This window comes from Somniosus microcephalus, chromosome 11 (assembly GCF_052327205.1).
Source record: "Somniosus microcephalus isolate GS21.2 chromosome 11, FLI_Smic_1.0, whole genome shotgun sequence".
Classification (NCBI taxonomy): Eukaryota; Metazoa; Chordata; class Chondrichthyes; order Squaliformes; family Somniosidae; genus Somniosus; species Somniosus microcephalus.
In genome coordinates this window covers 35,744,131-35,805,078 of record NC_140997.1, presented here as the reverse complement: position 1 = coordinate 35,805,078, position 60,948 = coordinate 35,744,131, and the positions used below count along the sequence as shown (strand labels likewise).

Here is a 60,948-nt window from a genome sequence, read left to right as displayed (position 1 = left end):
TCAATTTCAGGCCCTGGGCGCTACTGGGGTGATGCGCACGGTGATGATGTCATGATCTCCGGGCGAAGGAGATCGGGGCGCAACGCAGTAGTGCCTCCGCAAATCTCCTGCCGAATATGGCGGGAGTCGATATCAGCGCTGTGCCCGATCACAAAGCCATTTGTGCCTCCATTAGCGCACCCTGGGGGCGCTAACGGAGGCACAAAGACACCAAATTTCACCCCCTTAGACTCCTCTTACAATTGGATGATTTCTCATCAATTATGATTCCACAGGCTGGAGTGACATGTTTTCTTAAAGGCACATGAACCATAAATTTTTGACAGATGATTTGACAGTGTTTGACTGCATTGAGGTGCTGTCAAACACTGACAATCACTGTACACAGGTGAGCTCTTGCACCCAGGCTCTCCAGTGACTCTCTCCTTAGGATGAAACAGATGGCAGCTGCAGGTGAGGGTACAGAAGCAGTCTGTCACTTCTCCTAATGAAGAGAGGCCACACAAACACTTCAAAGCTTGTCACGTACAGAAAAATCTAAACACATTAAAAATGACTTTCCCAACATTACCTTACCTCTGAACTCCTTCCTTAACTCACCAGTGTCCCATTGCATCCTTCACACCACTTCTGCAGCTGTCATCTATATACCAACATAACAACAGACCCAGAGCACACCTCACTTACCCTGGCAGGGTTCCCCAACATCAGGAAGCCTGCAGCAGAAGTCTAAAAATTGGAAAAAGCCGCTTAACTGTCAGTTAACTACCTATTAACAGGCAGTTAACTGGCTATAATCATCTTTCCGTCGCTAGGAGTCAGGTCCCTGCGCAAAGCAGGGACCTGACTCCCGGTAAGATTGGTTGGAGGTGGGTTTCATAGAAGATAGGAGCAGGAGTAGGCCATTCAGCCCCTCGAGCCTGCTCCGCCATTTAATGAGATCATGGCTGGTCATCCAAATTCAGTACCCTGTCCCTGCTTTCTCCCCATATCCCTTGATCTCTTTAGTCTTAAGAAATATATCTAACTCCTTCTTGAATATACAGGAAAAGTTCTGATATCCGGCACCGACGGGACCGGCGTGTTGCCGATATATCAAAACTGCCGGACATGCAAAGTTAACGTTGAAGCATACGGAGATGAAAATCTCCATATTTGACAACAAACACTGTTGCTCAGCAACAGCTTGTAAACACTCGGCCCGTACCTTGGAAGCGTCTCTGAAGCTGTTGCTAAGCTACAAAGACGCTTTCCAGAGCCTGCCTGTTAAAAGAATGCTAGGAGAAGAAAAAAAACCTAACCAAAACGGCTGCTGATTTCTGCCGTTAGAGCGAGGTTTCTGGCCATACAACCTCCGGATAAACCAAAGTTTCCTGTATTTAATTAATTGGCCTCAACTGCCTTTTGTGGTAGAGAATTCCACAGGTTCACCACTCTCTGGGTGAAGAAATTCCTCCTCATTTCAGTCCTAAATAGCTTACCCCTTACCCTTAGACTATGACCCCTGGTTCTGGACTCCCCGGCCATCAGAAACATCCTTTCTGCATCTAGTCTGTCCAGACCTGACAGAATTTTATAGGTTTCGATGAGATCCCCTCTCAATCTTCTAAACTCCAGTGAGTATAAGCCCAATCGACCTAATCTCTCCTCATACGTCATTCCTGCCATCCCAGGTATCAGTCTGGTGAATCTTCGCTGCACTCCCTCCATGGCAAGAACATCCTTCCTCAGATAAGGCGACCAAAACTGCACACAATACTCAAGGTGTGGTCTCACCAAGGCCCTGTACAACTGCAGCAAGACATCCTTGCTCCTGTACTCGAATCCTCTCGCTATGAAGGCCAACATACCATTTGCCTTCTTAACTGCCTGCTGCACCTGCATGCTTACCTTCAGCGACTGGTGCACAAGGACACCCAGGTCTCGTTGCACTTCCCCTTCTCCCAATCTATTGCCGTTCAAATAATAATCTGCCTCACTGTTTTTGCCACCAAAGTGGATAACCTCGCATTTATCCACATTATGCTGCATCTGCCATGCATCTGCCCAATCACCCAACCTGTCCCAACCTGAACCCGCTCCCATTTTTTTTGACTTTCCCAGCAGTTCCACCTCCAAACCCACCTCCTCAGGGCTGGTAAAATCCAGCCCGTTGAGTTCTTTTTGTGAGGTGTGATGTCTTTTTTTGCTCCCACATACGTTTTAGTGTTATGATGATCACCATCAGCGTTTGTACTTGGCAAACCAATAGTTAATATTACTTATCAATATAAGACACTTCTTACTTTAAATTAACCTTGTATTGAAATCTTTTACAATGCTCTTGAATTACTTTTTGGCCTTGTGTGATACTAACTGTTTAACTAAATCCTATTAATTCTGTGACCAATTTAGCATTTGGGGTCAGGGTATGTCCCATCCCACCTGGTTCCGGGGAGTCTTCCTGGTCTCCCACATACGGAACTCCCGATCTTCCCAGGGAGTCCACCATCTTTGAACTGTATAAAACACTAGTTAGGTTGAACTGTATAAAACACTAGTTAGGTTGAACTGCATAAAACACTAGTTAGGCCGCAGCTAAAATAATGCATGCAGTTCTGGTCACCACATTACAGGAAGGATATGATTGCACTAGAGGGGGTACAGAGGAGATTTATGAGGATGTTGCCTGGGCTGGGGAATTTTAGCTATGTGGAAAGATTGGATAGGCTGGGGTTATTTTCTTTGGAACAGAGGAGGCTGAGGGGAGACCTAATTGAGGTGTATAAAATTATGAGGTGCCTAGATAGAGTGGATAGGAAGGACCTATTTCCCTTAGCAGAAGGGTCAATAACCAGGGGGCATAGATTTAAAGTAATTGGTCGGACGTTGAGAGGGGAGTTGTGGAGAATTTTTTTCACCCAGAGGGTGGTGGGGGTCTGGAACTCACTGCCTGAAAGGGTGGTAGAGGCAGAGACCCTCATCACATTTAAAAAGTACTTGGATATTCACTTGAAGTGCCATAACCTACAAGGCTACGAACCAAGTGCTGGAAAGTGGGATTAGGGTAGATAGCTCTTTGTCAGCTGGCATGGACAAGATGGGCTGAATGGCCTCCTTCTGTGCTGTAAATTTCTATGAGTCACTGATTGGGGTTCTTTCCCCAATACCACCAAAATTATGCTTCTGAGAGGCTATACATTGGTTTATCACTGATTCCAAACCTAAAGCTTTTGAGGTCCTCTGCTTCCTCACGGAGGTCACTTCTCACTTGGATCCATGTTTTATTATGGAACCTGTAACTTGTATCCCACCTTCAGCTTATAGCTGATTTGTATACAACTATGGCCCCCTTGTCCAGACAGACAGGGATAGACCTCCTTTACTTTTTGTTTTTAGCCTCCCCACAAGTTTTCTTTATTCAGCAGTTAGTGGAGGCCTTGAAACTGATGACCATTCTAGCTGTAAGGATCCTAACTTGAACAGCATTCTCTTTACTTTTAATTTTAATCCCTCTAACAGGTAGCAATGTGGTAACTCTATCCTGATTATTTCAAAGTCGGTTTCTCTATGGAGTATGTGTCAATGCCTTGATGATTTAAAAAGATGTCTCATTCTCCTGAGCCACATTAACCATTTCATGTTATGCTGTTGTCAATAACAGCATGTTTGAGACCCGTTCTTCAGTGCAAATTCAACATGCATTCCCACATGCTAGTTACTTCACACATAACACATTTACATTTGTACACACACACCGGCATCATGCCAATATCATGACACATGTGACATCTGATACAAGCCATTCTTGGGCTTTCAGGTGATCTTATCAAAGGATTTTTGCTCATCTCCCCCTGCATAGTCCTGATGTCTCGAGTAGTGACCAGACTATCAAACGCAGTTTTCTTACTGTTCAGTATAGGCAATAACACAAACATCTCCAAGAGAAAGCTATCAATTTACTATTCTTAACTACATTTACATGACTTCCACAAGAATGTACATTAATACCAGATTGATTTTTTTTGGTGAATTGCACCCAGGTGATTTATTCCCATTCACCTAAGAAAAGTTACTTTAGAAAAATTCCCATTTGGTGGTGTCATTTTCCTTTATTCATCTTATATCCTCACTGACTTCCTCTCACTGAATTTCACACAGTATTCACCATTTCATCTCATTCACGAGCCCCGGAGCAACTTTACTGTCCAATACAATATTATCATAATATCTTTAATGCATAAGTCAAACACTCTGGCCGGAATTTTGCCAGTCCTCAGAGTGCGGGTTTGGAGGTGGGACCGCTGTCAAAATTGCAAAATCGGTAGGAAACCCGCTGTCAACCCACCTCCAATCAATCTTCCCAAGTGTCGGGTCCCCGGTTTGCACATGGACCCGACACCTAGCGGCGGGAAGAGGATTATAGCCACTTACCTGGCTGTTAACAGGTACTTGATACTTGTTAACAGGAACTTTTTAAATTATGCCGCTTCTGCCTTGGGTTCCCTGACATCCGGACACCACACCAGGTAAGTGTGGCGTGTTGTGAGTCTGCTGTAATGTTTCTGCATTGATGACAGCTGCAGAAGTGGTGTGAAGGATCCAATGGTGCACTGGTGAGTCTCAGAGGTAAGAAAATGTGGGAAAATCATTTTTAATGCATTTACACTTTTCTGTGGGTAACAGGTTTTGAATTGTATGTATGTGTAGTCCCATCTCATTGGGAGAACCTCTCTCATCAGTGACAGATTGCTTCTGTAACCTCACCTGCAGCTGCCATCTGTTCTAGCCTATGGAGGGAGTCATTGGCGAGTCTGGGTGCAAGATCTCACCTTTGTACAGTCATTGTCAGTGTTTGCAGCACCTCAATGCTGTCAAACACTGAGAAATGAACTATCAAAGAAAAATTGTGCGTGGCCCCTTTAAGAAAACCAACAGATGATGCATCAACAAATGACGTCATCTGACCGGCTTCCTCTTAATTGGCCGGCAAGCCCACAGGTCGGGCTTAACAAGGCCAATCGACGTAAAATCACGTCCGTTGGCCGGATACAGTTGGGGGCGGGACTGGAACCCAGAAACCAGCTGACCCGCTCCCAAGCCACGTCCATTGGCAAAATCGTGGCCTCCCACTTGGTCCAAGTTTTAAAACATTATTTAACCGAACCTCTTCTTGGACCTTTGATTGTTCTAAAAGAACCCAAAATATTGTGCCTGAGTCAATTTTTTCATTTCAAAGTGCTGTATTGTTGGACTGACAGGTCTTGTCAATGTTCAATTCTATTTTGCCCTCAAGAAAACTTTCTTCCTTGATGCACAGAAACCACCTAGACTGCACTCCTCTTTTCTTTTAATCAAAATTAGATTATCCCCATAAGCTTCAGGTAAATTTTCCCATCTTAAATGCTTGAAAGAGCAACTCATATCAATTTATCTTATCAATTCCAATTTCAGAAACAAATGATACTCAGGCTTGGTGGTTTTACATTAGAGTCAGAGGTACTTGCAATTACTTTGGAGGTAACTTCCATATCGCCCCCTCTCAAGCACTCTGTCTTGGAAGATAACAAATGACCCTGGGTAGGTTAAGTGTGAGCCCTTGAAGAGCAAAATCTTAAGTCCAAATCATCATCGTATTCTGATATTTGATGTCTGCCAAAGTCTGCAGATAAATTCTTAGGCCTAGATATTCAGTGGGCTGCGCCACCAGTTAGCGCCCAAAGAGGGCACTTAGTGGGTTTAGCGCCACTGGCCACGCCTCCCGCGAAATTTAGCGGGGTGCCAATGGCGGCATTAGCCGTTAGCGCTGTGCCGCCACTGATGATGTCATCGGTGTGTGTAGCGCCCCACTACTGCCCCGATCGTGAAATTTGGTAGCGTCCCCTGCTGTAACGCCGGTCGCAATTTGCGACCGGTTCAGGGGGGCCTACCTGCGGCGGTAGAGGCGCTGAGGAGCGGGGCGGCCATTTTTTTTGCTGGCCGCCTGCCAGCACCTCTTCGCGCAGCCGTCCCCGGCCTCCTGAGCCCCCCCCCCGCGTTGTGCCGGCTGTCTCCCAAGAGCCTGGCACTTCTCCTCGGTGCCGGGCTCTTTTGCCGGCACTTGCGATCTTAGATCGCGCTGCACAAGGCCCCTCCCCTTTAAGAGGGGGAGGAAGGCCTGCAGTACCGCAGCGCGCCGTGCTGCAGCGTGTGGCGCTGCGGCACGTTGCGCTGCGAACTTCAGTTGCAGCGCCCCAAGACGGATGCGGGGCGCCTCGAGTAGCACCGCGCTTCCATTTGGGGCGCTCAAACTGAATTTCCGGCTGGTGCTCGCGGCTCCTTCCGGGGCGGTACTTCTGGCACCCTGGCGAGACTGGCGCCCCAAACGGGGTGCCATCGAATTTCTAGGGCTTAAGTTCTTAAAACTGCTGGATCTCTTGCTATGCCATCAACCTCCATACGGTCTGGGAAACCATGGTCCCCTTTTACTTAAGAGCCCAAGGGGTAATTTGTCAATTCATAATTTCCTGCTGTCACTTTGGGGAAATATCCACTTAAATTAAGAAACTTAAATTTAATAATGTTGGTACATGGAACTCGGCTAATTCGGCTTCTGAAAGGTGCTCATGTTTAGCTCATTCAATATAGAGCAAAAAAAAGTGATTGGCATCATTGAAGACAATATGCGTGTGACATCACGGATTGGTTCCCCGCCCGGATGTCAGCCTGGACAGGAGGCCACAACCACAGGTAGGTGTGAGCCCCAAACCTGGGGGTGGGGGTCCGATTTCACGGTGGTCCGATCCCTGACCCGGGGAGGGGTCTGATCCCTGACCCTGGGGGGGTGTCCAATCCCCAAAGGTGGGGGTGGGGGGGACGGTCCAATCCCGGGCGGGGTGGTCCGATCGCCGAACCGGGAGGGTGGGTTTTCAGAAAGCATTTGATAAGGTGCCACACAAGAGGTTAGTAGACAAAAGTAGGACTCAATTAATTGGGAGTAATATATTAGCATGGATTGAGGATTGGTTAATGGACAGAAAACAGAGAGTAGGAATAAATGTTTAATTTTCAGGTTGGCAGACTTTAACTAGTGGGATACCACAAGGATCAGTGCTTGGGCCTCAGCTATTTACAATCTACATCAATGATTTAGATGAGGGGACTGAGGGTAATGTATCTAAGTTTGCTGATGATACAAAGCTAGGTGGGAAAGTAAGTTGTGGGAAGATGCAAAGAGGCTGCCAAGGGATACAGACAGGTTAATTGAGTGGGCAAGAACATGGCAGATGGAATATAATGTGGAGAAGTGTGAAGTTATCCACTTGGGTAGGAAAAATAGAAAAGCAGAATATTTTTTAAATGGTGAGACATTGGGAAATGTTGATATTCAAAGGGGCCTGGGTGTCCTCGTACACAAATCACAGAGAGTTAACATGCAGGTACAGTAAGGAATTAGATAAGCAAATAGTATGTCAGCCTTTATTACAAAGGGATTAGAGTAAAAGAAAAAAAAGAAAGACTTGCATTTATATAGCACCTTTCATGACCTCTGGACATCCCAAAGCGCTTTACAGCCAATTAAATACTTTTGAAGTGCAGTCATTGTTGTAATGTAGGAAATGCGGCAGCTAATTTGCACCCAGCAAGCTCCCACAAACGGCAATTTAATAATGACAAGATAATCTGTTTTTTTTTGTTATGTTGATTGGGGGACACCAGGGATAACTCCCCTACTCTTCTTCGAAATAGTGCCTAGGGGATCTTTTACATCCACCGGAGAGGGCAGATGGGGCCTCGGTTTAACGTCTAATCCGAAAAACAACATCTCTGACAGGGGCGAGGCCATGGAGGGATTTGAAAACAAGGATGAGAATTTTGAAATCGAGGCGCTGCTTAACCGAGAGACAATGTAGGTCAGCGAGCACAGGGGTGATGGGTGAACGGGACTTACTGAGAAAGTAAAAAGAATGATAGATGATAAAGATGAATCCTGCTATCAAAGAAAGGGCCATGAGAACTATTGATATTGAAACACCCCATGATAAACTCAACCCACCTTAGAAATAGTAGATGCATTGCTGGTCATCTTCCAAAATTCCATTATAAAAGATGTAATAGCACAGCACTTGGCAAACAGTGACAGGATCTGCCAAAGTCAACATGGATTTACAAAAGGTAAATCGTGCTTGACTAATCTACTGGAATTTTTTGAGGATGTAACTTGTAGAATAGATAAGGGAGAACCAGTGGATGTGGTGTATTTGGACTTTCAGAAGGCTTTCGATAAGGTCCCGCATAAGAGATTAGCGTGTAAAGTTAAAGCACATGGGATTGGGGGTAAGGTACTGACTTGGATAGAGAACTGGTTGGCAGACAGGAAGCAAACAGTTGGAATAAACGGGTCTTTTTCCGAGTGGCAGGCAGTGACTAGTGGGGTACTGCAGGGATCAGTGCTAGGACCCCAGCTATTCACAATATATATTAATGATCTAGACGAGGGAACTAGATGTAATATCTCCAAGTTTGCAGACGACACAAAGCTGGGTGGGCGTGTGTGCTGTGAGGAGGATGCCGAGAAACTCCAGTATGATTTGGACAGGTTGGGTGATTGGGCAGCTGCATGGCAGATGCAGTATAATGTGGATAAATGCGAGATTATCCACTTTGGTGGCAAAAACAGGAAGGCAGATTATTATCTGAATGGCAATAGATTGGGAGAAGGGGAAGTGCAGCGAGACCTGGGTGTCCTTGTGCACCAGTCGCTGAAGGTAAGCATGCAGGTGCAGCAGGCGGTTAAGAAGGCAAAAGATATGTTGACCTTTATAGCGAGAGGATTCGAGAGCGACAAGGATGTCTTGCTGCAGTTGTACAGGGCCTTGGTGAGACCGCATCTTGAGTATTGTGTGCAGTTTTGGTTGCCTTACCTGAGGAAGGTTGTTCTTGCCATGGAGGGACTGATACCTGGGATGGCAGGAATGACGTATGAGGAGAGATTGGGTCGATTGGGCTTATATTCGCTGGAGTTTAGAAGAATGAGAGGGGATCTCATTGAAACTTATAAAATTCTAACAGGACTAGACAGACTAGATGCAGGATGTTCCCGATGGCGGGGGAGTCCAGAACCAGGGGACACAGTCTAAGGATAAGGGGTAAGCCATTTAGGACAGAAATGAGGAGGAATTTCTTCACCCAGAGAGTGGTGAACCTGTGGAATTCTCTACCATAAAAGGCAGTTGAGGCCAATTCACTAAATATATTCAAGAAGGAGTTAGATATATTTATTAAGACTAAAGGGATATGGGGAGAAAGCAGGGACAGGGTACTGAATTTGGATGATCAGCCATGATCTCTTTAAATGGCGAGCTCGAGGGGCTGAATGGCCTACTCCTGCTCCTATCTTCTATGTTTCTATGTAGAACAGAGCCACTCTCCTCCAATTCATCAGTTACTAGTTTACCACAAAAGCTTTTAGATGTTTTTCGTTGTCATTCCAAAACTCAATTAACTTCAAATATTTCCAAATTCTGGAATTACATCTAGTTCATATAAAGCAACGATGTATTCTCAATGCCAGGCAACAATTATGCAATAGGTCCCTGACAAGAGACCTAACAATTTGCGGTTCACTAGAATTTACAGATCTGTCTTTCACAGAATTCTTCTTGAAATTCTGTAGCTTTCATGCAGCTCAGACGAGTGTTGGTTTTGAAAACGAAGGAACACCATTGTTTGCGGATACTGCCCACAATCTGGAACGTCCCTTTAACAGTATCTTGCAAAGTAATTCTGCGTTATTAAGTGCACTGGGGGGGAAAGAAAAAAAATAATCTTTAACGACTAGTCAATCAGTCGCGATCGCCAGCAGTCGAATGGGCGTGATTTACAAGGCGCCACGTGATATCGCAGGAGCCCTGAAACAACTTAAAAGTCACCCTCAGCTTCGTCCTTGCACTACACAAAGGTTCCTTGCAGCTCCACCGATTGATCGCTGCCACCATGACTGACATGACAGAAGCCGACAAAGGACACATTCGCATCATTTGGCAGAAGCTGTTTGCTGATGCCGAAGCAAGCGGCAGGACAGTTGTGCTGAGGTAACGATCCAGCTTTACCAGCTGTTTTCCTAGCGCTTACGGTGCACGTGTATTTTCCACCCAGCTCTCCGGCAATTAATATCACTTTTTTTTGTCAGGACGTAATTCATTTCGCAAAGTACATTCAGTGTCAAGATCTATTTTTAGAGCTGTATTAAAGAGGACGCCTTGTAACCCCAGTAAATATATAAAATAACTCAATTTATCTAAAACGATTAAGCTGACACAATGTACTGTAGTATTCATTGGACTGTGCACAGTTTCTCATTATTTTTGTTGAAAATATTTAGCAAATCAGAAATACCCAATGGTGCAAGAAACCTTTTCTGCAACGTTAAATAATACTGACTTTATGCTGAAAACTGCTGGAGGGGGGACTAACAGTACAACAGTTATTGGCTGTAACTTCAATGTTAATGACTTCTTATCTTACTAAGGTAAAGAGCAACAAAATATGTCCTGCCATGTGGGGAGATATTTAAATTTTCATTTTATTTTTCCTCCATCTGTGCAATCATGCTAGCGTGAGGCTCTATAGCATGGGGTGGGTAATTATTTGGGCTACTTCACAAGTTGTGGTGAGCTGTTGAGGGCCGCACACCAATGTCCCCCCTAAGGTGCACGGCCGCGCACCAATGGCGAGGTCCCGCACAGGATGCCCACTGTATTGATTTCTTTGTGGGTTCAATGACGAGACATTTATGAAAAAGAATGTCTTTTAATCTAAAGCTTGTTCAACTCTTTTAACAGCATTACAGGAGACACCATCTTAGAGAGCCATCTAAAACAAAACTAAAACTAAACTGCTTGTCTCTCACATGCCCTCTGCTGGTCAGGCATAAATAATCAATCAGGCAAATATGCTGGTAAGGCATAAATAATCAAACAGGCAAATACCATCACTATTTGCTGATATCATTACATCTCCCTTTCTTAAAACAAAAGTATTTTACTTTTATCTAACAATATGTTTTCTTTGTATTACTCTGCATTTTAACTGTAACACTTAATGAACTTACATTATCATTTTCATGATCAAGGTTTTTTAACCTTGTTTTGTGTGTTCACATGAAATATGTAAATACCTAGAACTTGAAGAAAGAATAAGATAACATTACTTCCTTCTATAACAATAGTCCTTAAACTTGCTCAATGAGTCTCTCAGGAGGCTTCACATGTCTTGAGGATTTTCTGATTGATTGTCCTTGAATCTGAGTTGTTGCCTCAGATGATGATGATTTCTCAGCTGTGTGATCAGGTTGTTCAACAGTATCAGTCTTTTGACCTGCTGTGTGATCCGGCTGTTCAACAGTATCAGTCTTTTGACCTGCTGTGGCTGGTCCCATGAGAAGATCCCGACGATTTCTTCTCAGAACAGCACCCTCATCTGTCTGAATGGTGTATGATCTTGGTTGAACTTCACTCAGGACAGTTCCCTTCTGAGTCCATATGTTTGTTTTGTCTTTGAACCTTACTTGGTCACCAGTGTGGAGTTCAGGTAGGTTTTGTGTTCCTCTGTCATAGTAGTACTTTTGCTTTTCTTTCTGTTGTTCTTTGAACTTCCTCACTTTCTCCCCCTCTTGTTTTCAGGAGGTTCTCCGGGATGGGTAGGTTTGACCTTAGCCGACGTCCCATAAGGAGTTGGGCTGATGACTTACCACACTCGAGCGGTGTTGTGCGGTATACAAGCATGCTCTGGTAGAAGTCAGTTCCACTGTCTTTTGCCTTGTACATCAGTCTTTTCACTGTCTGGACCGATTTTTCCACTAGTCCATTGGACTGTGGAAAGTGAGGACTTGACGTTGTGTGGACAAAGTCCCACTCTTTGGCAAAGTGTCGGAAACTTGCATTGTAAAACTGGGGTCCGTTGTCTGTGAAGACCTCGCTTGCCACGCCATGTCTGGAGAATATGGCTTTCATACATCTTATCACAGCATCTGCAGTGGTGGTGTACAGTCTACAAACCTCTGGATACAGGGAGTAATAGTCTGTGACTACAAGATAGTCCTTCCCTTGACATACGAATAGGTCAGCACCTACCTTCTGGTAAGGTCTGTCTGGCGCTGGGTGTGGCTTTAGTGGTTCTACAGGATTGCTTGCTTGATATTTCAGGCATATTGTGCAGTTTGACACCTCATTTGTCACATCTTGGTTGATTCGTGGCCAGTACATCACCTCTCGTGCTCTTTTCTTACACTTTTCGATTCCCAGATGTCCTCCATGGATCCTTTTTAGCATCTCTTTTCTCAGACTCTTTGGGATAACTATTTTACTTCCTTTGTAGATGATGTCTTCGACCACTGATAGTTCCGCCCTGCAGTTCCAGTACTCTGCCATGTCAGGTGAGCAGTCTTGCTTCATGTTGGGCCATCCATCCAAGATGCTTTTCCTCAGTCATCTCAGTGTTTCATCTTTGTTTGTCTCAGTCTTTATGAGCTCCATTTTTGCATCTGCTATGGGCAGTGCACTTGTGATCATGTCCACGTAGGCGTTCACTTTTTCATCCATTTTGGTGTTTGCGGGCTCACTTGGGTCAACAGCTCTGGACAATGTGTCTGCTGTATACATCAGCTTACCCGGTGTGTACGCAACATTCAGTGCATAGCGTTGCAGCCTGATCATCATTCTTTGTATTCTAAGCGGACAGCTATTTAGTGGCTTTTAGAACAATGCAATCAAGGGCTTATGGTCAGTCTCTACACTGATTGCTTGTCCTGACACAAACTGGTGAAATCTTTCACAGGCGTATGTGATGCTGAGCAGCTCCTTTTCTATTTGAGCATATCGCGTCTCCGCGTCTGTCATTGAGCGCGATGCATATGCAATAGGTTGCCAGTAGTCATATTTTTGCAGAAGAACAGCACCGATCCCACTCTGTGATGCATCTGATGATATCTTGATGGGTCTCGCTGGGTCATAAAACCTCAGAACTGGTTCCTCTGTGAGCAGTTTCTTTAGATCGCTCCATGACTTCTCATGCTCATGATTCCATTCCCATTCTATGTTCTTTTCAGTTAGTCTTCTCAGTGGCGCCATCTTTTCTGAGAGGTTGGATATGAATTTCCCCATGTAGTTGATCATTCCATTAAACCTCTGCACATCCTTTTTGCATTGTGGCTTTGGCATATTCTCAATGGCGGACACCTTTCTGGGATCTGGTCTGATGCCCTCACTGCTAAGGATATCTCCCACGAATGTCGGTTCTGTCACCCCGAGCTGGCATTTCTCTCTATTCAGCTTCAGGTTTGTTTTCCTTGTTGCTTCCAGCACATTTTTCAGTCTCTCGTCATGCTCAGTTCTCATGGTTCCCCATACTATGATGTCATCCATTGATGTATCAACTCCCTCCAGGTGCTCATAAATCATATGGATAGTTTTGTGATACACTTCAGGAGCTGAGGCAATGCCAAATGGTAACCTTAGGAATCTGTATCTGCCAAATGGACTGTTGAACGTGCACAGTCTTGAACTTGCCTCATCCAGTTTCATCTGCCAAAATCCTGATGATGCATCTAACTTGCTGAAATACTTTGCATTTGCAAACTGTGCCATGATTTCCTCACATGTAGGAAGCTTGAAGTGCTCTCTCTTTATTGCTCTGTTTAGATCTCTTGGATCCAGGCAAATTCTGAGCTTTCCATTCTTTTTGTCCACAATGACGAGGGAACTCACCCACTCAGTTGGCTCATCTATCTTCTGAGTCACGTTCAGGCTTTCCATCCTGTCCAACTCTGCCTTCAGTTGTTTTTGAAGAGCAAACGGAACTTTTCTGCATGGATGTATGACCGTTGGCATACTTTTATCTACTCTGATCGTGTGTTCTCCTGGAAGGCAGCCTAGACCCTGAAATAGGTTGTTGTACTCTTTCATGAGTTCATCATAGACTGTCTCTCCTTCGCTTTCCACAACGAGGACTCTCTTTACCAGGTTCAGTCTCTCACAGGCTATTAAACCTAGTATGGCCTGCACATCCTTTGGCACCACGATTAATGCTAGCGTGTGCTCTCTGTCCTTGTGTGTCACTTTGACAATGCATTTTCCTTTCACTGGTATATCAGTACCTGAGTATCCTGTCACTTTCACTTTTATTCCATGTATCTTTGGTCTGGGCCTAATTTTCTTAAAATCAGTCTCTGATATCACATTAACTTGTGCTCCAGTATCCAATTTAAATGGAATGTGTATGTCATTCACTTTTAGTGTCAACATCCAGTCTCTTTTTCCTTCTTTGTTTTCAGACACAACACCCACATAGAACTCCTCTATCTCGCTTTCATCTACTGTATGGACCTTGCTTTGTTGCGCTTGGTTCTTACAGCAACGGGCATAATGGTTGTTTTTGTTGCAACTATTGCATTTTTTACCATATGCTGGACACTTTTTTGGTGGATGCTGTGTACCGCATCGACTACATGACTTTCGATTGTCCCTTTCATTTTTGTTCACTGGCCACGCCTCTTTTTTCACATTGGCGCTCTTTTTGTTAAACGGTTTGAGTCCGTTCTTTCTCACTGCATCCACGTTGCAGCTACTGTCACTGAACAGCTCCTTTGCCTGCGACTTCACAATCTCTGTAGCCCTACACAGTGCTATGGCTTTTCCCAGGTCTAGATTTTGCTCTCTTAGCAGTCTTTCCCTTAGACCATTATCTGGAATACCACACACCAGTCTGTCTTTTATCAGCGAGTCTGTCAGTCCCCCAAATTCACATGTTTTGCTTCGGTTTCTCAGTTCAGTCACATACTGATCAATTGTCTCTCCCGTTTTCTGTACACATGTGAAAAATCTGTGCCTCTCAAATGTCACGTTATGTTTAGGTATGCAGTAGGCCTCAAACTGTTCCATTATTTTATCCAACTTAATTTTGTCGCCATCAGCAGTGAATGTGAAGTTATTATACACCTCCAGCGCTTCATCACCCACGACATGTAAGAACACTGACGCTTTCACTTTATCACTTTTCTCGTCAGCTCCAATTGCTGCTAAATACAACCCCACACGTTGTTTGAACCTCCTCCAACTTTCAGCCACATTACCTGTCAACTGAAGCTTCGCCGGTGGGTGTAAACCTTCCATTTTTTCGCTTCGTTAGCTATTCTCCAATGGTAAGTAACGATGTTCTCTTTTGGCTTGCTGATATGTGGAGAGCTGATTTAACTTCAGATTTTTCCTCTTCATCTCTTTCAATCACTTCTGACACCATGTATTGTTTTGTATGTGGGTTCAATGATGAGACATTTATGAAAGAGAATGTCTTTTAATCTAAAGCTTGTTCAACTCTTTTAACAGCATTACAGGAGACACCATCTTTGAGATCCATCTAAAACGAAACTAAAACTAAACTGCTTGTCTCTCACATGCCCTCTGCTGGTCAGGCATAAATAATCAATCAGGCAAATATGCTGGTAAGGCATAAATAATCAAACAGGCAAATACCATCACTATTTGCTGATATCATTACACCCACCAGCTCCTGCCGCTGGAAGAGATACCGCACAGCAAATTTAAAGGGACCACGCACGTTGGTGAGAGCAAAGTGTTAAATTGATAAATTTGAAACAGGCCAACACATAGTGTTGATAATCAGTCCTACTTCTACCCTCCCAATAAATTATAAATAGAAATTCAGATAGTAGTCAGATACACAAAATGTGGTGTAACATAGTAAAATCTTCCATTACTAAATGAATGAATGAAATAATTGATCAATTGATCGATTATATGTTGTACTGAAAGTCTACGTGGGTGTTTGGCTGAGCGGCTCGAGTCTGCGGGGCCTCTAATGCGAGAGGCGTTCACTTTTTAGTGTGCTGAGTACAGGAGCCCAAAGCTTCGCATGCCCTGAACTACAATCGCGTGCCATTACCTGCAGTGGATGCGGTGAGGATGTTTCCACTGATGGGTGAGACTAGAACTAGGGGGCATAATCTAAGAATAAGGGGCTGCCCTTTCAAAACTGAGATGAGGAGGAACTTCTTCACTCAGAGGGTAGTAAATCTATGGAATTTGCTACCCCAGAGAGCTGTGGAAGCTGCAACATTAAATAAATTTAAAATGGAGATAGACAGTTTCCTAGCAGATAAGGGAATTAGGGGTTACGGGAAGAGGGCAGAGAAGTGGACGTGAGTCTAGATTCGGATCAGCCATGATCCTATTGAATGGCGGAGCAGGCCCGAGGGGCCGTATGGCCTACTCCTGCTCCTCCTTCTTATGTTCTTATGTCCTTTTGCTCCGGGATCCACTCCCGTGTCTAAGACGGCGATGAGAACTCCCCTGCCGTCATACTCTGGGTACCGGGAGAGTAAAGACGCTGCGCCGGTCTCTTTTTTCATTAAAAGACTCATCGTTGATGAGCAGCCATGACTCAAATCAGAGTAATGTGCAGCTCAAGCTCCGGCTTGCACTCTATTTCTGTCCAGTCCAGCGAGCCGGATAGAATGAAGGGGGGTTGTATTTTACCCACCACTGAGCTAGAAGTTCCCCGGCCCTTTACTGAGGAAACTCCCAGAAACAACAGGGACCCGACGTAACTGGGTCTGTGCCAGAGTTACACCTGGAGACTGATGGTAACCCCGCGGAATTAAAAAAAAAAGACTTGCATTTATATAGCGCCTCTCACAACCACCCAACATCCCAAAACGCTTTACAGTCAATTAAGTACTTTTTGAAGTGTAGTTACTGTTGTAATGTAGGAAATGTGGCAACCAATCTGCTCACAGCAAGCTCCTACAAACTGCAACGTGATAATGACCAGATAATCTGTTTTAGTGATTTGGATTGAGGGATAAGTATTGGCCAAGACACCGGGGATAACTCCCCTGCTCTTCTTCAGAATAGTGCCATGGGATCTTTTACATCCACCTGAGAGAGCAGACGGGGCCTCAGTTTAACATCACATCCAAAACGACTAGCATTCCGACAGTGCAGCACTCCCTCAGTACTGCACTGGAGTGTCAGCCTAGATTTTTGTGCTCAAGTCTCCAGAGTGGGACTTGAACCTACAGCCTTCATTGACTCAGAGGCAAGGTGCTACCCACTCACCCAATTGTACTAATAAACAAAAGTAGCATTTTATAACTCACTGGAATGAAATCAAGCCCAGGACTAATTCTGAATTAGTCGCTTAAAGACAAGAACTTGTCCTTCAGAGACAAGTTGAGACTAAAAACTCGCTGCAAGTTTAAAAAAAAGTTCTAAGTAAGCAATTGATTCAGTTGTCAATTCTGAGTCATGCTGCCAAAGCCGTTATTTTATATATTTAAAGTATTTATGTTATCGTGCATTTATCTGGAAAGTTTGCACAGATTTATGGACCTGAACCTACAAACCGTGAGTAACTCACCTTTCACATTGCCGTGACGGAGCAGAAATTGAGGTTTTGGGTGTGATAATGACAAATTGATGCACCGAACGGCAGATTTGATTTTCCCACCTCTCTTTTTGGATATGACTCCCCTGCTGCCTTGGAGACAATGACTCGCCTCCTGATGTTACGTGGGGCGGGGTCAGGCTAGGGGGTCAGGTGCGGCGGACATTCGGCCTCGAAGCCAGGCCTTGGCAGGTCGGATTGAATCCATTGGCGGGCCGGATACGGGCAGCGGGCCGTATTTTGCCCACCACTGCTCTATAGCGAGTAGTTTGGACTAACAGTCCTTCTAGAAGCTGTAGTTAATTATAGGCCACATAAGGATGACTTTGTAAATCTGTTGCAATTGTATTCAGGCAATCATTATAATATATTTATCCTTCATGATGGAAAACTATTTGTGATGTAAATTCCCCCCAAAAATAGATTATATGCAATCTAATGTCAGGCTGGGCAATTGAGTAGGTAATAATGTATGTTAAAAGTTTGCAGTGTTATAACAGGCATTACATAGTACTTGAATTGTGAGCAACTTTATGTATTGCCACATTCAAAGAATAATTTTGAGTCCTCTCTTTGTACCACTGGTGTGGACCTGGAGGCAATGCTGTCCCAATGATTGATCTGCAAGAATTCTGATCACCCGCATGCACCAACCACCACTATGAAAATTCTCCTCCTATAGAGCTTCCACCCCATTTACCTTCCTGTTATAATTCTGCAGTTAATTCACGTTCCCATTCCTTCCATTTTTCTGGTGATGTTCACATATTTTCCTCACATTTCATTTCTGAATATCCAGTTCTTTCCCCATGTGTCTCTCTCCCCCAGTAGGTATTAACTTTCACTGCTTTCTGCTTCCACTTAATATTGATCTCACTGGCTTCTCACAATTCCTGTCTCTTATAATTTTCTTAATCTAATTCTCTTGTCTATTCTTGTTACATTTCTCGCTATCTTTATTGATGCTGTTCCGCTCTGTCTTACTGCAATTGACATCTTCCTCTAGGAACCACACCCTCTACAAAGTCCACAATATGACCTCACTGAACTGCTCTCCTCTACTGCCAACACCCCACAGTGTTACAGGACCACATCAAGTAAAAAACCTCCTAAGTGTAGTGCCGCACCAGTACCTCAGCCTCTACAATGGTAAGTTCCATTCACTCTCCCCAAAAAGTATTATAAAGAACATCAGATTTGTAAAGTGTTAATACACAATTTCATAGTTTACTAAAAACATCCATGAGTTAGAATCCAAAACTCATTCACATCTGTACAGCTGTTGAGATAATCAAAACCATGTCTCTTGATTTGTTTTCTTTTGGTAAGCCATTGAGTTCTGTCTTATATTCTCTGTATCGAACGTTGATTGTAATGATTGTTATGGGATTTTTTTTATGCGGGCATACTGTATGCCTCATTCCTTCTATTTTCATAGAATCATAGCATGATACAGCACAGAAGGAGGCCATTCGGCCCATTGTGCCTGTGCCGGCTCTTTGGTAGAGCTATCCAATTAGTCCCACTGCCCTGCTCAAACAAAAGATTGAACTTTGTTTGAAATTACTGTTGGTTCAGGAACAACCACTGTGCTGGTTATTAAGCCTGATATAATTCTGTTAACATTGTCTACTTAGGTATGCAAATTAGCTCAGAATGAAGACCTACAGTAGATTATTTCCATTGTAAATTACATTTCTGGCTTCTATATTTCCATTGTAAATTCAAACTAGATGTTATTACAGAAATAAAAGCATGACGTTATGACCACTGAAGATTAGTATACTCATGCTAGGAATTCACAATAATTCCATTAGTACAGAAGGAAGTTAAGGTTTTATGGTGAACTATTATACACACAAATACACATAAACACACATACACAAATAAACTGGGCAATTTCCTTTAAAATTACACTCTTGAATTCAATTTGCCACAACCACAAATGCCAAGACAACCTGTATATTTTAACCTGCCTTAAATTTCCATTTAAAATTAAAATATTTATGCACAGACGTTCAAAATTGAATTCAGTAATTTCATGGCACTGAACTACTTTGCAGTGCGTCGGCTCTGCGCTGCAGCTCAGTATGAGGTGAAATTGCATGACATGTTATTAGAGCCAGAGTGTTTGTATGAAATTCTTGTGCTTGCTGTTCTGTTAAGCCATTCAAAATAAACAAGCTAACGTCCATTAAGAACAGCCAGAGAAATTTCAGACAATTGCTTGAATGCCAGTATCACAAAGTTACTTCGCTCCATTAGAGACGTAAGGCAGTCATCTCCAGCATACACAGCATAACCTCCAGGCAGATGTCAAAAGAGACAGTTGTGTTCAGCACTTTGGGGAAGAATTCCTCTGTTCACCATTTGTAATTAAATTGTAAATGTATTCTTATACGCACTAGCACATAACCTGGAGCATTGCTTGTGGTGAGTCAGGAGATACATCATTTATAAGGAGGAATGTACATGATGGAATGTAGCATGGAATGCAGAATGTATTATTCTGGTAGTATGTTGGCTCAGTTAGGAATATAGTAAATGTGAAATAACTAGTGGATATGGAACCTGAAATCAAAACAATAAATTGAAAAATTAGATTAAAAAGAGTTTCTATATATAAGGAATAAAGGGGTTAGCTTAAAATAACTTAATGTAAAATGGATAAAATTGTATATAAATAAATATTTATATATGATTAGAGTTCACGTCTTCTAGATCCCTGCCCATCTCTCCTGCACTTCCCTGTTTGAATCTCTCCCAAAACAACCTAACCAAAGTCATGAATGATATTCCCTGACTGATCAAGGCACATTTTCCCTCCTCATCTTCTCTACAGCCTTTGACACAGTCGACCACACCATCCTCCTCCAACACCTCTCCTCAGTAGTCTAACTCAGTGGGATTGTCTCCACATCATTCCACTCTTGCTTATCAGATCACAACCAGAGCATCACTACCAATGGCTTCTATTCCACACCTGCACGGTCACCCAAGCATCCATCCTGGTTCCCCTCCTCTTCCTCAACTGCATGCTGCCCCTTGGCATCATCTGCAGACAAGCTACACTGATGACACTCAGCTCTAACTCTCCACCACCTCTCTCTCCCCTCCATTGCCTCTGTGCGATCAGATTGTTTGTCTGACATCCAGTCTTGGATTAGCTGCAATTTCCTCCAGTTAATCATCGAGAAGATTTTCATTGTCTTCGGCCACTGCCACAATCTCCATATCCTTGCCACAAACTCCAGGCCCTGCCCCCACCGACACAGTCAGGTTGAACTAGGCCATTTGCAGCCTCTGTTATATTCAACCTCAAAGCGGAGTTTCCAAACCCATGCCCTCACCATCACAAAGATCGCCTCCTTCCACCTCTAACACAGCCTGCCTCAGTCCCTACCTCAGCCATTGAAACCCTCATCCATGCTTTTGTCATCTCCAGACTCCATTACCCTAATACTTATCCTAGCTGCCCCCCACCCCATCCTTCACCCTCCATAAACCTCAACTCATCTAAAACTCTGCTGCCTGTATCCTAACCAGCCCAGAGTCCTACTCGCCCATCACCACGTCTTAGTTGACCTACATTAGGTCCCAGTTTCCCAATGCCACAAATTTTAAATCCTCCATAGCCTCCCCCTAACCTGCTCCCACCCTACAATCCACCTCAGAACTCTGTTCCTCTGACTTCAGCTTCTTGTACATCCCTCCTCCCTTTGTCTCACCATTGGCATCCATGTCATCAGCTGCCTTGTCCTCATGCTCTGCAACTCTCCCCCTAAAACCCTCTGCCTCTTGGGGGGGGGGGGGGGGATGGGGTGGATAAAGGTGTTTGGAAACAGTGAGGAGAAGGCCTCGGAGCCTGCTAGCACTGGGGTTAGAATCCCTGGGTGTCCCAGTTAACGCGAGCAGGTGTGGTGATGTCACTCATGGGCCCAGTTCAGCTCGGGTATTTTAAAGGAGCAATGCAAAGGTGACAGTTGAAGGTTGGTGGAGGTTGGAGAGACATTGGTGGGAGAGACATTGCTTTGGTGGGAGAACAAAAAATACAGTCTCAACGTATGAAAGCTGCTGCTTGATTCAGTGATGCCTCCCTGGAACTCCTGCTGCAAGGAGTCAGGGCCCGCAGGGAGGTGTTATTCGCTGCTGACGGGAGGAAGAAGCCAGCCTTAGGGACCAAGAGGCATGGCTGGAGATTGCAGCAGGAGTGTGGTGGTGAGGTCCTGGATACGGTGCAGGAAGAGATTTAATGACCTCACGAGGTCAGGAAAGGTGAGTAGAATGCCATATACAACTACACCCCAACCCCCTCACTCTGCCTTCCCAAGCCTACTCCTGCACATCACTCCTCACACCAGCGTACCTTGCAGGTGCACCCATCCCTCTCTGTCTGTGCAGTTCCTCACATCCCTATCTAACCATCCACCACTGACATGCACCCTCATCTTAATGTCATGTAACTCCTCTCTCTCATAGTCACCCTCTACAGAAGTTGCCCATTCATCTGCTCCACTCATTCCATGACTCTCACTCAAAGTTCTCTTGTTTCCCTCCTTGCAGGAGAAGAGATGCACTGCAGCAACTCGCCAAGGCTTCTTTGGCAGCACCTCCCAAACCCTCTTCCACCTAGAAGGACAAGGGCAGCAGATGCATAGGAACACCACCACCTCCAAGTTCCCCTCCAAGTCACACACAATCCCGACTTAGAAGCATATCGCTGATCCTTCATCGTTGCTGGGTCAAAACCCTGGAACTCCCTACCTAAGTAGAGTACCTTCACCACACAGTTTGCAGTGCTTCAAGAAGGCGGCTCACCACCACCTTCTCAAGGGCAATTAGTGATGGGCAATAAATGCTGGCCTTGCCAACGACACCCACATCCCATAAACGAATAAAAAAAAAGCACAGAACACCTGGGAGGGGTAGAGAACTGGAGGTGGCCTTCCAGTCATAGCAATGCTGACTGCATCAGAGGAGGAGGCACTGGGGATAATTGGAGTATCGGCATTGATTGTGGTGGGAGATGGGGAGCTCCCAGCTACCTGTTGACGGAATTAAATATCACACAGCCACATGGCATACAACAGTCACACATGTTGATTTGATATCAGCAGCCAGTGAAATATGATCATGTGCATAATGTTCACTTAAAACATTCTTAACAATTCTTCTAATTCATGTCTTTAATCTCCTACAGACCCATCAAGTGTCCAACAGCCAGTGGAGCCAGAGGAGGAAGAAGACTCCTCAGAGGAGGTCGCTAACTCTGAGGGTGCACCGTCACAGGACGCATGCACACCAAGCACCAGCGCAGATACACACACGTTGGTGGGCCCATTATGTCAGATAGTAGTGTTATCACCTGTTGTCTCACACATCAGATGTGAGTGAAAGCAAATGGTGCAGACAGGGACAGCAGTGGCGAGTCCTCGTCGGAGGGCACAGCTCTGTCCACGCACTGCTCTGCTGGACGCAGATACTGAACCTCTGGGGCCGTTGACAAAGAAGATGATTCTGGAAGAGCAGCAAAAAAAGCGTAAGGGTCTGGCAGGATTTCAGGCTCACTTGCAGTGGGTGTCTGTGAAAGGAATGGTTTGGTCGTTGTAGGACTGCTTTGTGGTTGTGGGGGGTGAAAGTGGGTTCAGAATCTGGGTGCCAGATCGGTGCACTAGTGCAACCCAACTAAACCGTGCCATTAAGAGGCCATCTTGGCATTCCGGGCAGCAATATGCGCCACTGCTGAAGCCAAGTCCACATCAAGTTCCTTCTCCTCCTGTTCCTCCACCTTCTCCTGTTCCTCCTCCTCCTCTGAAGAGACTCTGCATTCTGCACCGTGTTCTTCCAGCAGCTCCAATCCTCGCTGCTGCGCTCTGTTGTGCAGAGCGCAGCATACCACGATCATTCTGGAGACCCTGGCTGGTGCATATTGAAGGGCTCCTCCAGATCTGCCCAGGCATCTGAAGTGCATCTTCAGCATCCTGATTGCTTGCTGTATTACACATCTCCTCATCATTTGGTATTGATTGTAGCACTCTTCAGCCTTATTGCTTGGCCTCCTTAAGGGTGTCATCAGCCACGTCTTCAGTGGATACATCTCGTCTCCAAGCAGCTAGCCGGTAAGTCTGGTTGGAGGTGCGAAGAGCTGAGGGAGGGTGGACTGGCACAGGACAAATGAATCATGACAGCTTCCTGGGACACATCTGCATGATGATCTTTTTGTGGTTGCAGACAAGCTGCACATTGATGGTGTGGAAGCCCTTATGGTTCACGAACACTCCTGGGTGATCTGGGCATGCCTTGATGATCACATGTGTGCAGTCGCCCTGCACTTGTGGGAAGCCAGCCAGCTGAGCGTCTGATCATTCTGACTGGCTTCAGTGGTGGCAAAGTATACATAACTGCCTGCCCTGGCAAACATGGCATTGGTCTCTTGGGTGATGCATTTGTGGGCGGCCGACTGCGAAATCCTGCAAATATCTCCTGCAGTGCACTTGCCTTGCTTTCACTGGTGAGGTCCAGGAAGCCTGAAAATCCTGTGCACACACAGTAAAACTTGAAACCCCAGGTAAAAAAGGCTATTCATAGCCTCTTATCTAGTTCTAAATTGTTAACCCACTTCTCCCGAGGGGGTTTTTCGCTCACAGCCAAACGCATTTGAATTAAATTCGGAAGCCGGCGGGTTGAAACCGGCTTCCTGACGCGGTCAATTTCAGCGCTTTGAACCTCCCACCTGCTCCCAAACCCACTCACTCGTTCATGTTAAAATTCCAGTCCTTATTACTAGATATTGCCCTCCTCCATATCGTTTATGAATAGTGCAAACAGAGGCAGTCTAAGAATAGGTTCCCTACTAATCTCAGACAAAGCTCTTATCAATCTACCATTCCTTGAATAATAAAAACGGAAAATGCTGGAAATACTGTGGAGAGAGAAACAGAGATAATGTTTTAGGTCAATGACCTTTCATCGGATGTGTTGGAAGTGGAGACACTCAATGTTTTCAAGGGGGAGACTGGATAGGCACTTGAGAGAAATAAACTTGCAGGGCTACGGGGATAGAGCGGGGGAATGGGACTGACTGGATTGCTCTACAGAGAGCTGGCACAGACACGATTGGCTGAATGGCCTCCTTCTGTGCCATTATGACGCTATGACTATGACACTATGGCCTAGAAATTCAGTTGGTAGCGCCAGCCGCTAGCACCTTAAGAGGGCGATAAGTGGGGCGCGAAGCGGCTAGTGCCCGGGCGCGGCGCGATCTGTGCCTCTCGCGAACTTGAGTGAAGATTTAGCGGTGGCGCAAAACCGCAACGCCCGCTCAGCTGCGCGCGCAGATCCTGACGTCATTTCATGGTGCAACGCCCTTGGTGCGCCCCAAACCGGAACTTCAGTGGCGCCCCCCTTCTTTCCGTTTGGCGCTCCCAGTGACTGGTTGAGTGGAACGGTTCCCAGTCGCTGTGGGGCTGGGGGGGCGCTATTTAAAGGGGGCTCTTCCTGCATTTTTTGTGGTAGCCATTTTGCACCACTCCTGTGTGAGGGAGAGAGGGATTTGCAGAGAGACAAAGGGAGAGAGCTTTCTGCTTTGACTCAGTGCTCGCACAGGTACTTCTGGCTTCAGCCCAGAGCTTTGCAGTTGGATTGATTTTTCAGTACCATAGCCTTGAGTGGCCACATATAATGGGGGCTGCAATGGGTGGAAACGTTGGGTTTCTCCATTGCATTGAGAGGGCTCAGAGACGCCGAAAGAGAGTGCCAATCATGGCCAGATGGAGGAGGGCCAACAGGCGTCGGCACAGGAGGCCTTACCCTCCCAGGGTATACCGCCAGCACTTCTACCTCAACATGTCTGAGGAGCAGTGCATTCGGAGGCTTCGATTCAGAAGGGAGGTGGTCACTAAGATCTGCCACCTGCTTCAGAGAGATCTGCAGCCTCAGCTGAGGAGCAGGACGTCTCTGTCAGTGGCAGTGAAGGTGATAGTGGCTCGCAACTTCTATGCCAGCGGCTCCTTCCAATCCGCTACTGGCGACATTGCCAATGTCTCCCAGTTCGCGGTGCATTGCTGCATCCGCCAAGTCATGAATGCCCTCTTCAAAAGTACATTTCCTTCCCCATGACCCCGGACAAGCAGCAAGAGTGTGCAATGGGATTTGCTAGAATAGCGGGCTTCCCCATGGTCCAGGGCGCCATTGACTGCACGCATGTGGCTTTGCGGGCGCCTCTAGAGAATGCCGAGGATTACCGCAACCGGAAGGGGTTCCATTCGTTGAACGTGCAGTTGGTGTGTGACCACAGGCAGCTGATACTAGCTGTCAATGCCCGCTTTCCAGGCAGCAGCCACGACGCCTTCATCCTGCACCAGACTTCTGTGGCAGACATTTTTGAAGCCCCGGCTCACCCAGGAGGCTGGCTTATCGGGGACAAGGGCTATCCTTTGTGCACCTGGCTGATGACCCCGCTCCATGCGCCCAGCACCCCTGCTGAAGAGTGATACAATGACAGCCATCAAGCGACCAGGAACATCATTGAGCACACAATCGGCGTGCTAAAGCAACGGTTCCACTGTCTGGACCATTCCGGGGGAGCCCTTCAGTACTCGCCTGAGCGAGTCTCCCATTTCATTGTAGTGTGCTGCATGCTGCACAACCTGGCTATCCTCAGGACTCAGCCACTGCCAGCAGACATTGGAGGACCACCGGAGGAGGAGGAGGAGCACCACCAAGACGGGAGGGAGGCACAACGTGCAAGGGCCGTCCATCAGCGGCTTATTGCAAGTCGGTTCTAGGCCCCCTCTCAGGGAATGGCTTGTGCCATTGAAAGAACATGAATGGACCCGCTCCGCAAACCCTGAGCCAGTCAAGGCAACAAATAGTTCAAAGTGCATACATGCACAATCTGAATAAAGACAATTATTTATCTAACAACTCTGTGCCCTTCCTGCATGACAAACAAATACAGAGAAACCCCCCAAAAAACAGTCAGACACATAACTGGCTCTCACAACCTGGAGAATGAACAAAAGAGTTAAACAAAAATGACCATGATCCTCGGCCTTCACAAAAAAAAACACAACATTTTGCCACACCTCCTACTTTTTGGCCTGCGAGGGTGATCCGCCTCGCTTGCGAGATTGGCCTCTTCCCGCCCTGCAGCTCCTCCGCAATGGGACCCCAGTGGCTGCAGCAAGGCTGGGGGAAGGCTGCTGAGGGTTAGATAGTGAGTCGGCAGATGCCCTTGGGGGGCGGCCTGGACCAGCTCTGGGCCTGGAGGGCCCGGCTGCTGACTGCTCCAACTCTGTTTGGGCGACAGCAGTCTGTCCTACGGGTTGTGGCAGCTGCAGTGGAGGAGTGACAGTGTTGGCAGCAGGAATGCTGCCAACCTGACAGAGCACAGGCACTCCCTGGTCGGACGAGACACTGGCACTCGCACGGGGCAGCACTGAAGCATGCGCAGCAATCTGCTGAAGCACAGACTGCTGGCCTGCTGTGGCGCGGCGACGGCCCCGGCGAATCCTGCCCGATCCAGCGAGGGTGGCAGCAGTTAGTGCTCGTGTGGCCCTGATCTGTGTCTGCATCAGACCAGCCAGTGACTGCATGGCACGACTAAGCACTTGGCTGGAAGCCGCGTGTGCTGCACCGAAGTCCTGCAGACTCCTTGCCTATGCTGCCCTGAAGTCCTGCAGACTCCTTGCCTGTGCTGCCCCGAATTCCTGTACACTCCTTGCCAGTGACTCTATGGAGTCAGGCATCCTTGCCACTGCAGCCATGAGCTCAGTGTGCCTGCGCTCCGCCTGGGTGCCCATTTCAGCAAGGAGCCGCACCTCCTCTGCACTCACTGTAGCAGGGCTGGAGGCCACACTCTCCCTCCGGGGAGAAGGCCACCGAGCTTCCCTACCCCCCCTTGTTGCTGCAGCCCGCTGGGCCCCGGAGCTTCACCCTCCTCAGACCCTTCCCCCCTGCTCCCCTCCAGGGAAGATGTGTCCCCATCATGGGCATGGGCTGCCTCGGCTGAGGGTGGCACTGATGTTCCGGCTTCCTCTTCCTCCTCCTCACCTTCCGATTCACTCATAGTGGCAGCTTGAGGGCCCGCCTCCTCACCTGGCGAATCAGCATCTGAAAGCAGGGAGGTACAAGAGTTGCTTTAGCGTGAGGACAGGGCGGCAGCGAGAGAGGCATGAGTGCTGCAATGCACTGCATTGGTTCGATAGTGGCAAAGGATGCTGGTGTGAGGCACAAGTGGAAAGAGAGAGGTAAAAAAGGTGATGACCTTACCATTGCTGTCCAGAATGGGGTCGGCATCTCCAGTGGCGACGGGGCCAATCAGGCGGCCTGCCATTATCCGTTCCACTCGCTGCTCCAGATCGCTGAGGTCTTTAAGTTCAGGACGGCCTCCCCCGGTCCGTTGCTGCTGCCTCCTATTGTGGGCCAACATGCCCTGCAAGAGAAAGGACGGGCTCTGAGTACAGTATCGAGCCCCGATCTTGGCTGCACTGCCTCCCATGGTCGAATAGCCCTGACAGTATCAAGCCCTGATCTTAGCTGCACTGCCTCCCATGGTCGAATAGCCCTGACAGTATCGAGCCCCGATCTTGGCTGCACTGCCTCCCATGGTCGAATAGCCCTGACAGTATCAAGCCCTGATCTTAGCTGCACTGCCTCCCATGGTCGAATAGCCCTGACAGTATCAAGCCCTGATCTTGGCTGCACTGCCTCCCATGGTCGAATAGCCCTGACAGTATCAAGCCCTGATCTTGGCTGCACTGCCTCCCATGGTCGAATAGCCCTGACAGTATCAAGCCCTGATCTTGGCTGCACTGCCTCCCATGGTCGAATAGCCCTTACAGTGTGTAAAGTGGTGAATGTGCATGTGATTTTCATGTGAGGCCCATAGGTGTTGGATGAGGGCTGGGCATTGGGGCTTTTAGGACCCTTTGGCCATAAAGTGAGGTGCACATGCAGGGATGAAGAGGATACTGGAAAGGGTATGCACCCTGACAACCCGAGTGAGGTCGTTGAACTTCTTCCTGCATTGCGTTGGGGTCCTAGGTACCATGCTGCTGGAGGTCACTCTGTGCCACCTCCCTCCAAGCTTTTCTATATTCGTTGGGCAGCATCCTCCTGCCACTGTCAGGGAATAGGGTAGGTCGCCGGCGCTCCACTGCGCCAACCAGAACCTTCAGGGCCCCCTCACTGAAGCTCTGCGCTCGCTCCCTGACACTCACCATGGTCGTAGGCATAACGATGTCGCAGCAGGTCTGTCTAGGCCTAGAATCAGGGCTCCAAAATGCATGGCGTGGCTGCAAGCCAAATCGACCCTCCCCCTTTAAGAGGTGACCGGCGCCAGCGTGTCTGCCTGCATTAGCTAACTGGCCGCACCTGCGCTGCGCCCGCCTTCGGTGGTAGCGCCTCAGCTCGCCGGCTTAGCGCCTTAGGATAGTCGTGCACCGCCTGCTTTAGCGCAGCAACAACCTCTCGGGGTGATGCAACTCAATTTCGCTGAAGGTGGCGCTAAGTTGCGCCGGGCGCTAATTTTAGCGAACGCTCGACTGTAGCGCCCCAAACGTGGCGATACTGAATTTCTAGGCCTATGACTATGAATAGGTTTTAAGCAAGTACAGAGGCAGGGAAAGGGCGAGGAAAGAACAAAAGGGAAGGTCTGTGTTGGGGTGGAAGGCAGGAGAGATTAAATGACAAACGGGATGATGGTGCAAGGAGAAAAGAGATGGTAACGGGACAAGTAAGGGGGAAAAAAGGATGAGTGTGGAGGAGGTGTAAATGGGAATATCAGAATCATCATATATTCTCAAATTACTTATGGTCTGTTTGCTGTAACAATAGCTTCAGCATGATACAGATTGATTGTCTGCCTTCTCATTGGACAAGGAAACTTCCAATACAACTGCACCTCTTGTCCATGATACCAGTGCCTCTTATAGGTTTTCCTATCTAATGCAGCATTCTGTGAGAGAAAGCTGTAGTAAGAACTCAAAGAAAACCTGATACTTATTAATCATTGTGATGCCCGAAGGACCCATTGTTATCTCCTCTGCCGTCGCTCTTCCATTGATCTTACAGTATTTTCCAGTTGTCTCCATCTGACACTTTTATACTCCTCTCCACATACAACTATTTGGAGTTGTGGAGAGTGTAATCAGGTACTACTTTCTTTCTTGATAATGATTCATTGCTGTTTTCTACTTTGCAATATTAACTATCAGATTGAGATTATAAAAATTATTTCTGAAAGTTTTACTGATTTTTATCTTTTTATATTGGATTGAAAGTAACAAAACATTTTATTTTAGTTAAAAGAAAACTTCAAAACTGTACTTCCATTGCCAATGAAGTTAAAAATCTTTAACTTGTATGAATCAGATTGTTCACAGATAATCCCGAAACAAAGAAGTACTTCAAGACTTTTAGGAACATTTCAACCCCGGAAGAAATGCAAAAATCAGCTCAGATCAAAAGACATGGTAAGGCAGTAATGGACAAGCTGAACAACATCATTGAGAACCTGGATAACTGGAATAAAGCCTGTGACATTCTGACATCCATGGCAGAAAGACATGTTCATGTGCATAAAGTTGAGGTGTACAACTTTCAGGTAAGTCTCTGATCCATGTAGTGTATATCTCTGCTTTTTCTTTGAATTCACATTGAAGACTAATCTATATATTTTGAGGAACAAAAGCTGACAAGTCTCACCATAGGTATTGATTGGATAATGCTGATCTTATGTTACAATCATGTTTGAAAATGACAGTGTAAATGTACACTTTCTAGTAAGTTCCAGCTAGATTAGGCTAATAATATGTAAATGTTTAATTACAATTCTCTGATAAACCATATATGGTTGCCTAAGAACATTTTTATTAAACCTTCTTTAGTAAATCAATGTCGCCACTTGAATATGTTAACTTGGGTCATGATATGGCAGTACTCTTGCACAACGTTCCCATGAAAAATAGTAGCTACAGTTAGTAGATAAATTAAAAAAAAGAACAGATTAGTATAATTATATAGAGGATAATGGATATCTAGAACTGATTGCAAGGCAGTAACTTAGTCCACTTTAGTTGGCATCATAACTGGTGAGTGCAAACTCCAAATAGTTTTTGTCATCTGAAAAAAATTAATGACTGCCTACTCACCACAACGTATGCTACATGTGAAAATGTATGTTAATTTAACTGTTACTTCAGTTTTGGGTTCCTTTATAATTTCCGATGCAATCCATATCATTGTCTGTACCTGCATGATTAATTATGCCATGACTTTACTGGGAAATTCTATGACTATATGTTACAGGAACACTATATACATAACAAAAATGTGTTTCTTATTATAATGTTAATACAAATGTGCTATGAGTACAAAGAATATGAAAAATAGTATTTTAAAAAACCATTGTACAGCAAGAGTAATGTAACCTTCTTAATATTGTATCAGCAAAAGATTTATGCTGAAGAGCAATAATAAAATAGTAAACCATTATGACAACAAATTCAAATTAAGGGGTATTAGGGTAACACAATTTTTAAGAAATGATTCAGCGTGGAAGGGTGTTCCAGGAGCAGTGTCAGGCATATCTTAGAATGGGTTATAAATCTAGCTGCACTACCACACAGGACTGCCCGCACACAAAACACCAAAAGCAGCAGGATATAGGCAGAGCTAAGCAGCCCCACAATCCATGGATTTGAGCGAAACTTTGTAGCCCTTTCGCATCCAGTCAAAAATGGTAGTGGAACAATCAACAGGAGGAGTAGGCTCCATGAACATCCACATCCTCAACCATGGCGGAGCACAACATGTAACTCTAAAAGACAAGGCTGAAGTATTTGCAAGTTGTCATCGGCCCAAAGTGCTGAGTGAATGATTCTACTTGGCCTCCCCCCAAGATCTCCACCATTACAGATGCCAGAACTAGCCACTTCCCTCACTTCCCTATCCAAGTTGTTCCAGCACAACTATGACACCGGCATTTTAGAATCATACAGCACAGAAGGAGGCCACCCAATTAGTCCCACTCCCCTGCTCTTTCTCCATAGCTATGCAAATTTTTCCTTATCAAGTATATATCCAGTTCCCTTTTGAAAGTTACTATTGAATCTGCTACCACCACCCTTTCAGTTAGTGCATTCCAGATCATAATAACTTGTTGTGTCAATAGAATTTCTCCTCATCTCAACCCTGGTTCTTTTGCCACTTATCTTAAATCTGTGTCCCCTGGTTATCAGCGCTCCTGATATTGGAAACAGTTTCTCCCTATCTACTCTCACAAAACCCCTCAAAGTTGCGAACACCTCTATTAAGTCTCCCCTTAACATTCTCTGCTCTACGGGGAACAATCCCAGCTGCTCCAGTCTCTCCGCATAACTGGTCCCTCATCCCTGGTATCATTCTAGTAAATCTCCTCTACACCCTCTCCAAGGTCTTGACATCCTTCCTAAAGCATGGTGTCCAGAATTGGACACAATACTCTAGCTGAGGCTTAACTTGTGATTTATAAAGGTTCACCATCACTTCCTTGCTTTTGTACTCTATGCTTCCACTTATAAAGCCAAGGATCCTTATGCCTTTTTAACAGCCTTATCAACTGGTCCTGTCACCTTCAAAGCTTTGTGTATGTGAACCCCCAGGTCTTTCTGTTCCTGCACCCCCCTTTCAAATTGTACCATTTAGTTTATATTGCCTCTCCTTATTCTACCTTTGAAAATGCAGCACCTCACACTTCTCTGCATTAAATTTCATCTGCCATGTGTTTGCTGTTTTCACTCATTAGCTTGCAAGTTAAATTAGATCAGGTGTGCTTTTAAGGGTGTGGTTGAAGGGAGGTCCATACACCAGTTAAGATGATGTAAAATAAGTTAACTTTCCTTATTTGCCGTTAAGTCAAAATTGTCCCACTGAAGCCTCTTTTATTCTTGTGATCTTTTTTGTTGTTTGTTATTGCAGATTATATTTAATATAATCATCAAGATCATGGAAGAGTCACTGGGGACCATCTTTACACCAGAGATCCGTGAATCCTGGCTGAAGCTGTTCAAGATAATTTACAATTATCTCGAAAATTGCTACAGGGACCTTGCAGCTGCTTCCTAGATTGATGCCACATCTCCCGCACACATGTTTGCTATTCCAACAACTGATAAATGAATTGCCTCATTATATTATCTCTAACAACTCTATATTGCATCGACTAACATGATCAGAATTTGAATACATTTATTTGACAACAACTGTGTTTTGAAACTAATACTGGGAAATAAAAGACTATGAATATCATCAATTGTGAAATAAATTAGAATAAAGGTATCTGTTGATCATCTGCACTGTTTAGATTATATCAAGTAAGGAATAATTTTGTGGATCATTTGAGCAACTAGCATACTCAACTAGCATAATTTTAACTCTAAAATTTAAATTAGTAATAAGGCAAAAGTACATTTTAAATCATTGGACACATATACACGCATGGACCAATTTTATTCTATTATTGTGGATGGCTTCTGTTTTCTCTAGAAATTGGCACGATCCGCATCTCCTCAAATCCAGCTACTTATCTGCTGGGACTCCCTCCAGCAAGCAATATTATGAGATCCTTCTATCTTGACCTTTCACAAGGCTTATACCCACACACAGTATTGGGAAGAAAATAGATGTCCTTGCTATGATAATATCGTTGAAGTTAGGAAAACACTGCTGGCTCCAAAAGAATCATGTACTGTATAAAAATATATGGTTCACATTTGCATTGATTAGTGTCAATTTCTACCTTATCTTGGGGCAGTCTTGACATCAAGATATTAGACCCTGAACCTGCGTATGAAGATTACCTCTATTCTCCATTCTTCTTTCCATTCCGCAATCTGTGATAAATGCTTGAATCATTGGCAAAAGCATTTATAGGGAAAGAAAATAAATAATCAAAATTTAAAGCTTGTAATGCTATTACAGAATCTGCGTGTATTTGGCAAAGTAAAAATATTATAAAATGCATAGGGTGAAATGCTTTTTGGAACTGTGGCTATATGTGTAGATTGAGTACACGCCCATGATCTATACTACTCTCAAGTCACGCAGTGCCATTTTCTGAGCTGGTGCCTGGTATTGTCAGATCGAGTGACGGTGCCTCTTCTCCTTCACCCTGCTCCTCCATTACTTCAGAGACAGACTGGGCTTGTGGGACTTCTTGGGTATCTCAAAGGAGAAAGACACAAGGGTCGGGTTGTGGTGGGGGTGGAAAGCAAGTTTAAAAAAAAATGTTTATGGGATGTGCGCGTCGCTGGCAAGGCCAGCATTTATTGCCCATCCCTTATTGCCCTTGCAATTATCCATGCATATACTATCAGCAGCTTGTAAATGAGAAGAGATTGTGGGATGAGTGGGATATGAGAAGAATGATTAGATATGAGCATACCATCATCATCAGCAATGTTTTCAACTTCGCTGCTCACCACAGACTCAGTGGCGGCCCTTCCAATTATCTCCAGCAGTGTTTCCTCCAGCTCTATGAAGTTCTGCAGTCGGGCTTCCCCTCCGCCTGTCTGCTGCTGCTTCCGACAGTTATAAATGATTTTTGCCTGCAAGAGAAAGGGAAGTCTGTTGGTGAGCGTGGTGCAATGTGTTTGGGTGATGTGCCTGCCATGGTTGAACAGCTGGCAGTGTGTGCAAGGTGTGAGATGTGGGTGTGAGTCTTGCAGCAGTGGTAAGGGTGTGAGGGTGAGGTGAAGCTATGATTGTGAGGTATGAGTGGTGATTGCTAGAGATTGTTGGTAAATGAGTGATGGGGGTGTGGTGCATTGAGCAGTGGTAGAGGCTGGTGGTGCAGATGGTGGAATATGGCATTTGAAGATACATTCACTCACCTTGACCACTCGTGTGATGTCACTAAACTTCTTGCAGCACTGGATCCAGGTCCTGGGGACTACACTCGTCGCACTGACAGCTTGAGTGATCTCCCACATCCTTCTGGCATTCTGCGTGGAAGGCCTCCTGCCCCACTGCGGGTAAAGGACCTGAGGTTGCCTTTGAACCCCCAGGACCAGGGCTTCCAGTGGCGAATCCAAAAACCTCCTCGCCCTCTCTCTTGCCTGTTGGGCCTTGACTTCATCCACACTGACAATGAGGTGTTTTTATATCAAAGCACCTCCCCTTTTAGTAGTGCAGAGAACCTGGGCCAAATTTTATTGGCCAGTAGACTGCACCCGATATTGGCCCCCCTATTCAGCGCTAATCCAATCAGCAGCGTATTTAGCACTGAGATCAGTGCTGCAATCATTATAACGAGCAGGCAGCACGAATTTTGCGTGCTGCCTGAACCACTTTGAATGGACGTGGGCACATTGTGCTGCCGCGCCCGCTTTCGGGCCGAATTGAATTTCACCCCCTACAAGTTCATACTTATGCTGGTTTTAAAACCTATTTTCCTACCATTAATTCAAATTAATATTATGCTAGTTACTCAAATTATGCAACAAATGACTTCTTACTTGATATCATCTAGCAATACAGATGATGACGAAATGTCTCTATAACTTATTTATTTCATGAATATAACATTTTTTAAAATCTACATTGCATCTTTTCAAATATATACTTGGCAATGTCAGTACAACAGTAAATGTTATTTTATCTTCTCAACTGAACTTAGTTTATAGCATTCAACTTAATTTGTAATAATATAGTTCCAACAAGCCAGCTGCTGTAAGAGAACTTTTACAGTAGTAACATTGTATTTACTTCTTCAGTGCAATAAAATTTGTTGCCCATAATGTTTATCTGCACATTGACTTCTTAAAATTCTTTGTGGTGCTGTAAAATATAGAGGGCTAGATTTTCAGTTGCTTGCGCCAGCAGTTAGCGCCTTAAGAGAAGTGATTTCCGGGCGCTATGCGTGTAGCGCCCGGGCGCAGCGCAGTTTGCGCCCCGCCCCAAATTAAGTTGCCCGTTAGCGCCGGCGCAAAGTTTAGCGCCCGCCCGGATGCGCGCGCAGAAAATGACGTCACATCCTCGTGCAACGCCCTTTGGCCGCCCCGATTGCAAACTTCAGTCGGACCGCCCCATTGTGCGGCGGGCGGCCGGAGCGTTTGGAAAAAGGAACGCAACACAACCAGCGCGGGCCCCGGGGGGCGCTAATTAAAGGGAACGTCCTCTCCAGTATAAAGGCCATCCATTATTTCAGAAAACAGTCTTGTGCAACGCATTTCTGGAGACACAACAAGGAGGATAGCTAACTGGTTTCAAGCAGCAAGAGCCAGGTATTTTTGGACTCAGGCAACAGCGCTGCAAGTGGCCATTTGGAAATTAGAGTGTTTGCCAGGATTTGATGGGGGTTGCATGGGGTGCCAACGCGGAGCTGCAGCTCCATGTCCGTAGGGCTCGCAGACGCATTGTGAGAGGGGCAGCCCTGGCTAGAGGCAGAGGGGGCTACAGGCGTCGGCCACGTAGGCCTTACCCAGTCAGGCTATACCGCCAGCAGCGCTCCTACCTAAACATGAGTGCCGCGCGATGTGTTAAAAGGCTCCGATTCCGGAAGGGGGTGATTGCAGAGATCTGCCACCTGCTTCGCCGAGATCTGCGGCCAAAGCTCAGGTGCAGTACGTCTCTGTCGGTGGAAGTGAAGGTGACAGTGGCATTGAACTTCTATGCCACCGGCTCCTTCCAATACGCTGCTGGGGACATAGCAAACATCTCCCAGTACGGCGCGCATCGCTGCATCCGCCAGGTGACCGAAGCACTGTTCAGAAGGAGAAGCCAATTCATCTCCTTCCCCATGGCCCTGGAGAGCCAGCATCAGCGCGCATTGGGATTTTCCAGACTCGGGGAATTCCCCTTGGTGCAGGGCGCCATTGACTGTACGCATGTGGCTTTGCGGGCCCCTCTGGAGCATGGCGAGCAGTATCGCAACAGGAAGGGCTACCATTCTCTGAATGTGCAGCTGGTCTGTGACCACAAGCAGCGCATCATGGCAGTCAATGCCAGCTTCCCAGGCAGCAGCCACGATGCCTTTATCCTGCGGCAGAGTACTGTGCATGACATGTTCCAGGCACAGCCTCCCCCAAGAGGATGGCTACTCGGGGACAAAGGCTATCCTTTGTGCACCTGGCTCATGACCCCGCTCCGCGCGCCCAGGACCGCTGCTGAAGAGGCCTACAACGAGAGCCATCAAACCACCCGCAACATCATCGAGCTAACTATTGGGGTCCTCAAGCAGCGGTTCCGCTGCCTTGATCGCTCCGGAGGAGCTCTCCAGTATTCGCCGGACCGGGTCTCCCAATTTGTGGTGGTTTGCTGCATGCTACACAACCTGGCTATCCGCAGGACTCAGGCACTGCCACCTGACGTTGGACCAGCACCTCAGGAGGAGGAGCAGGAGGAGCATGAGGAGGAGGAGGAGGAGGAGCAGGAGGAGCAGGAGTACGTTCCCAGGAGGGAGCGACCAGGGCCAAGGGCCGCACGACGCCACCTTATTACACGGTACTTCTAAGCCCCCTGTCAGGGAATGGCCAGGGGCCATGAGGGAAGATGAATGCAGCCGCTCCGCAAGCCCTCAGCCGGCGAAGCCAACAAACACTAAGAAGAACAACCATGGAGACTGCATGAATAAAGATACTTTTTTATTAAACAAAAATGAAAAGCCCTTCCCACATGAATCCCCAAAAACAATAAACGGGCCCCACAAAAAGCCCAACAAACGACTCACTCCCACAAACTGGGGAGGAGCCACTCCACCTTTATTGAAACCGGGCCTCAACGTCGGCCTAACGCAAAAAAAAAGCCCTCCAAAAGCACAACCATGGGCAAAATAAAGATGGCCACCGCCATATTAAAGGAAAGCTGGCCACACCCTCTACTGAGTGGCCCGCGAGGGCGAGACCTTGGCCAGCATTTTGCCTCCCCTGCCCTGCCTGCTGCTCCTTCGCAAGCTCTGCCCAGTGGCTGCTGCGAGGCTGGGGGAAGGCGCCTGAGGCTCAGATGCCCTTCCGCCAGATGCCGCTGGGGGGCGGCCTACACGGCGTTTGGGCCTCGAGGGGCCGTCTCCTGAGTGGCGCACCTGAGCCTGGCCACCATCAGCTGCAGCCGCTTGCCCTTGACGGCCCAGAGGGGGAATGGCGGCGACGGATGGCGCAATGTGGGCCAGCAGGCGTCTGGGATGCGCTGGCTGGTGCTGTGGCGCGGTGGCACTCGGCCGGGCCCGCACTGCAGGATCCGCAGCAATCAGCCGACGGCCGGCTTGCTGGGATGGTCCAGCGCGGCGCCTGCCCTGGCGATGCCTGCCTGAGACAGCGCGTGTGGCAGCAGTGTGTGGCCCTGTGGTCCTGGTGTGCGCGCGCATCACATCCGCCAGGGTCTTGACGGCATCAGTTAGCATGCGGCCAGTCGCGGCAGTTGCTGCCCCGAACTCGCGCACACTGGTCGCCAGCGACTCGATGGCCTCAGGCATGCGCCCCACCACGCTCATGAGCTCCGTGTGGCGCCGGTCCGAGTCGTCGGCCATCTGATCGAGCTTCCGCACCTCCTCCGAAGTGAAGGTGTCCGGACTGGAGTCGCGACTCTCCCGCTGGGGAGGAGGGGGCCGAACTAGGGGACCCTTGCCGCGTTGGTGACGGCGAGTGTGCCGAGCAGCAGCACTCCCCTCTGATCCTTCCCCCCTTTGGGGGGAAGGCCGCGGGCCACGCGCACGGCTGCTGGGTGGCTGGACGCCACTGGTCCCAGAAGCTGCATTGCCCTGCGACAGTTCCTCCAGGCACTCGTCCAGTGAGGAGGTGTCGAGCATTTCCTCCTCTCCTGCGGGACGTGACTGTTCCCCCGAAGGTCCGGCTTGCTCCTCCTCCTCCTCCTGGTTGGAGGTGCTGTCACTGGCAGCCTCAGGGTCCTGGTCGTCACCAGCTGAAAGCAGGAATGCACAAGAGTAGTGTGGTAAACCACGTTCACTATTGTATCACTGTTAGTAGTTAGCACTGTTCACCACTGTTCGTTATAACTGTATCACTGACCACTATTGTATCACGGTACGAGGTCGCCTCTTGCCACACTGCTATACCTGGGATGACCACTGCCGACTCCGCCTTGGCTCCACCCACCAGGCCAGGTATAAAGGTGAGCGACTGGCTGGTATTCCTCCTGCTTGGATCGGATCACCCACGAGAGTGGGCTCTGTTATTTAGTCAATAAAAACCTTTAGTCACCTTCGTAACTCTTCGCCTTTTATTGGAGGAATTGATAGGTATATCAATTTTATTGACTAAATTTAATGATGTCCAACAACGAGTCACAACCGGCGGAGGAGCCACCAGCGCAGCTCCCAGGAGCACAGCCACACCAGCCAGCTTGGCTGCGAGCCCTCAGACCGCCGTACCTGGACCTGAACCCACGAGCAGCAAACTCAGCCGCAGACTTTAAACACTGGCTGGTCTGCTTCGAATCATACCTGAGAGAATCCAGCGTCCCTCAGGCATCCAAACTAAGTGTCCTGCAGGCACAACTGAGCCCGAGAGTATACACTCTCATCGAGGACATGACTACCTACGAGACCGCCATCAACCTGCTGAAACAGAAGTACCGGACCCCGGTAAACTACATGTACGCTAGGCACCTCCTAAGATCACGGCCGCAACAGCCAGGAGAATCAGTAGCCGAATTCTCACAGGCGCTATATGCACTCGCCAGGAACTGTGAGTTTAAATCGGTGTCGGCAGCCGAAAATACTGAAGATAATATCCGCGACGCATTCCTGAAAGGCCTACGGTCCGAGTACTCACGGCAAAGACTGCTGGAAGCTAAAGACCTCAGCATGGAAAAAGCTGAAGCCCTCGCTATCTCCCTGGAAGTGGCCCACCAAGATCAGGAAGCATTCACCAGGTACTGCTCGCGACCCTGGGACTCGGGCCCGACCCCTACCACAGCACCCTTCCCAGCGCCGCCCCCGGGACCTACCTCTGCGTCGGCGTCCCGGACCCGACCGGCCCCGCCACCCCCGGCACCGGCCCCGACATCGGGCATCCGCGATCGGGCCGCCGGCTGTTTTTTTTGTGGCCAGGAGAAGCACCCGAGGTCGCGCTGCCCAGCCAAGAACTCCATATGTAAAACCTGCCTGAAGAAAGGCCACTTCTCCAAGGCCTGCAGGAGCGGATCCTCAGAGGCCAGCAGTGCCGCATGCGAACTATGGGGGCGGCCATCTTCGTTTAGGGCAACTGAGGCCAGCATCCCCACACATGAGTCATGGGGGCGGCCATCTTTGTTTAGGGCAACTGAGGCCAGCATCCCCACACATGAGTCATGGGGGCGGCCATCTTTGATTAAGGCAACCGACCCCAATAGTGCCTCATGGGGCCCTACCTCGTGGGAGACGCCATTTTACTCACCACGCCCGACCGCCTCGCCCGCAGATGACAACGACTCGCTCGGCTACACACTAGCTTCCGTCACCCTGGACCAAGCCCGCCCGCACCATCTGTCCAAGTCAATGATGGACATCAAAGTGAACGGCCACGCCACGACCTGCCTGTTCGACAGCGGAAGCACGGAGAGCTTCATCCACCCAGACACGGTGAGCCACTACTCCCTCTCTGTCCTACCAACGCGCAGCCGAATCTCGATGGCATCGAGGTCCCACGCCACGGACATCAGCGGCTACTGTGTCGTGACCCTGTCGGTTAAGGGCACGGAGTATAAAAACTTTAAACTCCTCGTCCTCCCCCATCTCTGCGCTGCCGTCCTACTAGGGCTGGACTTCCAATCCCACCTCCAAAGCGTAACCCTAGCATACGGTGGACCCCTCCCCCCACTCACAGTCAACAACCAGCAAACGTTAAACCGCCCACCGCGTAACACCTGCAGCCTCTCCACCCTCAAGGTCCCGCCACCCTCTCTGTTTGCTAACCTTACCCCTGACTGCAAACCCGTCGCTACCAAAAGCAGGCGGTATAGCGCCGGGGACAGAGCCTTCATTAGCTCTGAGGTGCGGCGCCTCCTGAAAGAGGGCATTATCGAGGGGAGCAGCAGCCCCTGGCGTGCCCAGGTCGTAGTCGTAAAGACCGGCGATAAAAACCGCCTGGTCATCGACTACAGCCAGACCATAAACAGATATACCCAGCTGGACGCATACCCCCTCCCCCGCATATCTGACATGGTCAATCAGATTGCACAGTATAAAGTATTCTCGACCATCGACCTGAAGTCGGCCTACCACCAACTCCCTATCCACCCTGAGGACCGCCAGTATACCGCCTTCGAGGCGAATGGGCGCCTATACCACTTCCTTAGGGTCCCCTTCGGTGTCACTAATGGGGTCTCGGTCTTCCAAAGGGAGATGGACCAGATGGTTGACCAGAACGAACTGCAGGCTACATTCCCCTACCTAGATAACGTCACTATCTGCGGCCGCGACCGGCAGGAACATGACGCGAATCTGGAGAAATTCCTCCGTACGGCCCAACGGCTGAACCTCACCTACAATAAGGAGAAATGCGTGTTTAACACCACGCGCCTTGCCATCCTCGGCTGCGTAGTGGAGAACGGAATCATCGGCCCCGACCCAGAAAGAATGCGCCCCCTCATGGAGCTACCCCTCCCCCACTGCCCTAAAGCACTTAGGAGAACCCTGGGGCTTTTCGCCTACTATGCCCAATGGGTACCCAATTACGCGGACAAAGCCAGACCCCTCCTGAAAGCCACTTCCTTCCCCCTCACGGAGGAGGCGTGCGCGGCCTTCTCCCTCATTAAGGGAGACATAGCCAAGGCCACGATGCACGCAGTGGACGAGTCCATCCCCTTTCAGGTGGAGAGCGACGCATCCGACTTCGCCTTAGCCGCCACCCTAAACCAGGAGGGGAGGCCAGTGGCCTTCTTCTCAAGGACCCTACAGGGCCCCGAGATCCGACATTCGTCGGTCGAGAAAGAGGCCCAGGCGATCGTGGAGGCAGTACGGCGCTGGAGGCACTACCTGGCAGGCAAACGATTTACCCTCCTCACCGACCAGCGTTCGGTGGCTTTCATGTTTAATAACAAGCTGAAGGGCAAAATCAAGAATGACAAGATTTTGAGATGGAGAATCGAGCTCTCCACCTACGATTATGAGATCTTGTACCGGCCAGGCAAGCTGAACGAATCCCCTGATGCCCTTTCACGAATGACATGCGCCAGCGCGCATATCGATAGGCTTCAGACCCTCCACGACCAGCTCTGCCACCCCGGAGTCACCAGACTCTACCATTTCATTAAGGCCCGCAACCTGACCTACTCCATCGAGGAGGTCAGGACCATGACCAGGAACTGCCAGACCTGTGCGGAGTGCAAACCGCACTTCTATAGGCCGGACCGAGCAAGCCTGATCAAGGCCACCCGCCCCTTCGAGCGCCTGAGCATCGACTTTAAGGGGCCCCTCCCGTCCTCTGACCGTAATGTGTACTTCCTCAACATCGTTGATGAGTACTCCCGTTTCCCCTTTGCCTTCCCCTGCCCCGACATGACCAGTAGCACGGTCATTAAGTGCCTGAATGCCCTCTTCGCCTTGTTCGGGTTCCCGAACTATATACACAGCGACCGGGGCTCCTCCTTCATGAGCGAGGAACTCCGGCAATTCCTCCTAGAGAGAGGTATTGCAGCAAGCAGGACCACCAGCTACAACCCCAGAGGTAACGGTCAGGTGGAAAGAGAGAACGCGACGGTATGGAAGGCCGTCCTCTTAGCCTTAAAGTCTAAGGGCCTCCCAACCTCCCGCTGGCAAGAAGTCCTCCCGACAGCGCTGCACTCCATCCGGTCATTACTTTGCACGGCCACTAACACCACCCCCCATGAACGAATGTTCGTTTTCCCCAGGAAGTCGACTACGGGAACCACTCTACCAACCTGGCTGACCGCCCCGGGGCCGGTCTGGCTGCGGAAACACGTGAGGACCCATAAAACGGACCCCCTGGTCGAGAGGGTGAACCTCCTGCACGCCAACCCCCAGTACGCCTACGTGGCGTACCCAGACGGGCGGGAGGACACTGTCTCCCTACGAGACCTCGCACCCTCAGCCGATCCGGAAACACCGCCACCACCCCCCCCAACCTCAGTCCAGGTAGACGGCATGCCGGAACCCCACGAGCCCTCGCCGACCACGCAAACACCAGCATCAACACCGGATAAGGCACCAGCACCGGATAAGGCAACACCACCGCTGCGGCGATCGGAGAGGCTTACGAAGCCTCCGGACAGACTGACCTACCAGAATTGGTAGTACACTTCACCCCGCCGGACTTAATTCTAAACAAGGGGTGAATGTGGTAAACCACGTTCACTATTGTATCACTGTTAGTAGTTAGCACTGTTCACCACTGTTCGTTATAACTGTATCACTGACCACTATTGTATCACGGTACGAGGTCGCCTCTTGCCACACTGCTATACCTGGGATGACCACTGCCGACTCCGCCTTGGCTCCACCCACCAGGCCAGGTATAAAGGTGAGCGACTGGCTGGTATTCCTCCTGCTTGGATCGGATCACCCACGAGAGTGGGCTCTGTTATTTAGTCAATAAAAACCTTTAGTCACCTTCGTAACTCTTCGCCTTTTATTGGAGGAATTGATAGGTATATCAAGTAGCTTCAGAGTGAGGAGACGGCGTCAGCGAGGGAGTTAGGACTGGTGGGATTCAGCGCATTGGTGGGACAGTGGCAAAGGAGGTAGCTCGGATGGGCCAGTGCGACGCGAGAGGGCCAAAAGGCGAGGTCCTTACCATTGCCGGGCAGTGGAGGGTCGGATACACCGCACGCTGTGGGGACAATCACACGTGCTCCCATGAGCACACACACGCGCTCCTCCAGCTGAGTGAGCTTCTGCAGCTTGGCGCGGCCACCCCTGGCACGGGCCTGGCGATTAAACGCTACTTTAGCCTGCAAGAGAAAGGACGGGCTGTAAGTGCGCAGTGAAGCCCTGATGTAGTGTGCACTGCCTCCCATGGTGGAATAGCTTGGACAGAGTGAAGCCCTGATGTAGTGAGCACTGCCTCCCATGGTGGAATAGCTTGGACAGAGTGAAGCCCTGATGTAGTGTGCACTGCCTCCCATGGTGGAATAGCTTGGACAGAGTGAAGCCCTGATGTAGTGTGCACTGCCTCCCATGGTGGAATAGCTTGGACAGAGTGAAGCCCTGATGTAGTGAGCACTGCCTCCCATGGTGGAATAGCTTGGACAGAGTGAAGCCCTGATGTAGTGTGCACTGCCTCCCATGGTGGAATAGCTTGGACAGAGTGAAGCCCTGATGTAGTGTGCACTGCCTCCCATGGTGGAATAGCTTGGACAGAGTGAAGCCCTGATGTACTGTCCACTGCCTCCCATGGTGGAATAGCTTGGCCAAAGTGTAGAGTGCCGAATGGCCATTTGATGCTCATGACTGTCCCAATGCTGCTGGCTGAGGGCTGGCCAAAAGGACTTTCAGGTCCCTTTGCCCATCATGTCAGGTGTACATGCAAGAATGAGGAGGAGACTGGAAAGGCTACTCACCCTCACAATCCTGGTCAGATCGTTGTATTTCTTACGGCATTGTTTGTGGGTCCTGGGGGCCTCGCCGGTGAACGTCACCCTCTGGGCGATCTGCTTCCAGGCTTTGGTGTAGTCGTGGTGGGTTGGATTCCTCCCACTCTCTGGAAACAAGATCTTGCGCCTCACCTCCAGAGCTGTGACCATTATGTCCAGATCACCCTCTGAGAAGCGCAGGGCACGCTGACGGGCCTTCTCTGGCGTTGCCATGACTCCCTGGGGCTGAGCAGTAGTGTTGAGGCCTCTTTGCAAGGCTGCAGTGTGCAGGGCGTGGCAGCAGACCAATTCGTCCCTTCCCCCTTTAAGAGCTGGTCGGCACCACGGGGTCTGCTGTCAGTGCAAAAATGACCGCACCCGTGCTGCGCCCCGCCTGGGCGCTATCCCTCTGGACCGCCGGCTTAGCGCCTAAAGAGAGTAGTGGAACGCCTCTTTTAGCGCTCCACCAACCTCTTAGGGCGAAGCCACTGAATTCCCGGCAACGGGGCGCTACTTTGGGGCGGGCGCTAACTTCGGGCGGGCGCTAAGGTTAGCGCCCCAAAACTGCCTATACTGAAAATCTAGCCCAGAGAGTCTAAAAGGTATATAAGATGACTGAAACATCTGTGAAGGACTTCATAGTTTCATGATCTGCAGATTGTGATGGATAATTATTCACTTACACTCAACAAGATGTTATAAAATTAAACTGAAAAGTTTGCATGACATTTTAATTCCATAGTAAAACCCTGGAGCACTGGTAGCCCAGAGTGTTAGTGTTCTGATGCTCACTCTTAAGTCAGAATTTTCTGTACCTGGGTGGGTCGGGTGCGGGCAGTTGCCGTGGCGGGCCGCGACCCTGTTGTTGCTTCCATCCCGCTGCAGAAATCGACTTTGCGCTAGTGGGGCCTATTAAGCCCGCCCTGCGCATTAGCCGACCCTATTAAATGGTGTGGGTCTGATGAAGTCATCGATGGCGCGTATTCAGCCGGGATATTTAAAGGAGCCTTGGCCACATTGCATTTGAAGGTTCATCTAGGAGTGTGCAATCAGTGCACTTCACTATTCCACTGCTGCACACACCACCAGAGATGACTGCACAGAGGCAGAGGGCTGCACCCAGGTTCTCTGATGACTCCCTCCACATGCTTGTGGAGGGAGTCAGAGCACGCAGGGAGGTCCTCTTCCCTACTGATCGGCGGAAGAGACCTCGCCAGCAGAGCAAAGGAGCCTGGCTCCAAATTGAAGAGGGGGTGAATAGCAGGGATGTCGTCAGGAGGACCTGGGTGCAGTACTGGAAAAGTTTCAATGATCTCATTAGATCAGAAAAGGTGATTACAATGCCACACTTAACTTCATCCTGCTGTGCCTCACATCCCCATTACTCAGCCTTCCTAACCCTGCTCCTGCACAACCTTACATCAACATACCTTGTACGCCCACCCATCCCTCTCTATTATCACATTATCACATTCCCACCATATTAGCCACCCATCACACTCACTTTCATCTAAATGCAATCACACCAACTAACAATACACAAGGAGGCCATTTGGCATTGCCACCCCAATCCATCATAGTCACCCTGAAAGATGGCACACAAGTAGATTCACAAGGATAGCCACTTGGGTGTTTCAGTCAATGTTAACGTCAACCATAAAAATCTTTATTTTCACCACTGTCTGGTCTTGGACAAATTTGTGTGCACCTCTGTAAGTGGTTTAGTGAGTTGAAGTGAATGGTGAGACATATAGGCCTAGAAATTGGGTTTTGGCTTAGCCAGGGCTTTAGCGCCGGAAATTAGTGCCGGCGCTAAGTCCCCTGCGCGCGCCAAAAATTCAGTGGCGCCGCGCCCAAACGGCTGCCGGCGCTACTGAAGGGTATTAGCGCCTGGAAAAGGGCGCTAACTGCCGTTTCGCGCCGCAATTCCGGCGCTGCGGCACCCGATGCGGTGCGGCAGGCTGGGGAAGTGCAGGCCTCCTCCTTCCGTTAAGGAGGAGCTGCCTGCACCCGGCCGCGGCCCGCGCAAATCTGCTTAAAAATGAGCCCGGCACCTCGGGCAAGTGCCGGGCTTGCATCTGTTCCGGGGGGGGGGGGGGAGAGAAGTCTGGGGAGGGAGCTGCGGGCAGGCGGCCGGCGGGAAAGCGGCCGGCGGCCGCGGGGCCTTTAATGCGCCGGCGCTAACTGCAGTAAGGCACCTCTGACGAAACGCTGGTTGCGGCTGCCACGGGCGAGGCGGCCGCAACTCAATTTCGGAGTTCGGGCGGGTTACCACGGCAACCGGGACGCTGCGCACACCGATGACGTCATCGGTGCCGGCGCAGCGCTCCCGGAGCAACGCCGATTTAGGGCCCCAGGGAATTTCACTACTGGCCATAACTCCGGCGCAAGGCCCTCTAGCGCCTCAAATGAGGCGCTAAGGCTACTGAATTTTCAGCCGTTTGTGTTACCTCCAGCAATGGTTGTCAGTGTGAAAGGAATGGCTTTGTCCTTGTAGGGATCCTTTATGGTGTTGCTCTGGGATGGTGCCAACCAGGCACAGCATGTGCCAGCCATATGGATGTACTGTGTAAAGTTAAGTAAATCTGGCCATGATGAGCCCATCCCTGGCTTCCCGGGCAGTAATGTGCTCGGGTGCTGGTGGGATATGGACCGCAGCTTCCTCCAGCTCCTGCTCCTCTCATCTTCCAGCTGATGCTCCTCCTCCTGCTCCTCCTCCTCCTCTGAAGAGGTTGTGCGCTCAGTGCCTTGCTCCTCACGCAGTGCTAATCCTCGCTGCTGCGCTATGTTGTGCAGGGCGCAGTAGACCATGACAAGTCTGGAGACCCTGGCTGGTGCATACTGAAGGGCTCCTCCAGATCTGTCATGGCATCTGAAGTGCATTTTCAGCATGCCTATTGTCTGCTCTATGACACACCTGGTGGAAATGTGGCTTTCATTGTATCTCTCCTTGGCCTCAGTACTTGGCCTCCTCAATGGTTTCATGAGCCACATCTTCAGTGGTTAGCCCTTGTCTCCAAGCAGCCAGACAGAAAGTCTGTTTGGAGGAGTTCAGAGCTCAGGGGGAGTGGACTGGCAGCAGAACTAAAGAGTCATGGCAGCTTCCAGGGAATTTGGCACACACATGCATGATGATCTTCCTATGGTTGCAGACAAGCTGCACATTGAGGGAATGGAAGCCCTTGTGGTTGACAAAGACTCCTGGGTTATGATGGGGTGCCCTGTTGGTCACATGTGTGCAGTTGATGATGCCCTGCACCCGTGGGAAGCCAGCAAGAGTGGCAAAGCCTAGCGCCCGCTCAGGAACACTTGCTTCATCAGTGGCAAAGTTGAAATAATTGGCTGACTTGTCAAACAGGGCATCGGTGATCTGTGTGATGCATCCGTGGGCGACCGGCTGTGAGATGCTGCAAATGTCTGTTTCAGATCCCTGGAAGGAGCCTGAGGTGAAGAAGTTGAGGGTGCTCGTGACTTTGACAGCCACTGGTAAGGTGTGTCCACCAGGTGCTCTGGGCTGCAGGTCTTGCTCGAGCAATGTGCAAATGTCTGTGATGAGCTGGCGCGATAGCCTAAGCCTCCTTTGGCACTTAGTCATGTTGAGGAAGCTCATCCTCTGCCTGTATACCCTGTGTTGGGGTTATCGCCTCCGACACGGTGCAGCCATGCGCTGATGCCCTCTGTCCTGTGGAGCATCAGGTGGTTGAGGAGAAGGTTGGTGATGTTGTTGCTGGTGCTGCTGGTGTGCCTGGTGCTGCTGGTGTTGGGGCTCATCGTGGTCCGATTCTGAGGACCAAGGTGAGCGAGTATAAACGGCACCCATGCTGATGGAATAGATGACAGGTCAAGTAGTGATAACAGAAGCAATCTGTCAATGGTGTGATAGGTTTTACCAATGAGGTGAGATTGGATGGCAACTTTGCTGGAAACATTTGCAGCCTGTAGAAAGCTAAATCTGTGCTGGGGGTGCAGTCAGCAACAGCTTCTGCCTAAGGAAAATGACCAGCTGTGAGGTGGGAGATTTTATAGTACATTTTATGTTTTCATCTAATCAGCTGGAGCAATGGCCCCTCAACCCCTGCCTCAGGCTGACAGACATGGTTCCCAAGCTGCATGAATCCCGTGGGCAGCCAGGGAAAATGAAAGGTAGGATGAAAAAGGCGCTTAAGGATCTGACAACAAGGTGGTACTGATTTGAATTAGGTCACCCGCCTCTGCCGTTCGGGTCGCTGCCACATCCGCAAACGCGCCCGAGGGAAAGGAGCGTGGGGGCGGGATAACAACGGGTTCCCGACCCGCTGCAACTTATTTCAAATTTCTCACCCAACCTGCCTCCGATCGCGCTTGCACGGACACCAGAAAATTCCAGCCTTAGACTTTTGTTGGTCTGTATTACAGTGTGGCTGGATGCAGTTTTTATCTCCACAATCCCCTACATCAGGAGGTCTTAATCTCAGAGCATTCGGGGAAGGGAAAGCTCAAAAGTGAACTTCCTCAGTGTGAATGAAAACTAGAGTGCATACATAGTGCTACAAATTTGAGTCTGTCATAGATAACTTAGATTCAGTTAATTAAATAAATCTGGAATAAAAAGCTAGTATCAGTAATGGTAACCATGAAACTATCGGATTGTCGTAAAAACCCATCTGGTTCACTAATGTCCTTTAGGGAAGGAAATCTGCTGACCCCTATATGTGACTCCAGACCCAAGCCAATGTGGTTGACTCTTAACTGCCCTCTGAAATGGCCAAGCAAGCCACTCAGTTGTAACAAACCGCTACGAAACACAATAATAAGAATGAAACTGGAAGGACCACCCGGCATTGACCTCGGCATCGGCTATGGACTCGGCAATGGCATACCCAGCCCAGTCGACCCTGCAAAGTCCTCCTCACCAATATCTGGGGATTGTGCCAAAATTGGGAGAGCTGTCCCACAGACTAGTCAAGCAACAGCCTGACATAGGCATACACACAGAAACATACCTTTCAGCCAATGTCCCAAACTCCTCCATCACCATCCCTTGGTATGTCCTGTCCCACCGGCAGGACAGACCCACCAGGGGTGGCGGCACAGTGGTATACAGTCGGGAGGGAGTGGCCCTGGGAGTCCTCAACATTGACTCCAGACCCCATGAAGTCTCATGGCTTCAAGTCAAGCATGGGTAAGGAAACCTCCTGCTGATTACCACCTACCGCCCTCCCTCAGATGATGAATCAGTACTCCTCCATGTTGAACACCACTTGGAAGAAGCACTGAGAGTAGCAAGGGCACAGAATATACTCTGGTGGGGGACTTCAATGTCCATCACCAAGAGTGGCTTGGTAGCACCACTACCTACCGAGCTGGCTGAGTCCTGAAGGACATAACTGCCAGCCTGGGCCTGCAGCAGGTGGTGAGAGAACCAACATGAGGGAAAAACCTACTTGACCTCGTCCTCACCAACCTACATGTCACAGATGTATCTGTCCATAACAGTATTGGTAGCAGTGACCACCGCACAGTCATTGTGGAGACCAAGTCCCGTCTTCACACTGAGGACACCCTCCATCATGTTGTGTGGCACTACCACCGTGCTAAATGGGATAGATTCAGAACAGATCTAGCAGCTCAAAACTGGGCATCCATGAGGCGCTGTGGGCCAGCAACAGCAGCAGAAGTGTATTCCACCACAATCTGTAACCTCGTGACCCGGCATATCCCTCACTCTACCATTACCATCAAGCCAGGGGACCAACCCTGGTTCAATAAGGAGTGTAGAAGAGCATGCCAGGAGCAGCACCAGGCATACCTAAAAATGAGGTGCCAACCTGGGGAAGCTGCAAGACAGGACTACATGCATGCTAAAAAGTGGAAGCAGCATGCTATAGACAGGGCTAAGCGATCCCATAATCAACAGATCAGATCAAAGCTCTCCAGTCCTGCCACATCCAGTCGTGAATGGTGGTGGTGTGGCAGAGCCACCAAGGGTCTCAGAACAATTATTAATAATCCCTTTAACTACAGTATAGTGCAACCGTGGACTGCACCTTTACACTGCCTGTTAACTATACTGTATGGTGTTTTCCTGCACTGCACGTGATGACACTGCTCACGTGACCACCAGTGGCGCGAAGAACGTGATGACGTCATGACGTCAGCTTCCAGAATCTTCCAGTAGTCGTCGAGTGCCCAGCAAGCTGTATAGACCTGTATACCGTTTCTCCTGTAGTTTCCCTGTTAACTTCGTTATTCATTAAAACCTGTTGATTTGATTTATCGAGTCGAATACTTTATTCAGCTAAGAACCTCCGTTCCTACATTGGTGACCCCGATCTTGTCGGACAACTTTCGTCGAGGATGAACACGCACGCCGTCGCCCTTAAACTGCCGCAGTTCTGGGAACAGCATCCAGCAGCATGGTTTTTCCAGGCAGAAGCACAGTTCGCTCTCCGGGAGGCCACAACGGATGCGACCCGTTATTATTACGTGGTTGCCGCTCTCGACAGTGCTACGGCCTCGCGGGTCGTCAGCATCCTTGGAAGCCCACCGGAGGAGGGCAAGTACGAAGCGCTTAAAGCCCGTTTGCTACAGGTATTTGATCTTAATAAGTCGGAGTGGGCACGCAAGCTTATTTCCATGCCCGGCCTCGGGGACTCAAAACCGTCAGAGCTGATGAGTCAAATGCTAACGCTGTTGAGTGCGGAACCCCAATGCTTTTTATTCCGTGAGCTTTTCCTCTGCCAGCTACCCGAACCGGTTCAGGCGGCATTGGCCAACTCAGCCATCGCAGACGGTGCTGAACTCGCTGCAGAGGCAGACAAGATATTTACTGTTACTCAGCAATGTTGTGCAGCCACGAGGCGCTTTTTCCCCACGCGAGAGAAAGCCAGCCCACCCCCAGCAGGATGGTGCGCGTACCACGCCCGTTTTGGCGCCAAAGCTCGATGCTGCCGGCCTCCTTGCGGTTTCCCTCAAGAAAACAACAACAAAAAAACTCCAACAAGCCCGCGTCCTCCCGGACGGATGACAAGGTCTAAGAAGCACAGCAAGTTAGCTATGGCGGCAGGCTCGGCGGGCAAACTCATTTATGTTACGGATTCCGTTACGGGCCGCCGGTTCCTGTGCGACACTGGCTCGCAGTGCAGCATCCGCCCAGCTTCAAAGCTGGACCTACTATCCGGCAGCCAAGGTCCTTCCCTCGTGGCAGTAAATGGCGCGGCCATCCGTACGTTCGGGAAACGGACGGTTAACTTAACCTTCGCCGGTCAACGTTTTGTCTGCGACTTTATTACAGCCAAGGTCTCCTAGGCCATCCTGGGGGCCGATTTTTTCTGCGCCAACGGTCTGCTGGTCGACGTCCAACACTGCCGACTCATTAATGCGTCCACATTCCACGCAGTGCCCTGCCACCGTAGCACCGCCGTGTCCTGGTCGGTGGCCTGCGCGGTTCCGTCGCAAGACGGCTTTACGCGCCTGCTCGGTGAATTCCCGGCGCTCACCAGGCCCACTTTTTCGGCTTCAAGCAAATGGCACGGGGTGGAGCACCATATCTCCACGACCGGAGCACCAGTTTACGCTTGGGCGTGGCGATTAGAAGCCGGCAAGCTGGCAGCCGCAAAGGCTGAATTCCAGACCATGGAGCGCCTCGGGATCATCCGGCGTTCGGACAGCCCTTGGTCTTCCCCACTGCACATAGTCCCTAAACCAGGCGGCAGATGGCGTCCTTGCGGGGATTACAGGCGCTCAAACAATGCCACGACACCGGACAGGTACCCGATTCCCCACATCCAAGATTTTTCGGCTCATCTGGCTGGAAACGCTATATTTTCTAAAGTGGATCTCGTTCGTGGATATCACCAAGTTCTGGTGCACCCTCCAGACGTCCCCAAAACGGCAGTCATCACTCCGTTCGGCCTTTTTTGAGTTCCTCCGCATGCCATTCGGTCTGAAAAATGCAGCTCAAGCATTCCAGCGTTTGATGGACTCTGTATTATGGGACCTACCCTTCATTTTTGTCTACTTGGATGACATCCTCATAGCCAGTAAGGATTCGACAGCTCACATGGCCCACTTACGTACACTTTTCGCCCGACTCAGCCAACACGGCCTTATTGTCAATCCGGCCAAATGCACGTTCGGAGTATCCTGCATTGATTTCCTGGGACACAGGATTACCCCAGAAGGCGCCGTCCCACTAGCCACCAAGGTAGAGGCAGTTACCGCATTCCCGCAGCCTCGCACGGTCAAATCCCTGCAAGAGTTCTTGGGGATGGTAAATTTTTGTCATCGTTTCGTCCCCAAAGCGGCCCGGTTGATGCAACCGCTGTACGAAGCACTAAAGGGAAAGTCGGGCAAGGATGTTCTCACTTGGACACTGCAAATGGACCAGGCGTTCCGCGATACCAAGGCGGCGTTGGCAGACACAACTATGCTGGCACGCCCACGTCCGGGCGCGACTATGGCCCTCACTACGGATGCCTCCGACTACGCCATCGGAGCAGTTCAAGAGCAATGGGTCGACGGGGTTTGGCAGCCGTTAGCCTTTTTCAGCTGCCAACTGCGCAAGAACGAGCGAAAGTATAGCACTTTTGACAGAGAGCTGCTAGCCCTGTTTTTGGCCATCAGGCATTTCCGTTTCCTCCTAGAAGGCCGCCCATTCACTGCCTTCGTGGACCACAAGCCGTTCACCTTCGCTATGGCCAAAGCGGCGGAACGTTGGTCAGCTCGGCAGCAGCGCCACCTCATGTTTATATCCGAATTCACGACGGATTTGCGGCACGTGTCGGGCAAGGATAATCTCGTGGCAGATTGTCTTTCCTGAGTCCCAGTCCAGGCAGTCCACCTGGGCATCGATTTCGTCGGACTGGCAGGAGATCAACTGGCAGACCCAGAAGTACAAGCGTTTAGGACCACGCCTTCCAGTTGGCAGGTTGCAGACGTGCCGTTTCAAGAGGCAGGAACCACACTCCTGTGCGACACATCCATGGGAGTGCCCCGGCCCATCGTGCCGGTCGAATGGCGCAAGAAGGTATTCCAGGCAATCCACGGATTATCTCACCTGGGAATGCGGGCTTCTCAGCGGTTAATGTCCCGCAAATTCGTTTGGAAAGGCATGCATCTGGACGTCCGGGACTGGACAAACAATTGCGTCGATTGCCAAAAGTCCAAAGTTCACCGTCACGTCAAGGCCCCGCTGGCAAACTTCCCAGTGCCTGAGCGCCGTTTCGACCACGTTCACGTGGATTTAGTAGGCCCCCTTCCCGGGTCACGTGGATTCACACACCTCCTGACAGTCATAGACCGGACCACCAGGTGGCCAGAGGCGATTCCATTGGCCGCCACCACCGCAGCAGACGTAGCCAGAGCATTTCTTTCGTCGTGGGTAGCTCGTTTCGGAGTGCCATCGGACATTTCCTCGGACCGCGGTCCGCAATTCACCTCAGAGCTGTGGAACGCAGTGGCACAAGGCCTGGGTACCAAGCTGCACCGCACCACCACGTACCATCCACAGGCGAATGGCCTGTGCGATAGGTTTCATCGGTCCCTCAAAGCGTCCCTCCGTGCCAGCCTGCGAGGACCCAACTGGGTGGACAGGCTCCCATGGGTGATGCTTGGCCTCCGGACTGCACCAAAGGAGGATCTTCAGTCTTCATCGGCTGAGCTGGTTTATGGCCAGACACTCAGAGTGCCAGGTGACTTCCTACCTCCTCACACCGAACCATGGTCTGCAACTCAACAGCTCCTACTGCATCAGGAGGTGGCTAGGAATTTCCGGCCCATCCCAACCTCGCAGCACGACCTGCAGAGGCCTCACGTTCCGACTGAGCTCATGAGTTCGGACTATGTCTTTATTCAGCAAGACGGTCACAGAGACCCACTCAAGCCGCCGTATACCGGACCCTTTCGTGTCATCTCAGCAGGGGAAAAGTTCTTCACAGTCGAAGTCGGTGGAAAGTCTGATACTGTTTCGGTCGACCGGCTCAAACCAGCCCACCTGGATTGGACTGAGCCTGTCGTGGCTGCCCAACCGCCTCGCCGTGGCCGACCGCCGTTAGCCACCAGACCAGCTGTGCATCAACCCACCGCCGAACAGCCTGATTCGTCCTCCGGCGCACCTGCACCTCTGACCACTGTTTCTGCCTCGCCCAAGACGCCGCTTCAGTCGCAATCCGGCTCTGGTTCTTCGAATAACGCCCCGTTTCCGCTGCCTGAGTTTCGCCGCCGTTCCACCAGGATCATTAAGCCTCCTACTCAGTTGACAATGTCTGTTAAAGTGGATTCTGGGGGGGCGCCTGTGGCAGAGCCACCAAGGGTCTCAGAACAATTATTAATAATCCCTTTAACTACAGTATAGTGCAACCGCGGACTGCACCTTTAAACTGCCTGTTAACTATACTGTATGGTGTTTTCCTGCACTCCACGTGATGATGTCATGACGCTGCTCACATGACCACCAGTGGTGCGAAGAACGTGATGACGTCATGACGTCAGCTTCCAGAATCTTCCAGTAGTCGTCGAGTGCCCAGCAAGCTGTATAGACCTGTATACCGTTTCTCCTGTAGTTTCCCTGTTAACTTCGTTATTCATTAAAACCTGTTGATTTGATTTATCGAGTCGAATACTTTATTCAGCTAGGAACCTCTGTTCCTACAGTGGACCATTAAGCAACTAACGGGAGGAGGAGGCTCCATGAATATCCCCAACCTTATTGATGGTGGAGCCCAGCACATGAGTGCAAAAGACAAGGCTGAAGAATTTGCAACCATCTTCAGCCAGAAGTGCCGAGTGGATGATCCATATACAGGAAACTTTGTGCTATCCGGCACCCACGGGACCGAGCTGCTGCCGTTGCCTCAAAACTTCCGGATAGACCAGCGTCAATGTTATCAGATACGGAGCTTTTCATCTCCGTATCTGACAACAAAGACTGTTGCTTAGCAACAGCTTGTCAACACTCGGCCCGTACCTTGGAAGCGTCTCTGAAGCTGTTGCTAAGTTACAGAGACACTTTCCAGAGCCTGGCTGTTAAAAAAAATGCTAGGGGAAGAAAAAAACCTAACAAAAACGGCTGCTGATTTCTGCCGTTAGCTCGAAGTTGCCGGACATACAACCTCCGGATAGCACAAAGTTTCCTGTACTCATTGGAATTTAGAAGAATGAGAGGTGATCTTATTGAAACATATAAGATACTGAGGGGGCTCGACAAGGTAGATGCAGAGAGGATGTTTCCCCTCGTGGGGAAATCTAGAACTCGGGGGCATAGTTTTAGAATAAAGGGTTGCCCTTTTAGAACCGAGATGAGGAGGAATTTCTTCTCTCAGTGGGTCGTAAATCTGTGGAATTCTCTGCCCCAGAGAACTGTGGAGGCTGGGTCATTAAATACATTTAAGGTGGAGATAGATTTTTGCAAGATAAGGGAGTGCAGGATTATGGAGAGCGGGCAGGGAAGTGGCTTTGAGCCCAAGATCAGCCATGATCTTATTGAATGGCGGAGCAGGCTCGAGGGGCCAAGTGGCCTATTCCTGCTCCTATTTCTTATGTTCTTATGTATATCGGCCTACTCCTGATGTCCCCACCATCACAGAAGCCAGTCTTCAGCCAATTCGATTCACTCCACATGATATCAAGAAACGGCTGAGTGCACTGGATACAGCAAAGGCTATGGGCCCCGTCAACATCCCAGCTATCGTGCTGAAGAGTTGTGCTCCAGAACTAGCCGCACCTCTAGCCAAACTGTTCCAGTACAGCTACAACACTGGCATCTATCCAACAAAGTGGAAAACTGCCCAGGTATGTCCTGTCCACAAAATGCAGGACAAATCCAACCCAGCCAATTACCGCCCCATCAGTCTACTCTCAATCATCATAAAAGTGATGGAAGCTGTCATCGACAGTGCTATCAAGCGGCACTTACTCACCAATAACCTGCTCATGGATGCCCAGTTTGGGTTCTGCCAAGACCAGTCAGTTCCTGACCTCATTACAGCCTTCATCCAAACATGGACAAAGGAGCTGAATTCCAGAGGTGAGGTGAGAGTGACTGCCCTTGACATCAAGGCAGCATTTGACCGAGTGTGGCATCAAGGATCCCTAGTAAAACTAAAGTCAATGGGAATCGGGGGGAAAATGCTCCACTGGCTGGAGTCATATCTAGCACAAAGGAAGATGGTTGTGGTGGTTGAAGATCAATCATCACAGCCCCAGGACATCGCTGCAGGAGTTCCTCAGGACAGTGTCCTGGGCCCAACCATCTTCAGCTGCTTCATCAATGACCTTCCATCCAACATAAGGTCAGAAATGGGGATGTTTGCTGATGACTGTACAGTGTTCAGCGCCATTCACAACTCCTCAGATAATGAAGCAGTCCATGCCCGCATGCAACAAGACCTGGATGACGTTCAGGCTTGGGCTGATAAGTGACAGGTAACATTCGCGCCACAGAAGTGCCAGGCAATGACTATCTCCAACAAACGAGAGTCTAACCACCACCCCTTGACATTCAACGGCATTACCATCACTGAATCCCCCACCATCAACATCCTGGGGGTCACCATTGACCAGAAACTTAACTGGACCAGCCACATAAATACTGTGGCAACAAGAGCAGGTCAGAGGCGAGGTATTCTGTGATGAGTGTCTTACCTCCTGACTCCCCAAAGCCTTTCCACCATCTACAAGGCACAAGTAAGGAGTGTGATGGAATACTCTCCACTTGCCTGGATGAGTGCAGCTCCAACAACACTCAAGAAGCTCGACACTATCCAGGACAAAGCAGAGCGCTTGATTTGCACCCCATCCACCACCTTAAACATTTACTCCCTCTAACACTAGCGTACCATGGCTGCTGTGTGTACCATCTACAAGATGCACTGCAGCAACTCGCCAAGGCTTCTTCGGCAGCACCTCCCAAGCCCGCGACCTCTTCCACCTAGAAGGACAAAGACAGCAGGCGCATGGGAACACCACCACCTCCAAGTTCCCCTCCAAGTCACACACCATCCTGACTTGGAAATATATCGCAGTTCCTTCATCGTCACTGGGTCAAAATCCTGGAACTCCCTCCCTAACGGACTGCAGCGGTTGAAGAAGGCGGCTCACCACCACCTTCTCAAGGGCAATTAGGGATGGGCAATAAATGATTGCCTTGCCAGCAACGCCCACATCTCCTAAATGAATAAATAAAATACTAGAAAGGCTCTAGATATGATTCCTTATTTGTGATGGGTTAACTGAGCTGAGCAAATGTGGCAGTTGGGTGTTAAAGTTGACCTCAGAACCCCTGGTTTAGGGATGGGAAAGTTGGTGCGACATCCCACTTCTGATTGTTATCTAAAAGCCCCTAAGGCTTGCATGGACACTGGGGGAAGATTAGGCTTGGCTACAATCCTCCTACACTCAAGCAACCTGCCTACACTTACTGTCTAGGTTCATCTCACACATGATGAAAGGCTTGGCTGAGGTAATAGATGGTGCATGGTGCCTGTGGAATTGTGTCCCATCAAAGAGTCACTGCTTTCAACAGAGTGGATGGGGAGCAAAATGGAAGTAAAAGGAGGGAGAAATGACAGATAAAAGTGCTATAGCTGTAATTTCCATTAAAGACAAACATACTGTTGCTTTGTTCAAACAACCAGATATTGATGGCAAAAAACGATGAAGAAGTCATATGTTTGCTCTGGGTATTGTGATTTAATCTCTAGGCCTCATCGATCGTCCATATTTCAGAAAGCAGGGAGTGCCCTTTGTGAATTATGTACTCAAGACTTGCAGTGGCGCTGGAACCCACAACCAGCTAACCCAGAGGTGAGAGTGCTACCACGGAACAAAGCTGACATTTTCACCAGTAACTGGAAAGTTAATGGCTGTTGTCACCTTCACAACTAACGGTTGGAACAAATGAAGATATCGCATCACACATACCTCTGAACAAAAAGAAAAAGAAAAAGCTGCAAGTAATGCAAATCTGCAATAAAAAAAAGTACCAAGAATACACAGGTCTGTTATGTGGAAAGAGGAGAGATGCGTTAATGTTTTGGATGGAAACACTTTGCCAGAACTGGTAGAGATGAACGGTCTCCACCTGAAACATTTCTATTCTTACCTCTGTTAAAGACACTTTGGGGAGCTTGAATCTCTGATAGGCCTAAATCTCTTTTTGTTTCTACTCCTGGGATAAGAGATCATGGAGGAGCAAATGGGCTCTGTAGCACCATTTCTTAGGTGCTACACGACCTCCTAATGCTCGAAAATGGCATCCGAGATTCGCATGCACACTTCCGACAGGAAGTGCACTGGACGCCATCTTGGTTAAGAGGTTTGTGTGCACGCAGCTAATGAATGCCGGCAGCATGCAGAGCAGGCAGATTATGACGTCAATCAGCGTGTAACACTGATTCGACCCCATGCTGCCACTTTCAAACGTTACGCTCCAGCCCTGTCTTAACCTCGCACAGCTGAACATGATGTTAAACGGCATGAAGGATCCCCCACCACCACTACTTAAAGGGATCATGAACTACTTACAGGTTAGTTGCTGGATTATTTCTTCTGGCTGCTGGAACAATGGCACACGTTTTTGTAGCTTTCCTTTAACAATAGTCCACAGGGAGTGGTCTGGCTGGTGCTGAAGTACTTTTTTGTTGATTTAAAAGCTTGTGCTGAAACTAATTACTTCCTTACATGGGTGGCCTGGTAGGCCCTCCTCTGAGAATTGAGCATGACTGGGAGAATGAAGAGAGGCCACGCAGAGCAGGACAAGCTGCTAGAAGCAGGAGGAGGAGAAGGAGAAGGGCGCTCAGCAGGAGGTTATATCCATCGAGGGTTTTTAGGGAACAATTCTCTTACCTGAACTTCAGTGAGGACCAATGCTTGAGACTTTTCACTTCACTAAAGAGGCCGTGACTGAAATCTGCCAACTGCAGCAGCCACAACTGCAACCTCAAAGCAGGGCAAGCACCACATTGCCTGTGACTGTTAAGGTGACCATGGCTCTTAACTTTTATGCATCAGGCTCCTTCCAGGTTGCTGCTGGAGATATAACATCTCGCAGTTTGCAGTACGTTGCTGCATAAGGGAGGTCACTGAGGCTCTTTACACACAGAGAGACAGCTTCGTTTCATTCCCTCTTGCCAGAGACAAGCAGGAGGAGCGAGCACAAGGGATTGCATGGATTGCAGACTTCTCCATGGTGCAGAGTGCCATTGACTGCACGCACATTGCCTTATGTGCACCTCATGTCAACTCGGCCATTTTCTTGAACTGAAAGGGATTCCGCTCCCTCAATGTGTAGCTGGTGTGTGACAACAGGCACCGCATCATGCAGGTGAATGCCCGTTATCCTGGCAGTAGTCACGGTTCCTTCACTCTGTGGCAGTCCTCCATGCCAGCTATCTCAAAGGCTGGCTACAGGACGACAAGGGTCTGACGAAAGGTCATCGACTTGAAACGCTGTTTCTCTTTCCACAGATGCTGCCTGACCTGCTGAGTATTTCCAGCATTTTCTGTTTTACTCCTCAATTTACATTATGTGCACATTTGCTGGCCAAGGTCTGCTCCATTCCATCAACTATTTGCTTAACAGGAAATGAACCAGGAGCAACAAGCACCATGCTCACTATAGGCTTGTTTTGTGCATGCTCGGTCGGACTGGGCTAAAATTCCAGGTCCACATCCATTTCAGAAACAGAACTTCCCTCTTATTTCAATACCAAACCCCAACACAGCGGCAAAAGCCAGTGACTTGACTTAACAGCATCGGTAATGGCAGAGGCGGATGGCACATGAGAGAAATGGAATAATAAACAGGGCCCCGAGCGACTTTACCCACCCAGGAATCCTTTAGTGACAAGGGCAGCCCCCACTTTCCTCCTCCCCAACCCTTTCACAAATAGCCAGCGGTATCTTTAAGGGCACGAGCACCCAGATTAGGCCTATCTGTCCATCAGAGAAGCACATGGCCCTGAATATGAAACTCCGAGTCTGAGGTACGAAGAAAATCGTGATAACACCTTCAGCTAGTTGATTAACTCAGACTGAAGACATTGAAGGAGAGTGTCACACTGGATCCCAATTATTACGGCCTTGCCACAGGTCCAGAGACTGGAAATTCTCTTTCTTTACCTCCCCCCACCCCCTCCAAGGCCATGTAGCGCGCACACGCACTCTCTCCATTGACGGCGCTCTTTTCAAATGTGCGAGTGGCTTTCAACTGGCACAGCTGCTTCCGCACAAGGGGAAAGAAAAGGGTTGAAAGGAAGGCTCACGCTACCTTGGCTCATGCAACACCAGACAAACTCTTGGATTTCCTCGCCCCAAAGCCAGCATGGATTTGTTAAAGGAAAATCGTGTTTAACTAACTTGATTGAGTTTTTGATGAAGTAACAGAGACGGTTGATATTGTGGACTTTCAAAAGGTGTTTGATAAAGTACCACATAATAGGTTTGTTCGCAAAGTTGAAGCCCATGAGATTCAAGGGGCATTGACAGCATGGATTCAAAAATTGGCTAAAGGACAGAACGCAGGAGGGGTCAGTGATCACGGGGGGGTAGTTGGTTAACCCCGGGGGATGGGGAGCCGATGATCACTGGGGGTCGATGAGCACGGGGGAGTTGGTGATCATGGGGGGGGCTCGGTGATTGCGGGGAGTCGGTGATCGTGGGTATTTGGTAATCACGGGGGGTTTGGTTATCGCGAAGGTTTGGTTACGCGGGGCGTCGCTGATTGCGAGGGGGTCGAATTTTAGGGGAAAGGACGGTTCGAGGGATCAGTGGCAGATAGCTGTTAGGTAAATGCAGGGGATGGTTGTTTGTGAGGGGGTCTGAAAATTTTGCTCACTCCTTTGAGTTGATACTACAAGCAAGTTGGGAATATCAAAAGGGGGGAATGTAGGGGTTGCAAAATTTCCCCTATTTCCCTGAAGATTGAAAATACTGTTCCACATTGTGGACGAAGAATTGGGTGATGTGACTTGTCTGCAATGTTTTAAAATGTGCCTAGAACCACAAAAAGACTGTTCTGAGATGGAAAGAACGTGGACAACA

At 48.9% G+C, this 60,948-nt stretch overlaps 1 protein-coding gene across 1 annotated transcript; it reads left to right on the top strand.

Annotated features, from left to right (window-relative positions):
* Positions 1–9,790: 9,790 nt before the first annotated feature.
* On the top strand, positions 9,791–35,205 carry LOC147110473 (cytoglobin-2-like). The gene is made up of 3 exons (XM_086000471.1): positions 9,791–10,052; positions 29,797–30,028; positions 32,383–35,205. The coding sequence occupies exons 1-3, from the start codon at positions 9,955–9,957 to the stop codon at positions 32,527–32,529; spliced, it is 477 nt and encodes a 158-aa protein (XP_085856597.1). The 5' UTR covers positions 9,791–9,954; the 3' UTR covers positions 32,530–35,205.
* Positions 35,206–60,948: the final 25,743 nt, after the last annotated feature.

Excerpts from the sequence above, each read along its gene's own strand:
- LOC147110473 (XM_086000471.1), top strand. The coding sequence starts at position 9,955 with ATGACTGACATGACAGAAGCCGACAAAGGACACATTCGCATCATTTGG. Across the intron at positions 10,053-29,796 it reads GGCAGGACAGTTGTGCTGAG|ATTGTTCACAGATAATCCCG; the intron begins GTAACGATCCAG and ends TGTATGAATCAG. Across the intron at positions 30,029-32,382 it reads TTGAGGTGTACAACTTTCAG|ATTATATTTAATATAATCAT; the intron begins GTAAGTCTCTGA and ends TTGTTATTGCAG.